Below are 72089 nucleotides of genomic sequence, written 5' to 3'. Positions count from 1 at the left end.
CAGAATAACATTCTAACTGAACACGCTTTCATATGGTTTCACTTTATTTTGGCCATGTTTCTTTGCATTCCTCTACTATTCCAATTCCTGTGAACCAAACACCCAAGTTGACAGAAATCATGTGTTTACAAATGCTCTGCTTACCATGTGCATTCCTATCCTATTTCGGTGGTTTTCCTATCCCTGCGTTTTTAGAATCATGGAAGCCAAATGAGCCCTGACAGAATTACTTCAGTTACAGGTAGGTGTCGAAGGGAACTTTGTGTGGTTTGTCCTGCTCCTGCCGCGACGTCGTTCACCTCACCTGAGTTGCTCCATCGACAGAAGCATCCACCAAACCAGACATCATGACTCATGACCGTCTTTCACCGCCTCAGATCTCCTTCCATGCCGTCGGCACCCACCGCAATGACATCACCATCATCGACTCAGCAGATGAACCTGAGGAGTACATGGGTCCACAAGAGACGTCACACTCTTTTGTTTCTGCTTATGTTATGCATTGCTTAAAATTACCTGCTACTTTATCGTCATGTTCACCTCTTGGACTCCAAGTTAGGTCCAAATTAATGTTCAAACTTGAGTTCTAAATTAGTTGTGGGCACATATCGAGGCAACAATGAATATTATCTCTGTCTAATATCTGGTTCACCTAGGGTATCCCTATGTTGTTCATCTTGGGTGGGAAACAAATAGTAAAGCAATCATAATCTATCTTTTTATTAAATTAAAGCAATCATCAGCCTGCTATCATTATTTTTGGATCCATCCACTGGTTGTTACCATCACTCTAAATTTCTGCATGCTCTCCTTACATAATCTCACCATATTTTTTCGTACGCATGTCAGATATTGTACACAGTCATGCTGAACATCTAGAGAAAAAGAGAAGAGTTTTGCGCGGCAATACAATGTCATGCAGACATTGCTCCATGGTGGGTTCAATGGCAAACCCTCCCCCCTCTCCAGATTGTAATCCAGAGGAAGATATCTGTTCTAAGGCGGATTCAGACGCAACTGACCACTCCTATTTACCCCCCAAGGTGTTTGCTCTACCTTGGCATGATGATGTTAGTCATATCATGTATATGTTTTCTTGCAGTGCCTACTTTTGACATCATATATGTCATCTGCTTAGTTTAGACATGTTTTGTAATGCCACCTATTTAGTTTCTATATCATATATGGGAATTATGTAGTCTCATGTCTTTTAGCCAGCCATAATATATGTGAGATGTGCAATGCCCTCCTGTTTAACCAGGCATCATATATTTGAATGATATCTTTCCCATCCTTTTCTTCATTACATTTCCATTTGTTGACAATGTTTGTACATTAAACTACTCTTCCTGTGAATCAGCCATTTGGGTGGGAGATGGAAAAATCTGGAGTGAAAATAAGGCCTTCAGAGCAGACAGTGCTACCTGTCGAAGCAGATCTCTTGTTGGGTCCCGATAACTCCTCAGAGATGGATTCTGTCAGGACCCCGATCCTAAGTCACATCGATCTAGCATGTAACACATCATATCACTTTGCGGCCTCACACACGGTATTCCCACGGGTGCCACCTTACCTGGCCCGGGACGGTTTGCGCCTTTTGGCTCACGTATATGACAGTGTCGCTAGCATCCATATGACAAAGAACCTAGGCCAACATGACTAGTCGTAAACCCAATGTGGCACTAACTTACAGGGACATGCATACATGACCCAGCAACGAACGTGTCGGTCATCAGCGAGTGAATCCGGGCTGTAGCAGCTGGGCTAACAGGACTCCGGAGAATCCAGGCTGTAGCAGGCTAACGGGACTCCAGAAGACATCGCGTGACATTTCCCCGAAGGGACAGACACAGGAACGAAGAAGGACACATGCCGGCCAACCTAAGTGTTCCGGAGCGGTAGCAAGCTACCATGGCTTAGTGGAAGCACTAGGAGATATTTCCTGGTAAGAGAGGCTACCAAGGATAAAACTATGTTGTCGCATCCCACACATAACAAGGATTTCAATAATCATACACACAATATGCTCGATATGTGCAAATATAACATGGCATCACAACATGACTCTACAACTCAAGTATTTATTCAATAGGCTCCGAGGAGCGAGATATTACAAACATGGGTATCATGACCCAACATTCAGAGCATACAAGTCAAAGCACATGCGGAAGCTTAACATGTCTGAGTACATACATCTGCAAATGAAAAAGGCCGAGAAGCCTGACTATCTACCAGATCCTGCAGAGGGCACAAGATCGTAGCTGAGGTAACAAGATAAACGTCGAACTCCACGCGGAACTACTAACGAGACTAGGTCTCTCTGCAAAAAAATAAATTAAGGAAACGTGAGTACAAATGTACCCAGCAAGACTTACCTCAGAACTAACTACATATGGATCATTATCAACAAAGGGGATGGTGGGGTTTAACTGCAGCAAGCCAGCTTTGACTCTGTGGCTATCCTGAACTACGACTGCAAGTAACTCTTGAGGTGGCGCACACGAGTCCACATATTCACCAACCAATACACCACTATGGATCTGCTCTCATCTCCCTACGAGAACGCCATCCATAGCACTCATGCTTAATTATCTTGCGCATTTTAGAGTATCCACTTTCACTTGTCTGTGAACTGTATAGGCAACCCAGAGGTCCTTTATCGCGGACGTGGTTATTCGAATAGATCATTTATAAACCTGCAGGGGTGTACTTCTTCACACATGTTTCCACCACTTAGTGTCTACACACGACATGTGCTCGGCAGACTTCAAGCGAAAGCCGACGTGGGTGTAGACCATGACCTACCTAAACACTCAAGTCTCTAGTCCAGGTTTATTGCCTATTCAGGTTCCATCCGCAGGGAGTCCGGCCGAGGTTTCCACATACGGCCACGAACGATGTGTACAAGGTTCCGCGACACCAAACGGGCGCCCAACATACCCGGCCACGTGCCTACCGCATCACAGCCCACCCCTCGGGTCAGCACTGCGCATGGCCTCCAGCATACTACAAACACCGGAAAGTACTTGCAACTCCTAGACAGAGGAGAAGGGTGGTTAAGAAGTCGAGCAGGGTCATATTTTAGGGCCCAACGTGTGGTAGTAGCTATTCATGGATCATAAACAAAGAAATCAGTTCCTGAGGACGGCTTCAATGAGACAACCCACCATGTACTCCTACATGGCCTCTCACTTCTACCTTTACCAAATCGTGTTCACACACTTAGCTCACACACAGTAGGACATGTTCTCCACTTTCCAATTCATTCCCAATCAATCAGACCTGACACAACTCTAAGCAGTAGCAGGCATGACAAACAAGCATGAATGAGTAGGCACAACAGGGCCCAAACAACTCCTACTCATGCTAGTGGGTTTCATCTATTTACTATGGCAATGACAGGTCATGCACAGGAAAAGGGGTTCAACTACCGCAGCAAGTAACAGATGAATCGTTGTTGTCCTAATGCAGTAAAAGAGAGCATGAGCGAGAGAGTGGGATTGTATCGGAATGAACAAGGGGGATTTGCTTGCCCGGCACTTCTGAAGATGATATAAGTCTTCATCGGTGTCATCGAACTCATCGTCGAAACCACGTCTACTGAAAGGGGAAAAATACTGGCAAACAAGGAAGAACACAATCAATGCAATGCAACAATATGATGCATGATCATGACATGTAAATATGCTGTGTTTTGAGCTAATGCAACTAGCAACAGGTTAAATGGAGTTGGTTTGAACCCAAGATTCAAATTCAAACTCCACATGTGGTTATTTAAATGCCATTCATTTCATTTTTCCTAAACAGTAGTCATAAGTTGTTCTAACATGCATGATAATGGTAGAGATTGATAGATTGGATTTTCTGATCATTTTTCATATATAACTTATTTCATTTGGAGTCATAGATTATTTTCTATGAATTTTAGAAGTTTTAGCTATTTTCTGGAATTTCCTGAATTAATAAAAATGCCAGAAAGGCTTTATCGCGTCAACATGACAGCATCATGATGTCAGCAGGTCAACCGGGGCTGTTCCAAGTCAAACCTGACGTGTGGGGTCCACATGTTAGTGACACGGGGGCTAAACCTGGTCAAAACCAATGCTGACTGGGTTTGACCCTACAGTAGGGCCCGCTGTCAGTGGCTGTTAGGGTGATTAGTTGGCTGGGTTAGCGCCTCATGACGTCCACATCATTAGTCGCCGGAGTTTCACCGACGACGACCATTTCGCGCGGCGGAGATCGTCGGGGTTTTGCTACAGCCGATGGTTTGAGGCGGGGTTTCCTCCTATGTGTTCCTGGGAGCGAGTTGCATCGACCTGTGGTGGTGGCCAGAGCTGCGATGGCTAGGATCAACGGCGGTGACCAGAACGACGGCGGACGGAGTTCGGACAGGTTCGGTTTGGCGCTAGGGGGCACAACAGGTCGAACGGGTGGACGCGCCCAGCTCCTGGGAGCGTGCTGAGCACGGGGCGATGCTCAGGCGCAAGCTTCAGTGGCAGTGGCGACATGGCCTGTGGTGAGCAAGCTTTCAGGCAAGGTGGCGCTAGAGCTAGGGGACGAGCGGGGCGACAGGGCTTGGGGCGAAACGACGAGGATCTCACCTCGAGTGGAAGGGGATGCTCAGAGGGCTCGAGGACGGGCGGGATCGGACGAATCGGGCGACGGCATCCCGAGGCCGTGGACGGGGAAGAAACGTCGCGGCGTCGTATTGGGGGCATCCGTGCTTCAGTAGGTCGGCGTGGAGGGGCTTGGGGTCCAGGCGGAGCTTGGGGTCACGGCCACTGTGCAAGGGAAGGGCGGTGGGCGCAGCGGCGGCGACGGTGTGCTTGGGCAGAGAGGGAGAGAGCAGAGGAGGGGGAGGAGCGAGGGAGAGTGAGAGAGCCTGGGGTGCGTGGCGTCTCTAGGGGGGTCGAGGCGCAGGCAGGCAGCCTGGAGGTGTCCAACATGTGGCCACGCGCGGCGGCACACGCACTCGCCACCGAGCTGCATCAGGGCGAGGGGGAGGAAGACGACAGGGAGGAGGAGGTGGGCTGGGCCGGCCACTTGGGCCGCCAGGTGGGCTGCACAGCTAAGTTAGGTAGGTTTCCTTCCTTTTCTATTTTTCTTCTGTTTTCTATTTTGCTGTCACTTTAGGGCTTGAACTAAAATTCTTAAATAGATCCAAAAATCATGAAACTGCTCAATGCCACTGTTTGGAATATAACCAATAGCAAACATTTTAGTTTGTCATTATTTGAGCATTTAAAATATTTTATAGCATTTAAATGCCCAATTGCAAATAGAATATGATCTAAATCAGTGATCCTCTGTTGTCCTAGAAAAGTGTGCACCATTTTTGTCAGAGGTTCTAGACCAGGGCAAAGATGATGAACATTTTAGAAGGGCATTTCAGGTTCATTGAAAAATTATTTTAGTAACCCTAGTTGAGTTGGGTGGTGCTGGGAGTTTCTGTCATCCCCATTTCAAGTTTCTGAGAAATTTAAACATGATGCAACACCAGAAGCTGGCACTATGCATTACCAAAACTAGGGATGTGACAACTCACCCCCACTAAACAAGAATCTCGTCCCGAGATACAAGATGAGGCAAGATGAAGGGGGAACGCAAACTAACATAATCTTCACGATCCAGGTTTCAGCTTGTTCGGCTGCTTGCGGGGCCCATCCTGGCCAGGCCTAGTGCCTTTCTGAAGTGCTCTTAGTTTTGTATATTCTTTTGTCGGTGCATTTATATGCACTGGTGGTGACCTTTGATGCCCAGTGTATGTAATCCGCGGTCACGTTGTGCTTTATTATCACCGATAGCGAACTTTGATTCCCAGTGGATGTAATATGCATAATTTCTTTATTGTATAGTCTAGTTTATTCTTTGGTCGGTATGTTGTAATTTAGGCCGGAAGGTTCAGTGGATCTCAGTGTTGTCGGTCTTCAGGCCGGCTGTTTACTCATATGAGCCAAAACGTGGTCCTATAATCATCTTGGGCCATTAGCAAGTCTAATCCTATAGTAGTTTACCGCCTTTAACCGGCCGAGTAAAGTTATAGCCAGCTGGGCCAGAGAATACCATGGGCTTTTAACAGGCTAAAACCTAGATTGCGCCAGTGTTGGGCCGATAAATTCATGGGCCAATACAGGCCAAAATTGCCTAAGACCCATTGTCGGGGGTTGGGTGCGACATACGCCAAAGGATGGCTTATCAAGGTGGGGGCGAGTAGAACGTCGCCGGTGCCTGGAAACGGGATAAGGCGAAGGCATGCACACCGGCGAATCTTACCCAGCTTCGGAGCTCTCCATGGAGATAACACCCCTACTGCTGCTCTGCGGGGTCTCCGCATGATCACTATGGCAAAAGTGTGTACACAGATGCTCCTTGAGCTGTTTCCTGGAGGTAGGAGAAGGCTAGGCTAGCTCTCTCCTTCCTCTATGATTTGGTCTAGTGCTAATGGATTCCAACCCTTTGCATGGGTGCCCTGGGGGGTTTATATAGGCCTACCCCCCAGGGGTACAATGTTAATCTAGCTGGACGCGGGCCCAACCGTCAGTCTCTCTGGCCGCCGTCTTATCCACCGACTCCTGTGGCCCGCCGACTGGCTTGGTACGGAGCCAACAGGCCGCGTCCGCCGCGGGCGGGTCTTGCCGGCGACGGATTACTATGGCCGTGCTTCTAATGATGCGAGCTCGGTCCTGGGGCCGTGGCAATAGCTCCGACGTCTGGCGGGCGATCACTGTTGCCACTCCCTGTCGTGTCTGGTTACTGGCGCGTGGGGCCCATGGGAGGGGCCGGCTGACTCCTGGGGGTCGACTCCCAACTGGGCCGACTGGTGGCGCTCTCGCCGTCTTTCGTGCGCCCGTCGACTGGTGGGACCCGTTGTCCCTGGGCCGTACCGGCAGGCCGTCGTGGGCATAGGACTCCGCCCATGGGGGCTGACGTCAGGGCCGGCATGGCAACAGTGTTGCGCCGGGCGGAGATCTCCGCGGGTACGGCGTACTGTGGCCACGCCTGCCCTTGGAAAAGGGTGGGAGTGGACCTTGCTGTGGCCACTCCCCGTCCCGTCCCTCTTCATGAGGGCATGGGGGTTGTTGGCATCGCGGGCCGACTCCCCATGGCCGGCTTCTCTGGAAGTCGCCAGTCAGGAGTCGGCTCATCCTGAAGTCGTCCCCGGGACTCAACCGCGAGTGGGCAGTCGGCCGCCTCGCCGCCGACTCTCAGAAGGCGGCTCTTTGTCCTGGGGTCTCGAGCGGCGCAGCCTACCCCGATGTCTTGAAAGGTTCTGGGCCTGGGTTAGCCTACCCATGGCCCATTACTCCGACAGTAGTCCCCGAAGCAGGTGAGGCACCGAGGGTGATATGTCGAGGAGCCTCAACAGTTTCTTATTTTCGGCGGTTGGATCTGGACCTCGCTAGCCGTCTTCTGTCAAGCCGACTAGTTGGAGCCGGACCTGCTTAAGGCCGACTTGCCCCTGAAAAAGTTTGAACGTCGCGGCGGAGTCCAGGCGGCGTGCCTGATAAGCCTCCAGGTTGCCGCCCGTTGTGGACCCGTTGCGAGGCGCCACGTGGCTGAGCCAGTCTGCCCACCCACGCGCGCGACAGGACAGGCCTATAGGTGGGGCCCGCCACTACCGTGCCTCGGCGTGTGAATGGATCCGTTGTGGCCGTGCGGACGGTTGGGGTTCCCGCGCAGTTACTGCATGCAGTAACTTCGCGTGGTAAATCGTGGGGGTCGTGTGTTCCTGGGCACAGTTAATCCCACGACTGCCCCATCGGCTTCTCAGCCCACGAGCCTATAAGTAGCCGGGGGGTGGGGGGCGGCGAAGCACGCGCGCCCATCTTCCCTACTCCCTTTCGCTCCTTCTTGCTTCTTCATCCTCTCGCCGCTGCTGCTCCGAACCACGCCGCGCCCGCAGCGATGAGCTTTTCCTCCGCCACCACGCCTCCTGTTGTGCGCTCCGGAGTGTGGGACGGCTCCGAGGTCGACGACGACGTCGAGATCCTCCGCAAGACACGGCGGCTGCCCGGCAGGGGCTTAGTGCGGGTCCGCCTCGCGCCGGAGGGGGAAATATCGCCGGCGCCGGAGGAGGGCGAGCGGGTCATATTCTGCTTGCACCTTATGCGCGGCCTGGGGCTGCCGGCGAGCGGCTTCTTCCGCTCCTTCTTGGAGTTCCACGGGCTCCAGCCGCACCACCTTACTCCGAACACGGTGGTGCTGCTGGCTGCCTCCGCCACCTTGTGTGAAGGTTTGCTCGGCGTTCTCCCCACCATCGAGCTCTGGGGTGAGTTCTTCTAGTCCAAGCTCGGCACACACGTCGCCGGCGTGCCGGCCCAGTGCGGTGCATTTATCGCGATGCGGAGATCAGTGGCCGACAATCCTTTCCCACCATCGCACTGATTAAGTCGGTGAAGATGTCGCAGCGGTCCTATTTTTATGTGAAGAACGTCGCCCCAGAAGGTGACTGGGTCAACCTGCCGGCATACGAAGCCGGCGCGCCGGCTGGAAGGCTCCCCAGCTAGTCACACTGAGCCAGGACGTTGTCTCCTGCTGGTGCCGCCGCCGTCGCGTGACTCCGAGTGCTGATGCAGTCGGAGGGCTTTACCGGGGCCGACTTGCTGGCCGCCTTCGTGGCGCGCCGAGTCGTCCCACTCCAAGGCCGACCTCACCTGATCTGCCAGATGAGCGGTCATCGGGACCCAAGTCGGATGTGCTCCAAGGACATGCCTCACGCGGAGGTGGCAGACACGGTGAACTACATCGCGAACTGCAGTCTCTCGGTGGATTGGCGGTTCGGCAAGGAGCCGTACTCACGCGCCAACCCCCCCCCCCCCCCCCCCCCCGCCTATCGTAAGTCCTCTTCCTTCTTCTTCTGTTTCTTTTGTTGCCGAGTCCGACTTGTCCAGTCTGACCATTTTTGTTTTTGAATCAGAACCCTCTCGTCCATCCTTCGGCCGGCACCACGGGGCCGGCTCGTCAGTTTGTCCCCGATCGGGCGGAGAGCGACGTCGACGATCCTGACTTGGGGGCGGAGGCCATGAAGGCCGACGCCGAGGGAGGAGGAGGAGAAGCAGGCGGCTTCAGGCCTACGGCCACTTTCGCCGACTGGCCTGATGACGATGCCGAGGGAGAAGTCGCCCCGCGTCACCAGCCAAAGGTTGGCCAGCCAAGCGCGAGTTCCTCCGCCGCCTTGGACGCTCAAGGTGGCGGGAAGAAGTGTCGGGCCGGGCCAAGTACACTTGGTGGCCGGTCGAAGAGATTTAAGGGAGTGGCCACCGCGACCAAGCGGGAAGAGGCGGCCGCGAAGGCCAACCGCTTCCGCAAGGAAGTGAAGAAGTCGCCGCTGGTCTCTGCGTAAGCGCCTCCGTCCCTCATCTTTATTTTTCTCTTTGTTGATCTTGTCTGAGTCTTTCATATGCTTCCCTCACTTCAGGGCTCCCCTCACTCTTGAGAGGGTAGCCGCCGCCTCCGTTATGGAGTCGACGGGGACTTCTGCCACCACTCGGCGGATTGACCCCGCCGCCGACCTCCGGGAGGCGACGGAGCAGAACGCGCAGGAGAAGCGCGAGGAGGAAGAGGCCGCCCGCCTGAAGAAAGCGGAGGCCGATAAGGCGGAGGCCTCCGCCCTGAAAAAGTTGGAGGAGGCCGAGGCCGCCGTCGCGGCAAGGCGGCAGGCTAAGGAGGTCGTGCACCGGCGATCGGCGGTGTTCGTCACCCCTCTAAACTCTGTGCCGCCGCCCCCGGAGTTCACGGGGCAGTCAGGGGAAGCCGGCGGCGAATTTCCGATCATGGAGAGGGGCGGCGGCGACGCCTCCATGCCGGACGTGGTCGTGCCGCCACCACCGCCCCCGCCGCTGTCTAGGAGCGCGCAAGGCAAGCAGCCAGCGGACCCGCCCTTGCCGCCGACTGAAGACAAGGACATGGAGAAGCTACTCCTTCAAGTCGGCTCGCCAATGCGCCGCCGTCTTGAGAAGGCGACTTCGGTGCCACGCCCCTTGGAGACCGGCACCGCCAGCTCGACGATCCCAGACGCCGAAGCGATGAGCGCCGCGCCCATTGGGTGGGTGTGAGGAGGCGGCACGGGCCCGCTGAACTAGGCGCTTCTGGATGTCCAGACAAAGCTGCAAGCTGAGGGCGACGCTATCCAAAACTGCACCAAGGCGTACCTGGCGTCGCGGGCAGCCATCCGGGTATGCTTTCTCCTTTGTCTTTGTTTTCTTGTTCCTCTCTGTGGGGGCGCGCCAGTGCACCCACTGGGTGTAGTCCCCGAGTTTCGGGCCGGCTGCTGAGCAGGCGGCCCGGAACTCCAATTGGCGAGTTCCAGGTACTGACTTTTGTCTGAAATACTTGTCACAGGACTATCACAACCTCCGTGTCACCGCCTTCAACCGCAACGTTGAAGAGCTGGGCAAGTGGACCGCCGACTTGTTGGAGATCCGGAGTGAGTCCTTTTTCTTCTTTGCGGGGGCGCGCTGGCGCACCCGCGGGCTGTAGTCCCCAAGATTCGGGCCGACTGCTGAGCAGTCGGGCCGGATCTCCCTGGTGACCTTCTTTCTTGATGACTTAACACCTTCCTTCTTCTTTCTCTTCAGAGGCCAACGCCACTCTTCAACAGCAGCTGAGCGAAGCCAACACCGCATTGCGCGCCAAGGGGGAGGAGTGCAGCAAGCTCGCCGCAAAGCACGATCTGCTGGCCGCACAATTGGCAGAGCAGAAGGAGCTGCTTAAGAAGACGCAGAAGGAGGCGGAAGAGGAGGAGGCCGCCATCCTGGCCGAGTTCGCGAGCGAGCGCTCCTCCTGGACTGACAAGGAGGCAATGCTGGCTTCTGGCTTCCATGAGATCGAGGACCTCGTCGACGGTGAGCTTTTTTGCTTTTCTTCTTCGAGCCGCCGACTATAGGTCGAGCCGACTCCTGGTTTTTTGACTTGTTCTTCATTCTTTTCGTCTTGGCAGACTTCTTCCTCGGCCACTCGCAGGCCGCCATTCAAGCTATCGAGGCTGACCGCGAGGAGCGGAGGGCAGATGGTGCGGAGATTACCACCGACGCCCCCGGACCCTTGACGAGCATATTCTGAGCATTGGGGCTCGTCTGCGGCCGGCCCACCGGATGCTGCGCCGGCTTCAACGTGTCGGCGCCCAAGCGATCGCCGCCCTGTGGCCAGACGTGCAGGCTCTGCGCACCCCCAGTCGGACTGCCGACTGGCTGGAGGTCGCGGCTGGCCGTCTTGAGGCCTGGAAGGGTTCCTCGGCCCGGGCTGGAGCGCGCCGAGCCTTGGAATTTGTCAAGGCGTGGTATCCGGGGCTGGACCTACACCGGCTGGCCACACTCCGGTCAAAGGCCCAGCCGGAGCTGGCAGCCGTGGAAGACACCCTTGTCAAGCGCGCGGCAGTGATTGTCGAGTACACCAATACCAGCATCTTTGTCCCCGAGCGGGCTGAAGACGGCGGGGAGGTACTGCCGGAGTGGTTTGGGATGAACCCAGACTACGGCAAGGACTCGGCGGAGGTGAACGGCTCCAGCGTCGAGGAGGAAGACGAGGCAGAGGATGGAAGCGAGATGGAGGCACCGGAAGACAGAGCGGACGGCCAGCCTCAGCTCGACCGCGCCTCCAGCAACGAGTCGTGCCCGCCCGAGCCGACTGCCGCCGGAGGTGATCAAGCTGAGACCGCCCAGCCGGCCGCCCTAACATCCGACACCGCCGTCACCTCCGATCCTCCAAACCCGTCTGCCGCCTCCTAGGCTGCAACCTTATCTTTGTTTTATCTGCTTTAATAGTCTTTGAAGAACTCGTTAATTCACACAATTCCACCCGCGGGGTGTATTTTGAAATTCTGCTCGAAGATTCGGCCAAGGGCCTTTGTTATGTAAATATTCATCCGACTTCTATCTTTTATTGCTCATTGCTTCTTTGGCTTTTTCCTTTGCCGCCTTCCCTCAGTTGCGGTCTTTGTCAGTCGGACAGCCGCTCTGCGGACTGCTGCTGGATCAAATTCTTGGTCACTTCGGGAAGACAAGTACTTAGACGTTTTTAGAGTTGTTTAGCAAGTCAGATAGAAGGCGGCAAGCCGACTGCTCAAGAGTCGGTTTGTGAAAAAAGGCTGGAAGCCGGCTTTAAGCTATGTTTATGCTTTGAGTCCTCAGCCATTTTTCATGTGGACGCCCATTCTTCCTTACTCCTGCCCACCAGACAGTCGCTCTACGAGCTGCGGCTTCTGACAGGAGACGGCTTAGGCGCCACACACTACTTGTCCGGCTGCAGGAAGGATTTCATAGCGCAAGGCGGCAAGTCCCCGGGCCGGCTAGTCGAACCCAGTGCCAAGCGGCATAATTAAAAGTAACATACTCGTAGGCATAATTCTTATCATATAGATAAAAGAGGGTAGTCCCCGAGCTCTTCTTGAGGGGGCCCGAAGTCTTGGTACTTTTAATACAAAGGGTAGCGTGGTACATACTGCGTTTAACTGTAAAATTTTCGGAGGAGATTTGCATTCCATGGCCGCTCTGTCTCTTTGCTGGAGTCATCCCTCTTGCGTGCTCATGGCTTCTGAGCATCGATCAGGTAGTAGGAGTCGTTGCCCAGTACTTTGCTGATGATGAAGGGGCCTTCCCAAGGCGCCGACAGCTTGTGCTGGCCGGCTGTTCGCTGGATCAGTCGGAGCACAAGGTCGCCCTCTTGGAAAGATCTCGGCCTGACCTTCCTGTTGTAGTATCTGCGCAGGCTCTGCTGGTAGATGCTGGACCGGCTGAGTGCCAACAGCCGGCCCTCTTCCAGTAGATCGACGCCGTCTTGACGTGCTTCTTCTGCTTCTTCCTCGGTGTACATGGTGACTCGCGGGGAGTCGAACTCTATGTCCGTTGGGATGACGGCTTCAGCACCGTAGACGAGGAAGAAAGGCGTGAAGCCAGTTGACTTGTTTGGAGTCGTGCGCAGACTCTAGAGGACGGCTGGCAACTCATCGAGCCAGCAGCCAGCCGAGCGCTCCAGAGGCTCGACCAGTCGGGGCTTGATGCCGGACAGGATGAGGCCGTTTGCTCGCTCCACCTGGCCGTTTGACTATGGATGGGCGACGGACGCTAGGTCCGGTCGGATGCCCTGTGTCACGCAGAAATGGGCCAAGGCGCCTTTGGCAAAATTCGTGTCGTTGTTGGTGATGATGCTGTGTGGTATGCCATACCGAATTGTGATGTCGGAGATGAAAGTCACGGCAGTCGGACCATTCAGCTTCTTGATTGGCTTCGCTTCTATCCACTTGGTGAACTTGTCCACCGCGACAAGTAAGTGAGTTAGGCCACCTCATGCCGTCTTGAATGGTCCCACCATGTCTAGGCCCCAAACTGCGAAGGGCCAGGCAATGGGGATGGTCTTGAGTGCAGAAGCCGGCTGATGCGGCTTGGAGCGGAACTTCTGGCACCCTTTGCATTTTTGGACCAATTCCTTGGCCACTTGTAAGGCCGTTAGCCGGAAGAAACCGTGTCGGAAGGCTTTGGCGACGAGTGCTCTTGAAGCCGCATGGTGGCCGCACTCGCCTTGATGGATGTCATAGAGAATTGCCTGGCCTTGCTCTGGCTCTACGCAGCGCTGGTAGACACCAGTGATGCTGCGCCTGACCAGCTCTCTGTTGACTATGGTGTAGGCTGCCGCTCGACGTTGTACTTGCCGAGCTAAGGTCTCAACAATCGGCAGCTCTTTGCTCACCAGGAATTTGAGGATGGGATGGGCCCATGAGGGTGCTGCTATTTCTTCGACTGCCAGAACTGCGACTTGGACGAGGCCGGCTGGGCTGGGAGGCGGCGGGCTGGAGTCAGCAACCGCTTGCTGGATTAATGAAGTCCCTGGGCCGACTGGTGCAGCCCTCGGGCCGAGTTCTGGAGTCTTCGGGCTGGCCGCCGCAGTCCCCGGGCCGGGTTCTGCAGTCCCTGGGCCGGCTTCGATTGTGGCGTCTTTGGAGCCATCTGCCAAAATCCTCGTACCGTCTGTCGGAGCTCTGGAGTCGGATCCGACTTCTTCGGGAGGAGCCAGCACAAAGATGGAGTTTGATTCTGGTGAAGGCTTGACAGACGGCTTGAGGAGGCACTGAAGGGCGACGCCGGATGGTATTGCTTGGCGGGTGGAGCCGATTCGTGCCAGGGTGTCTGCTTGGTCGTTGTCGTTTCTTGGCACATGGAGGAACTCACACCCCTTGAAATATCCACTGAGTTGCTGCATGAGGAAACGGTAACTCGCCATGTTTGCATCTTTGGCGTCCCAGTCGCCAGACGACTGCTGGACCAATAAGTCGGAGTCGCCATAACACAGGATCCGGCGAATGCCAAGTTCTTTGGCAAGCCAGAGCCCGTGAATGAGCGCCTCGTATTCAGCGACGTTGTTGGAGGCGGCAAAGTGGATTTGCAGTGCGTATCTGAGCTTGTCGCCCTTAGGAGAAGTGAGGACAATGCCGGCTCCCAAGCCGGTGCGCATCTTGGAGCCGTCGAAATGCATCCGCCAATGGGTGGAGTCGGGCGCTGGTGGTAGGTACTGGGTCTCGGCCCAGTCGGCGAGGAAGTCGGCCAGTGGTTGTGACTTGATGGCGGTGTGGGGCTGGTAGTAGATGGTGTAGGGAGCCAACTCTATGGCCCATTTGGCCACTCGGCCAGAAGCATCTCGGCTTCCAATGATCTCGGCAAGTGGGGCCGTGCAGACCACAGTGATTGGATGCTCTTGAAAGTAAGGCTTCAATTTCTTGGCGGCAAAGTGCACACCATAGCACATCTTTTGGTAGTGGGGGTAGTTCTGCTTGGAGGTCGACAGCACTTCGCTCAGGTAATATACCGGTCTCTGGACAGGTAGTGCCTTGCCTTCCTCCTTGCGTTCCACTACAATGACTATGCTGACTACCCGGCTGGTGGCGGCGATGTATAGGAGCATTGGCTCCTTAGGAGTCGGAGCCGCCAGAACGGGTGGAGTAGTCAACATCTTGTTCAACTGGAGAAAAGCTTCATCCGCCTTGTGGTTCCACTCGAAAAAAGTGGTCTTCTTCATGAGCTGGTATAAGGGGAGAGCTTTCTCGCCCAGCCGACTGATGAATCGGCTGATGGACGCCAAGCAGCCAGTGAATTTTTGCACGTCCAGCAGTCGGCTGGGTACCTCCATCCTCTCAATGGCCTTGATCTTTACAGGGTTGCACTCTATGCCGCGTTCAGAGACCAGGAAGCCAAGGAGTTGGCCGGCTGGTACTCTGAAGACGAACTTCTCAGGGTTGAGCTTGATCTGGAATCAGAGCAGGTTCTCAAAGGTCTCCTTGAGGTGTTCCAGCAGTGTTCCATGATTCTCCGTCTTCACCACCACATCGTCCACGTAAACGTGGGCGTTTCTGTCGAGTTGCTTGAGGAGGCATTTCTGCATGCAACGCTGAAAGGTGGCGCCGACATTCCTCAAGCCAAACGTCATGGTCAGGTAGCAGAAGGCTCCAAACGGTGTGATGAAGGCGGTCTTCAGTCTGTCAGCCGGGTTCAGCTTGAGCTAGTGATATCCTGAATATGCATCTAAGAAGCTCAACAGCTCGCATCCGGCTGTGGAGTCTAGCACCTGATCAATTCTCGGCAAGGCAAACGGGTCCTTGGGGCAAGCCTTGTGGAGGCTTGTGTAGTCAATACACATTCACCACTGCTTGTTCTTCTTCAGTACCAGGATCGGGTTGGCTAGCCACTCTGGAAAGAATACTTCCATAATGAAGCCGGCGACTAGGAGTCAGGCTATCTCTTCTTCGACAACTCTTCTCTTTTCTTCTGATAGGCGGCGCAAGGGCTGCCTGACTGGCTTTGCATCAGATCGGACATGTAACTTGTGCTCGGCGAATTCCGTCGGTACACCTGGCATGTCTTTGGGGGACCATGCGAAGATGTCCCGATTGTCACGGAGGAAATCGACGAGCTCGCCATCCTATTTGCTGTCGAGGTTTGCACCTATGACAGCGTACCTCTCCGGGTGCTCCGGGTCCAAGGGTATCTTCTTCGTCTCTTTGGCCGGCTTGAACGAACCCTCAGCCTCCGACTCCTTGGGGTTAGGCGACATCTATGGCCGCTTGCCGGCCATCGCCACAACTCGGTCAAGGAGCCGCTTCTCGGCCGCGATCACCAGGGACTCGGCCAACCGACTACTTTCAGCCGCACAAGCAGACGACTTTCGGTAGTCGTCGGCTATGGTCAGAATCCCCTTGGAACTAGGCATTTTCATCTTGAGGTAGGCGTAGTGGGGGACCGCCATGAACTTGGCCAGGGCGGGTCGGCCAAGTAATGCATGGTATGGGCTCTCGAGATCCACCACCTCAAACCAAACTGACTCTCGGTGGAAGTGATCTTTGTCTCCAAAGAGGACATCAATCAGGATCTTGCCGATTGGTGAGCACGAAAGGCCAGGAACAATGCCGTGGAATACAGTCCGGCTGTTCTGAAGCTATCTTTGCTTGATTCCCAACTTCTCCATGGTGTCCTTGTACAGGATGTTGATGCTGCTGCCCCTGTCTATCAGAACTCGCGAGAAACGAGCAGCTCATCTATCCGTGGCAAAGGTGGCATCCAAGACCAAGGCATAAGAGCCCGGACTCGGCATCACCTCTGGGTGATCAGCTCTGCTCCAGCTGATAGGCTTCTCGGACCATTGCATGAATTCTGGTGTCTCGGATGCTACTGCGTTCACCTCTTGCTGCTGCTGCCGCCTGCTGCGTCGATCATCAGCCATGCTGGTAAATACCATGTAGGCTCCATGCTCTTCGGGGTACTCTTCTTGTACTGCACCGACTGGCCTGACAGCCGGCTGCTGGGGTGGAGGCGGAGGCGGCTGCCCAGCAGGCGGGGGAGGCAGGAGGCCATCTCCTTTGGCGATCCTGGTGAGCAAGTGGCACTTCCGGGTGGTGTGATTCGACGGCTTTGCGCCGCTGTGGAACTTGCAAGGACCATCTAGAGTCTGCTCGTATGAGAAAGCCGACAACCAGTTGGGCTTGCCGCCTTTCTGTCGCTTGAGTGGAGGCTGCCCATCCGGCTGCTGGTCTTCGACTATCGCCACCTGCCAGCTGCTGGAAGCCGGCTGTGGGGCCTTGCGCTTGTGGTCGCTTGGCTGTTGTCGCCAACTGGCATCTCCGGCCGGAGTTCTAGGAGCCTGAGGGGCCACTTTGTCAGTCGCACTAACTTGAATCTCCGCCTTCATGGAGGAGTCGGCCGTGGCATACTTGTCTACTATGATCAGAAGCTCGTCGAGGGTTTCTGGCTCGTCGTAGAGGAGCTTGTGCTTGAGGAGGGTGCCTTCTCTGCACCCGGCGGTGAAGTACTCGATAGCCTGCACCTCATGCACGCCCTCGCAGGAGTTCCGAAGCTCGGCCCAACGCATGAGGTAGTCGCGAGTCGACTCGTTGGGGCCTTGCACGCACAAGGAAAGCTGGCAAGGTTTGGGAGGACGCTTGTACGTGCTTGTGAAGTTGCGGACGAATGCATCGGTGAAGTCAACCCAGCTGTTGATGCTGCGGGGGTTCAGGCTGTTCAGCCATGTCCGGGCCGTGCCCTGGAGCATGAGCGGAACGTATTTTATGGCAACACGCTTGTTGTTGTTCGCTATGTTGACGACCGTGGAGTAGTCAACCAGCCAGTCCTCCGGCTTCACGGAGCCGGTGTACTTGGTCGTGTCTCTTGGGAGCGTGAACCCTTTCGGAAAGGGCTCGTCTCGAATGCGGGGCCCGAAACAAGGCAGACCCAACTCATCTTCTTCTTCTAGCGCCAGGGATCGGTGAAGTCGGTCGATCCGGTGGCGGGCGTCGGTTTCTCCGACTCCCTCTCGGCGGCCAAGGCGGTCGCCGAGAGTCGGATGGTCAACAGGCGGCGGGGAGACTCGCCTTTCCTTGCGAGGAGGAGGAGGCGGACAGTCGTCCCGTCGTTCCACTGCTCTTGGGCGGCCGTCTTGGTCGCGCTCTATGGTAATGCGAGTCCGACTGCGGCTGATAGCCGGATCCTTGTCTTTCCTTCCGCGGGCGCCGCCAGTCGGTGTTCGAGACGTCGTGCCTTGGTCTCGGCGTGGAGGCGGGTCATCATTTTGTCGCTGCGGCACCTCTGTGCGGCAGCCGGCCTTGTTCTGCGTGGCAACCGCGTCGAGGAGCCGCTGGACTCGCTCCGTCATCAGGCGGCGCTCTTCGCCCTCAAAGTTGTCCAGCTCGTCCGCCGCCGCCTGGGCGGCTCGAATGTTCTCCGCAGGCGTGGCATATACAGGAAGATTTTCCCCGAATAGGTTGGCGATGGCCACGCCGTGCTGCTGGACCGTGCCTAGGCGGCTGGGCTGAGCTGGGGCTGGTGAGCCACCCACAGCGCGATCCATCTCACGCTGGTAGGCTTCTGACAAGCGTCTCATGCTAGCCAGCTTCTTCGCGCCTTCGACGAGCTGGAGGCAGCGCGCCTCCAGCGTCTCTGCGTCAGCGTCTTCCGGAACGGGCGTGGTCAGGTCTTGCAATGTCGCGCCAAGTGGGTCATGCGCTCCTCCGTCGGGATGCTCGTCATGATCGATGACGAGCACCTCTGTGACGATGCTTCCGTCGCTCTCCACGCGAGGGATCGGCTCATCATAGACCACCACGTTGGTGGGGAACGCGTCGAGCGACGCGGTGCCGGAGTCGACCAGCATCGGGTCGGTGGAGCCTACAGACTCCAAGTCCACGGCAGGCTCGCCGGCGACGTGGAGTTGGTCAAGGAGGCCCGCGAGGAGGCTCTCGGGGCCGCCCGTGCCTACGTCGGATGCAGGCTCATCGGAGAGGTGAACCTCATCGACAAGATCGGTGAGGCAGCTAGCTGCGCAGGCGATCTCAGCGTCGTGCAGCGCGTCGGCGCAAACTCCGTCTGGCGTGCCGGGCTGGCTGCGCTCGCCAGGGAGGAAAAGGGTTCTCGTCCAGAGCAGGTCTCCAGATGACGGTGCACCAGGCCCCATGGTGGGCGCCAAATGTCGGGGGTTGGGTGCGACATACGCCAAAGGATGGCTTATCATGGTGGGGGCGAGTAGAACGTCGCCAGTTCCTGGAAACGGAATGCGAAGGCATGCACGCTGGGGAATCTTACCCAGCTTCGGAGCTCTCCGTGGAGATAACACCCCTATTGCTGCTCTGCGGGGTCCCCGCATGATCACTATGGCAAAAGTGTGTACACAGATGCTCCTTGAGCTGTTTCCTGGAGGTAGGAGAAGGCTAGGCCAGCTCTCTCCTTCCTCTATGATTTGGTCTAGTGCTAATGGATTCCAACCCTTTGCATGGGTGCCCTGGGGGTTTATATAGGCCTACCCCCCAGGGGTACAATGGTAATCCGGCTGGACGCGGGCCCAGCCGTCAGTCTCTCTGGCGGCCGTCTTATCTGCCGACTCCTGGGGCCCGCCGACTGGCTTGGTACGGAGCCGACAGGCCGCGTCCGCCGCGGGCGGGTCTTACCGGCGACGGATTACTATGGCCGTGCTTCTAATGACGCGAGCTCGGTCATGGGGCCGTGGCAACAGCTCCGACGTCTGGCGGGCGATCACTGTTGCCACTGCCTATCGTGTCTGGTTAATGGCGCGTGGGGCCCGTGGGAGGGGCCGGCCGACTCCTTGGGGTCGACTCCCAACTGGGCCGACTGGTGGCGCTCTCGCCGTCTTCCGTACGCCCGTCGACTGGTGGGACCCGTCGTCCCTGGGCCGTACCGGCAGGCCGTCGTGGGCACAGGACTCCGCCCACAGGGGCTAACGTCAGGGCCGGCATGGCAACAGTGTTGCGCCGGGCGGAGATCTCCGCGGGTACGACGTACTGTGGCCACGCGTGCCCTTGGAAAAGGGTGGGAGTGGACCTTGCTATGGCCACTCCTCGTCCCGTCCCTCTTTATGAGGGCATGGGGGTTGTTGGCGTCGCGGGCCGACTCCCCATGGCCGGCTTCTCTGGAAGTCGCCAGTCAGGAGTCGGCTCATCCTGAAGTCGTCCCCGGGACTCGACCGCGAGTGGGCAGTCGGCCGCCTCGCCGCCGACTCTCAAAAGGCATCTCTTCATCCTGGGGTCTTGAGGGGCGCAGCCTGCCCCGATGTCTTGAAAGGTTCTGGGCCTGGGTTAGCCTACCCGTGGCCCATTACTCCGACACCCATGTTTGGCCCATATAGGACGAGCAGTTAACAAGCCAAAATATATCTCGGGCATGTTCGACCCTATAAAATTATGGGCTTTAAGCAGGCCGGTACCCACGCAGGCCATAGGCCCAAAAGTGTCACAGGCCATTATCAGATGGGCTGTAAGCAGGCCGGATTCAACGCGGGCTTTAATTATGCCCAATTGTTCCACGGGCCATTAACACGTCGATAGGCCTGTTGGGATGAAATTTATCCATGAAGACTACGGGCCGTTAAGAGGCCTAAAGTTACTTCGGACAAGAAATAGCCCAATTTCTGCATGGGCTGTTAACGGGCCTAAAGTTAAACCGGGCCGACAACGTCCCAGATGCACCACGGGCCACTAACAGGCTGAAACTATTATGGAGCCGAACTGGTTAACAGGCATTTAATAGGCTGAAATACACACCTGTCTTAGAATGGGTCCAAAAGAACAGTGGCCTGTTAATGGGTCTAATCCGATATGCATCGTAATTCGGCCCAAAACACGGCAGGCTGTGAACGGGCTTGATCTGCTATGGGCCTCAATTTGGCCCAAAACATGGCAGGCTGTTAATGGGCCAGCCCACTAGTGTCCTGAAAAAACATGGTGTGCCTTTAGCTGGGCCGTCCTTTTCACCGGAATGGGCCTCTGTTTGGCCGTGCCACGTGTCGACCTATCATAGGCGCCTCTTGTCCAATGAGTGGATGATATCTGTCCCAACGGTGAGCAAACACGTGTTTCCTCCGGTCAATGAGAATTTTAAACATGGAAAATCCCCATTGGTCGGGCTGTTAACGGGTTATCGGATCCAGAACCGAACCCGATAGCTTAACGGCGACCCGTTACGGTCGATGCCACGTGTCGGTCACCCTTGACGAAAATACTTCTATGACGCGCGATTTATCGTCATGAAAGTGGACACTTCCGTGATGATAATTTTGGTAATGTCATGGAACACTTCTACCATAACACAAGTATGACTATCTTGATTCTGTCATAAAATCGTCATGGATGTACATGCATGACAGAAAACGTGACCTACTGTGACAAACACGTATCATCACGGAAGTGTATTTTTTTGTAGTGATGCATCCATCATATTCCGCCAATCCCTCTCTCTCCCTTCTAACATGGTATCAGCCTAACCGATCCAAACCCTAGCTGTCGCCCACAACTTTCGCCCTGCCGCCGCCCCTAGGGCGGTCGGACTCCATGACCGCCGCCGAGGGCCACGCTGCCCGTACCTAGGGTTCGTCTGCCGGTCGTGTTGATCGGCTGCCCTAGAGAGTCTTTTTCCTGATCTCTTGATTCAGATTTTTTTCTCTCCCGCCGGCCACCTTGATCAACGTTTTTTTTATTTTATGATCTAAACTTGATCTGTTTGCATTGCCCGCCGTCGCCGTCGACTCCAACGTGCCTCTACTCCGACCCTGGTGTGATCGACCGGCCGCTCCTTTGACCCGGAGGCCACACGTGCCGAGGCGGCCCGTCAGGGCCAGCCACCGTCCGTGCATTGGCCCGCCCGTCGCCCTACGCCAGCCGTTGCCGCCCTGCTCCGACAGGACTCCTACATCGCCCCAACCCGGCGGCCTCGCGCGATGCGGCGGCCCATCACAGCCGCCGTTCACGCACCGGCCCTCCCGTCGATCCATGCCGTCCACCGCCACCCGCCTCCATCGCGTTTGCACGTCGGCCTTACGGTGAGTCGCCGGCCTTGTCCCCGACTGCGTCAGGCTCGCCAACTGCCTCGAGCTCAGGCATTGTTGGTTCGTTGGTCGCTCGGGCCTCGTTGCCCGGGAGCCGGCACTGCTTTGGCAGGCCGGGTGCTGGTGCTGACGTGCTCGTCGGCACGAGTCCGTCTTCATCAGCCTCTTCTTGGACTCTGCCGCCACCCTGCCTCCATCGAGCGGCGTCCCTAACCTCGCGCGCGATCGGCTTGATCACCCGCTCGTTGCTAGAATCCGCCTCATCTACGCCACACGACTGACCTGGCCCGTTGGTTGCGCGCGCCTCTGCGGGTCCCGTGAAGATCGTCCCTGAGTTCAGCACGCCCCTCCACCGATCGAGCAATGGGCTGCCACTGCGTCGCCCCGTCGGGCCATAGCACCGCCGCCCCGTGGTTGTCCTCGCGGCTGCATCGACTCGCGCATCACCGCTGCATCGTTCCTTCGGGTCGTAGTGCCGCGATACGTGGTCCCCGCCGCCACCCCGAGGACGTCCTCGCGGTTGCACCGACCAGCGCTCCGCCACTGCACCGCCCCTTCAGGCTGTAGCGCCACGGCCCGCGGTCCCCACTGCCGCCCCGAGGTCTTCCCGCTGTCACCCCATCCCGCCTGCTGCCGCTGCTGCGTTGCCCCTTCGGGTCGTAGCGCCGTGACCCGTGGTCGACCGCCGTTCCAACGCGTCGACCTCTCGTGGTATGCACCGCGATGGCTCCCTTGGTGCTGGAAGGCCATTGTCCGTGCCTGTCTTTGTTACATTGTCGGGTTCCTTGCCTACTTCGAGCACCGCCGCCGCATTACTAACCTAGCCGTTGTTGCCGTCGTTAGGCCGCCGCCACCGCTCTTCTTCGGCCACTGCCGCCGCTACTTCTGTAGCCGCCGCCGCTTGTCCACCCCCTTCGTCTTCGTCCAAGCACCAGCCTGTCGCCAGCGTCACCGTCATCTACCCCGACCACTTCATCTACTCCGACCACCGTTGGTGACATCGGCCCCGTGCCGATGGAACGCCGCAATCGTCCTCGAGTTCTTCTCTACTGGCCCCTCCGACATGGCATACAGCTCATGCAGGTCCCTCATCTACGCATGCCCGGTGCGTGCCTTCGTCCACGACGTGTCCCCAGGCTTGGCAAGCATGGAGCGGTGCTTCGTCAACTTCGTCTTTGTCCGTCTGCACATGCCCGGTGCTGGCAACACCGATGCGTGCCTTTGTCCACGACATGTCCCCGGGCTTGGCAAACCTGGCGCGACGCTTCGTCCACACCGTCTACCTCCATACTTCGACATCACTGCGCCCATGCTAACTCGGCACCTCCTTGCGCCTGCAGCTCCACGGCGTTTCCCTTGACACCGGCTAGCCCGACTCGACATCGACCACGGCATTCTTCACACAGCTACCTCGACCACGGCTACACCACCCTACGCTCTCGGCTACCTCAACATCGGCACAAAGGGCTATCATCTACTTGAGAAACTCGTCAGCTTCCTCTACAGTCAACGCTTCCCCGACGCGACACCGTCCACGACATTCCCACTACAACTGCGGGGGGATGTCAGCCTGTCGGCTGCTATTCTCTCCAGTCTGACCATCCGCGATGCTCTTGTTATCTGCGACACTACTGCCAGGATTGTGGGGGGGATGTTAGAGATATATTTGGGTTACTTGCATTTGGTAGTCTAGGATTTGTAATCCGTCTCCTATCTTATCTACAAGAGAGGCTTCTTGCCCTCCAAGTCTTGTACACAATATATACTCGCCCTCGAGGCTCAATAATGCATCCATCATATTCGACCAATCCCTTTCTCTACCTCCCCCCGGGCGCCCTGGGCCAGCTACTGCTACTACTGACGGTGGCCACCGCCGCCCTGACGGTTGCGCCGGCCCCCGCCACCTTGCGGCTGCTGAGGGGGCGCAGGGGGTGGCAACAGGTAGTACCCGGCGGGCGCAAGCGGCACGGGTGGGCGGGGCGCGGACGGTAGAGCTGGCCCGCTGCGGGTGGTGCCGGCGGCAAGGGCGGTGTGCTGGGCCCAATGCTTCACCTTCATCATCCGACGCTCCTCAATTTTGAGGTACACAATGACGCGCTGGAAGGTGGGCTGCGGCAGCAAGGTCGGGTTGGACGCCACGTTGCCGAAATCCTCGTTGAGGCTAGCGGTGAGGGTGTTCTGCATGAGGTCGTCGGAGACCTTGGCGCCGATGTTGCGAAGCTCATCCTCGAGCATCTCAAGCCTCATGCAGTACTCATCGATGGTGGAGTTGTCCTGGTGACAACCGAAGAACTCCCGCTGCAAGAAAACAAGGCGCTGAAGTTTGTTGTCGGTGAAGAGCGTGTTGATCTTCGTCCACACGGTGCAAGCGTCGTCATCCTTGGCGACAACAGTGTGGAAGATGTCCTTCGAGACGGTTTGATAAAACCATCGGATGAGCGTGGCCTCAATGGCGGACCACTCCGGATCTCCCTTCATGTAGTCGCCGTCCACGGAACCATCGGTGTGCTCGATGAGATAGTACTCGCGAAAGACAATCTTGAAGTAGGTCTTCCATGCATAGTACGAGGAGCTGGAGCTGTCGAGGCGGATGGGGCCCTGGCCTCGATGTTGAGGTCGCGGATGGCGGCGGCGGAGGGCTCGGGGCCGGCGAAGGGGTTCGACTGGGTGGTGGCGGAGGAGCCCGGGGAGTCTATGGCGAGACACGGCTAGGGTTAGGGTTTTTATTGGGAGGGGGAGGGGAAGGCGATAGCGGCGAAAGGGCGGCTGCTGTGGGGGCGCGACTGTGGTGGGAGAGCGGCGGCAAGTGGGAGGCGGCGGCGCGGCAAGAGAGCGGCGGCGCGCGAAAGGGAGGAGGCGCGGCACGGCGGGAGGGCGGGAGGGTGACGGCATGCGGCAGGGGGCGGAAGCAGGCGGCACGGGGCGGCGGCACGGGAGGGGGAGAGCTCGGCGGCGGCGTGGTGCGGCCGAGGTGGGGAGCACAGAGGCGCATGGGAGGAGCGCAGCGGCGGTGGCTTCAACCTATGTCAGGACCTTCAGAGATGATACCATGTAGACGAATAGTTTTGCAATACAATAATAATTGTATTGATAGGATGCCGGTGCACGTATATATAAGTACAGGCAGCGCCTCAACCTCAACTATACATAATTAGGAGGTAGGCCACAATATACAAAATACATGCAACAAAATATACTCAACAAACCCGCCTCAAATGCCCGGACAGGCTGACTGGTACTGGTAAAAAAAAGATCCAGTCGGGCGCCTCAAACGGGTCTTAAATGCCCGGGCTGATCGGCACCCCTCATATCCAGCCTAAATATTGGGTGGATATGGGGGCGTCTGGGGTGCTTCCGTCATGTAGGACTAACGATGGGTTCCCACGCGATATCGCCCGAAAACCCGGCGGTCCGACGGACGCCTCCTCTATTGCCGCGTGGCGCCGCTCCTGCTCGCCGCCTGAGACCAAATCCGGCTATTTAAGCCGGCTGACGTCCCCCAACCCTAGCACATCCGCCTCCCTCGGTCTCCCCTGCTCTTCGGCATCGCCATGGTCCGGCAGAAGATCACCACGTACGCTATGCTCATGCTAGAGTGCCGGAGGCAGATTGCGGAGGAGATCCAGGCGAGGCACGCCGCCTGCATTGTTGCGGGGCTGCCTCTGGACTCGCTAGAGCTGGAGGAGGAGAAGTGGCGGATCCGGAGGAGGTTGAGGCAGAGCAATCTGCTCTGGGGTTCAACATGGAGGAGGCGGAGGCAAAGTTCTCCCTCGCCCAAGCCACGGAGATGGTGGAGTATCATGCCATCCTAGAGTCCATCCAGGATGAGGCCTATGTAGATGCCAATCGAGAGTTCCTCCGGCAGGAGCCGGTGGCGACCGACGCGCTCTTCGCCGAGCTCGATGCGGAGATAGAGGAGGAGGCCAGAGCGGAGCAGCCAAAGCTGCAACTACTGTCCATATATCCGGAGCCGGGCACGGAGATAATCGACATGCCCGACAAGGATTAGTTAGGTGATTTAAGTAGTACGTAGGTTTTTTTCGTTTGCATGCTTTTGTATGAATTTAAGAATCTAATATGAAATGTCTCGATATAGTTGTGGTAATTTGAGGAGTGCCCGATCATTACCGCGGACGCGTCCCGGTAATTTGCGTGCCTTTGAGGGGTCATATTTCTCATATGCAGTTGTAGATGCTCTTATATTACTTTTACAGAGGGAGTACAAGTTACCCACTCTTTACGCAGTCAAGAAATAATATCCCACACGAAACCACTGGCGTACATCCCTATCCACGTACATACCATAGGTAATCAGATAGCTGCCCCCCCTAAGCACCATTAAGAAAATACTAACGCTTAGTTTAATCATCACCATTTCTTTTCTCCTGAACATCTGTCCACCTGCCATAGTCATGCCTTTGTCATTCCCCCTCTTCTAAATTTGACTCCTTATGTGCGCAACATCCTCGTCATGCCGCGCCATCCTTGATACTAAAAGTATCATTTGTAGTATTATGTAAATTTGCGACAAAATCTCTAGTTGAAAGGCACCTCTTTTAAACTTTATTTTGGACGGGACCTCTTTTAAAGGTTACTTCTATACTCCTCCGGTGTCGACAAGATGCGCCACTTGAGTTTTGATGTATTTTTCTCCTGGGGATCAAAGCGGATGGGAGGACTAGTATGTGATTTTTTTAGATTCAATCTTTTTAAATGAATATCTCTTAAACCGAGCATCCATATTACAAACTATTTCACCATTGTACTCCTCACATCGAGATTTTCATAATTAGATCTCATATTGATAGGAGAAGCTATGCCATGGCCCTTGCCTTTTGAACGTCATCAGTCTGGTAGTAAAAAAACGACAGTAGTCTCTCCATGAGATGAATACTATTGGCCTTATTTATCTTTGACTATGCCATTTGTCAAAAACAGCCATGAGGACTTACGACAAGGTTGTACTCGTTTTTTTTGTTAGACTGAAGGCAAGTGCTCGCGCCATGTAGTTTGGCCTCGTCAACGGGATGGAGGAGGTCGAAACGGCAGTCTCGAGTTTGCTGGTTGGATGCTGGGGCAGCGGCCCCTAGCTATGGTTTGGTGATTGCCCTATGTGGTGGGGTTGTGGCTTTGCTCCGCGTTGGTGGCATTCCGGCGCTTCGAGGGTGGCGAGGTCTATCATGGTTATGGGTTTTACATGATTGTCCCTTTATCAATCATGTGGTTGGAGTTTTTGCACAGTTGTCCTTTTATCAATCGTGTGATCGGGTTTTTTTACATGGTTATCCCTTATCAATCATGTGCTAGATATGTATGTGTGTGTGTTTGTTTATCGAGTTTTTGCAATTAACAGGGTAATTCTTTTCTTCTTAATGAAATGCAGGAAATGCCTCTCTTGAGGTGTCCTATAAAAAGATGGATTAGAGATGCCTTAGGCCTTGTTCGCTTACACCCCTTCTCAAAGGGATTAGAGAGATCGAGAGAATTTTGACTTGTAAGAGCATCTACAGTCGGACTTCTCAAACCCGTCTCATATGTCTAGGCGGGCCGCTCGGTCACTGTCCGGTCATGACTTTTTGACCCAAACGGGCCTCTCAAACGGCCCTCAAACACCCGGTCTGACCGGCACCCTCCATATCCAGCTCAAATATGGGGCGGATATGTGGCGCCTGGACATGCTCGCCACGTCAGACCCGACAGTCCGACCCCATCCCAAATTACACCAAATCCACCCCGAAGACCAGCCGAATCCATTTGTTATCTCCTATATTCTTCCTCCTCCGTGTCGTCCGTCTCGCGCTCCGCCGCCGCGCCCGCTCCTCAGCCGTTCCTAAGCTCTCCGCCGCCAGCTCCGGAAGAGCCACCCCGTCCTCGCCGCGGGGACGTCGTCGCTGGCCCGGAAGCCACCGTGGTACGTCCGGCAACTCTCCGGCTCCGCCTTGCGCTTGATGTGTTCGACACATTGTCCAACCGTATTTTTTGTAACTTTGTTAGGTAAAACGATGGATTCCGATACTTCGTAGGATGAGGAGTATGGACCGATGGAGCTTGCCCAAATGATTCAAGATGAGTTCTTCGATTCGTCGGATTCGGACGAAGAAGTGGACATGATTATGCTCATGAGCATGCAAGAGGAAATGGACCGGAAAATGGAGCATATTCTCAATTCAAGGGCTCAATCAAAGGGAGAAGAATGATCAACCGGGACAGGGTGTCCGGAGCAAAGCTACTGCACAAGGACTACTTTGCTCCCAAACCTACTTTACCGGATGATCCATGGTTTCGTCGCCATTTTCGTATGTGAAAACCATTGTTTTTGCGCATTGTGGAGGGAGTGGAGGCACACGACGACTACTTCAAGCTCACGAGGGGTTGCTGCAGCCAACTCTCTTTCTCGACCAAGCAGAAGTGCACGACTGCTCCGAGGATGCTTGCACTTGGTACTGCTGCAGATGCCGTTGGTGAGATGGTCAGGATGGGGGAGAGCACATTCCTGAAGACTACTGTCAAGTTTGCCCGCGCCGTGGTGGAGGTGTTTGGACCTGGGTATCTCAGAGAACCAAATGCGCAGGACACCGAGAAGTTGTTGGCTATTGGCAAGGGGGCTTCCAGGAATGTTCGGATCAATTGATTGCATGCATTGGCGATGGAAGAACTTCCCTAAAGGTATGCGAGGAATGTATCAAGGTCGCACCAAAGAGGCCGCCATCATACTAGAAGCGGTGCCATCACATGACTTATGGATTTGGCATGCTTTCTTTGAAATGTCGGGTTCTCACAATGACATCAACGTGCTTCAACGATCTCCGGTGTTTAGGAGGCTTTGCAATGGGAAATCACCGCCATGCAACTACACCGTCAACACCCGAGACTACAACATGGGGTACTATCTTGCCGATGGTATCTATCCGCAGTGGGCGACGTTTGTGAAGACCATATCCGAGCCGCATGGCAATAAACAGAGCCACTTTGCAACAATGCAGGAAGCGGCTAGTAAGGATGTGGAGAGGGCATTTGGTGTGCTTCAGGCTCGTTGTGGAATTGTGTGGGGCGCTGCAATAATATGGGAATCAGAAACTTTGTGGCAGCTGATGACATGTTATATTATTCTGCACAATATGATTGTCGATGGTGTAGCCCAAACCCATGATTTCAAAGCACTTGGAGAACAAGTTGAAATTCTGGAAGATCAAGATATGGCTCAGTTGATGAAATTTCTGTAGATGCATCAGAATCTTCGAGAACAACAGGCGCGCACGTAACTTCAATGATCTTGTGGAGCACATGTGGACCTACAGTGACAACCAAGAAGACAATGCTTGAGTTTTGCATTTAAAATAAATTTTATGTAAACGCTATCTATGCTTGGTACCAACAATTACTATTTACGTGTGACATTGTGTTGCATGATCAACGTGTATGTGTTTGCATGAATTTAAGAGTCCAGATTTAAGATATATGAATGCCCGAAAGAAAATATAAGAGCCTATCTAGATGCACCTGCGAGCGTGTCCGGTCGCGTCCACGGGTGTTTGAGGGACTGGATTTGTGAAATCCGACTATAAACATTCTAAGGGATTTAATTCTCCTCGTCGCTGCCAATCCCCCTAAATTCCTTGTGAACCGAGGCCAGGCCTTATGAGTGTTTGGTTCCTTGGGTACGTATACAAGAGCCTACCAACAACCCTATTTCCTCTTGTTAAAAAAGCACCTATTTCCATGTTTGATCGAATGGAGAACACTTCACTGCCGACAAAATAACAAAGGCACGGGTGCACTAAAATACCAGGATTGATGCAGGTACCTATGGATCCCTCAAGATATAAACCAAGGTGACCGAGTTAAATAAAGTTGCAGAGCCGCAGTGATATCATCCAAATTCTGGATGCCGACAAGGGTCCTTTCCTTGTAATATACTCTCTTCGTAAGAGCAACTTCAATAGAGTGATCCATTTCGTTCGCCTGTATCCGTTTGGATCACCACGGGCAGAAGTAGTGGCCCAACGCGTCGATCCAAATTCAAATCTCATCCGCTTCGCGTCCGCGCGACGCATTTGCGGCCCAAATTTGCGTCCTAAATGCGTTGGCGCGGACGCGGAACGTATGCCACGCGCTCCTTCTCGGTGTCTGTCGTGGCCCCACCTGACGGTCGTCCAACCGCCTGCGGCCACCGGTTTGGATGAAGGCGATGCCGGCCCAGGAGGCGGCGTACCTCGAGATGTGGCGCCAGCGACGGCTGGCCGAGGAGCGTCGTCGCGGTGAGTACGAGGAGATGCTCGAGCGCGACCTCGAGGAGGAGCAACGCGAGGCTGAGGAGGAGGCGCGTCAGGCCGCACAGCCCCCCGCACCGGCACAGCTACCCGTGGCCTACATCGTCGTCGCCTGGAACACGGCGTTCCCTTGTGCCAGCCCTGCACCGAGGCTGAGGATGAGGAGTATGGACCGATGGAGCTTGCCCAAATGATTCAAGATGAGTTCTTCGATTCGTCGGATTCGGATGAAGAAGTGGACATGATTATGCTCATGAGCATGCGAGAGGAAATGGACCGGCAAATGGAGCATATTCTCAATTCAAGGGCTCAATCAAAGGGAGAAGAATGATCAACCGGGACAGGGTGTCCGGAGCAAAGCTACTGCACAAGGACTACTTTGCTCCCAAACCTACTTTCCCGGATGATCCATGGTTTCGTCGCCATTTTCGTATGTGAAAACCATTGTTTTTGCGCATTGTGGAGGGAGTGGAGGCACACGACGACTACTTCAAGCTCACAAGGGGTTGCTGCAGCCAACTCTCTTTCTCGACCAAGCAGAAGTGCACGACTGCTCCGAGGATGCTTGCACTTGGTACTGCTGCAGATGCCGTTGGTGAGATGGTCAGGATGGGGGAGAGCACATGCCTGAAGACTACTGTCAAGTTTGCCCGCGCCGTGGTGGAGGTGTTTGGACCTGGGTATCTCAGAGAACCAAATGTGCAGGACACCGAGAAGTTGTTGGCTATTGGCAAGGGGGCTTCCAGGAATGTTCGGATCAATTGATTGCATGCATTGGCAATGGAAGAAGTTCCCTAAAGGTATGCGAGGAATGTATCAACGTCGCACCAGAGAGGCCACCATCATACTAGAAGCGGTGACATCACATGACTTATGGATTCGGCATGCTTTCTTTGAAATGTCGGGTTCTCACAACGACATCAACGTGCTTCAACGATCTCCGGTGTTCAGGAGGCTTTGCAATGGGAAATCACCGCCATGCAACTACACCGTCAACACCCGAGACTACAACATGGGGTACTATCTTGCCGATGGTATCTATCCTCAGTGGGCGACGTTTGTGAAGACCATATCCGAGCCGCATGGCAATAAACAGAGCCACTTTGCAACAATGCAGGAAGCGGCTAGTAAGGATGTGGAAAGGGCATTTGGTGTGCTTCAGGCTCGTTGTGGAATTGTGCGGGGCGCTGCAATAATGTGGGAATCAGAAACTTTGTGGCAGCTGATGACATGTTATATTATTCTGCACAATATGATTGTCTATGGTGTAGCCCAAACCCATGATTTCAAAGCTCTTGGAGAACAAGTTGAAATTCTGGAAGATCAAGATATGGCCTAGTTGATGAAATTTCTGCAGATGCATCAGAATCTTCGAGAACAGCAGGCGCACATGTAACTATTCAATGATCTTGTGGAGCATATGTGGACCTACAGTGGCAACCAAGAAGACAATGCTTGAGTTTTGCACTTAAAATAAATTTTATGTAAACGCTATCTATGCTTGGTACCAACAATTACTATTTACGTGTGACATTGTGTTGCATGATCAACGTGTATGTATTTGCATGAATTTTAGAGTCCAAATTTAAGATATATGAATGCCCGAAAGAAAATATAAGAGCATGTCTAGATGCACCCCCGAGCGTGTCCGGTCGCGTCCACGAGTGTTTGAGGGACTGGATTTGTCAAATCCGACTATAAATATTCTAAGGGATTTTATTCTCCTCGTCGCTGCCAATCCCCCTAAATTCCTTGTGAACCGAGGCCAGGCCTTATGAGTGTTTGGTTCCTTGGATACGTATACAAGAGCCTACCAACAACCCTATTTCCTCTTGTTAAAAAAAAGCACCTATTGCCATGTTTGATCAAATGGAGAACACTTCACTGCCGACAAAATAACAAAGGCACGGGTGCACTAAAATACCAGGATTGATGCAGGTACCTATGGATCCCTCAAGATATAAACCAAGGCGACCGAGTTAAATAAAGTTGCAGAGCCGTAGTGATATCATCCAAATTCTGGATGCCGACATTGGTCCTTTCCTTGTAATATACTCTCTTCGTAAGAGCAACTTCAATGAAGCAATCCATTTTATCCACCTGTATTTGTTTGGATCAGCACGGGCAAAAGTAGTGGCCCAACGCGTCGATCCAAATTCAAATCTCATCCGTTTCGCGTCCGCGCCGACGCATTTATATCTCAAATTTGCGTCCTAAATGTGTTGGCGCGAACGCGGAACGGACGCCACGCGCTCCTTCTTGGTGTCTGTCGTGGCCCCACCTGACGGTCGTCCAACCGCGTGCGGCCACCGGTTTGGATGAAAGCGATGCCGGCTCAGGAGGCGGCGTACCTCGAGATGTGGCGCCAGCGACGGCTGGCCGAAGAGCGCTGCCGCGGCGAGTACGTGGCCTACATCATCGTCGCCTGGAACACGGCGTTCCCCTGGGCCAGCCCTGCGCCGACGCTTACCGACCTCACCGACCTCACCGGCTTTAATGTTTAATTAAGTTGTTTTATTTTAAATATGCATGTATTGTTTTTTTTCATGACACCGTCAAAGTGGGTCGGGTAAGCGTTAGGCGCATACACCAACCCAAACCTAAAAGCAAATCGTCCGTGTCCGTCTGGCCAACCCAAACGGACAAAAGACAGAGACAAAATGGCTGTCTAATTGGGTCGGCCCGTTGAAGTTAAAGAAATATAAGAGTGTTTAGACCATTGTTTTAGTGATGTAAACACTCTCATATTTGTTTACAGAGGGAGTAATTGAGCTTATTTCTCTAGGGAGGGCTCGACGGTAATTTGGGTGGGATGGAGTGGTTAGATAGATTGGTTCACGGAGCTAGGGATGGCACCATTCATGCCCCTCGACCAGCTTATAACAAGTGACCCCAATCATCACTTTCCCCCACACACAAAGGCACAGTAGAGAAGCTCCAGATTCAGGTTCAGCTTCTCCATAGCAATGGCTGGCACCGGCAGCACCTGGCTCCTGGTGTGTTTCCTCGCCTCTCCAACTCAATTTCCTTGTTTCCTACTCCATCTTCGTTTTCCTCTCCCCTCTTTGGACATGTTTTGCTTCTTCACTTGCTGTATCGATGCGATCTATGCAATTCATATTAGAAGAAATTGGTTTGGGTGATTGGTATTTGGTTGTTCTGAAATCCTTGAGGTGATCTCTTTCTTTGACAAGATTTTCTTGCTTAATTGATCACACAGCTGGAGCAGAAGGGAGCTGGGCCGGGAGCAAGGAGCTCCCACGCGATCACGCTCGTCGGCGGCACGGCCTACTCCTTCGGCGGCGAGTTCACGCCGCGCCTGCCCGTGGACAACACCATGTACGCCTTCGACCTCAAGGCCCAGTCCTGGTCCGCCCTCGACGCGGCCGGCGAGGTGCCCCCGCCGCGCGTCGGCGTCACCATGGCCTCCGTCGGCGCCACGGTGTTCGTCTTCGGCGGCCGCGACAAGGACCACACGGAGCTCAACGAGCTCTACTCCTTCGACACGGCCACCAGCACCTGGACCCTGCTCTCCTCCGGCGACCACGGCCCGCCGCACCGGAGCTACCACTCCATGGTGGCCGACGGCGAGGGGAGCCGCGTGTACGTCTTCGGCGGCTGCGGCAACGCCGGCAGGCTGAACGACCTGTGGGCCTACGACGTCGCCGCCGGGCGCTGGGAGGAGCTGCCTTCGCCGGGGACGGCCTGCCCTCCCCGCGGCGGGCCCGGGCTGGCGTTCGCCGGCGGGAAGGTGTGGGTGGTGTACGGGTTCTCCGGGGACGCGGAGCTCGACGACGTGCACTCCTACGACCCGGCCACCGGCGAGTGGGCCGTGGTCGACACCACCGGCGACAAGCCCACCCCGCGGAGCGTGCTCTGCGCCGCCGGGGTCGGGAAGCACGTGGTGGTGTTCGGCGGCGAGGTGGACCCCAGCGATCTCGGCCACCTCGGCGCCGGCAAATTCTCCGCCGAGGCCTTCGTGCTAAACACCGACACCGGCGCGTGGACCAGGCTGGATGACGCCGGGTCTGGCCACCACCCCGGTCCTCGGGGTTGGTGCGCGTTCTCGGCGGGGGCGCTTGACGGCCGGCGAGGCATGCTTGTCTACGGCGGCAACTCGCCGACGAACGACCGGCTTGGCGACATGTTCCTCTTCACTCCGCTTCTAGCTTGAGCCAGCAGGCCAGCTAGGCGGTGCCCGCAGCTCTGTGTGCAATTGGAATTGTCTGTGACGAACTTGCTGCTGTGTGTCATAGTAGATGATTTGCATCTTGTGTTTACGTTGTGTATGTAATAAATGAAGAATAATATGGAGTACTACTCGTAGTAGTAATGATGAATTGGGTGTTTTACACTGCTCTGCGAACTAAGATCTCATAGCTAATTCTAAATCCAAATGCTAATCTCTACTCTAATGGACGAGTTAATGAATAGTCTCCGCGGTTTAGTTTTTTTCGTCTCTCCTCTCACCACCTCCTCCCACCCTGGGTGGTCCATCGGTTTATTTTTCTCTTCACTCTTTATTACAATCAGAACTTTCCTAACGTATAACAAATCACGGATCTAACTTTCTTAAATTATGCAAATCAATCGATTTTTTTATTGGTTCAATTTGTCTTAGGAAACAAATAACAGATTTTCAGAGAACAAATAATACATTTTAATCTAACTTTCCTAACTTATCTAAATCAATCGATTTCTTTTATCTCTAATCCTAATGAACGAGTTGGTGAATAGTCTCCGCAGTTTATTTTCACTGGGTTTTTTTTTCGTCTCTCCTCCCACCACCCCCTCCCACTCTGGTCCATCGGTTTATTTTTCTCTCCACTCTTTATTACCACCAGAACTTTCCTAACGTATAACAAATCACGGATCTAACTTCCTTAAATTATGCAAATCAATCGATTCCTTTTATTGGTTCAATTTGTCTTAGAAAACAAATAACAGATTTTCAGGAAACAAATAATACATTTTAATCTAACTTTCCTAACTTATCTAAACCAATCAATTTCTCTTATTAGTGAAATTTGTTTTAGGAAACAAATAACAGACACGTCACAACTTTCCTCCCAATAAATAGTTTCTTAACATTTGCAAACTTTCCTAATCAGACACATCACAAACAGGCAGGTACTGAGATCACATTACCAAACAATAAAACCCAATTTGCATAGAAATCAGTCCAAAAACCCTAACTTTCCTAAATTTTTACCTTTCCTTGATAACAACCAATATTTCCTATGTTTTCCACCTATTGAAGGAAATCACCCCTCCATCGATATTAGCATTTTTTGGAATGAGATCTTCGGGTTATGATTTTTTTTGCGATTCTTTCCAATTGTGACCTCTCCTTCCACTCCGTCTCCTTCTCGCATAAACACCTCCACCACAGCCAGGTGACACCACCCCAGACCTCTTGCCTCTCCACACCTTCTCTGCCACCTCCTTCTCGCACTCCATTAACAATCCCTCCACCACATTTGTCCACGGCGGTGTCGAGGGCATGGCGCAGCAGCGTACCCGCGGTAGAGCATCGCATAGCAGCAGGAAGCAGGCGAGGCGAGCGGACCACAATGGAGGGCAGAGATGCGGCCGGCGTGGCTGAGGGGGCGGCCGACAGAAGATGGCCACGATTGGAGGCGGTGCGAGGCAGGGGCGCGACAGCGGGGCGAGCGAAGGGATAGGCGGCAGCAGACGGGGCAAGCGCAGCCAGCGAGAGTGTGGCGCGCGGCCAGGGTGTGTGTCGCGCGGGGCACAGTGGTGTGGTGGCTGCGGCGAGCGCGACGGCAGCGGCGGACGCGACCGACGCGGTGTAGCATGGGCATGGGCATGGAGAGGGAGTGGCCCCGCGGGCGCGGAAGAAGAGCGACATGCTCGGGCATGGGCGTGCATAGGAGCGGGCATGTGCCACGGGGTCAATCCGAGGAGCTCGGTGGCTACCCCTGCAATGGCCATGGCGGACGGCGGTTCTCGGCCACGGCGAAATACCTAACGAGAGCAGACGAGAGGGGAAACAGGGGAAAGGCAAGAAGAGATCATGCCGGTGTCAATGGCGCCCTAGGGGAAGACATGGGAGCTCGGGGCGGCGTGGATCGAACGGCAATGTCGCGGTGGCCCAAGCTTGAGGAAGACGGCATCGATGTCGATGCGGTGGTGCTGGACTTGATCTAAATATATCGACTAAATAGGCTATGCTGATTGGCAGTAAAGTTGAGCTAGCACCGCTTGATTATGTTACATATAATCGCCAAGATCTCGTCAGGGGCGTCATCTCTTTCATGTGCTTTACTGCATCACATATGTCGTGTCTTGACAGCAAAATTGTAGGAGTAACCGGTCCTGGTTGCACAACCTTTTGAATAAGAATAGGGCCAGGCAGATTAAGGAGTTCGCTGCCGTGAAGAGTTGGATTGCGTGATACCACCAATCAATGGCGGCATTCTTTTGTTTTTTAGGAGGAAACGACAGGAGAGGCTTCTACTGCATTTAATTAACAAAAGATATTAATGTTACATATTTACAAGAGCGGTGCCACTTGTTTGTTGTTTTGCCTCATTTGCTCTCAACGCGTTCCTACCTTCTGTCATGCGATGCCAAAGGCGTTCCAGGAGGCGTTGCGCATGATGGAACGTTGGTGAGTCACATGTGCACCAGGTCATCATGGCCTCCAATAGTACCACATGGTACGTTGAGGTTCACGCATCATTAACAGGTTGAAGATGAAGTTATGTGAGTCATAAATTGGAGTGGCTCGTGATTTTGTATGTTAGCCCTTCCTTGTAGGTGCTTCTCAAGCTGGAGGACAACATATTAGTCAAGACATTAGGGATCCTCATTGATGTTTTATCTCTCGTCTGCACTTATTTTGTTTGCTCCAATTCTATATATTCTCACGAGTAGATGAGGTGTAAGCATGTGCAATGTAGTTCCTTTTTCTACATATGGTGATTGATTTCTTCTTTGCTAACCCAACTAACGAATGGTAATCAATCATCAAATACCAAAACCAAACGTACAAGGCAACAATCAATTCACGTATCACAATCAGATTCTTCTTTAGTACCCAGCTTAACTCATGGATGGTAATCAATCTCCAAACAAAGGAAACAATCACCGTCGTTTACCTCTCGCCAATGTTACGTAGAAATAACGTTGAGAATTTAGATGTATTGTTTGTCATGGAGCTGTGGCTGGCCGATTACATGAAATTAATTTCCTCAGTTGTGGTGGCAAATATAATACACATAATCCATATTGTTATGCACTAGCGCTTGTGCATGTGAAATAGATGGATTATGGTCCCGTACCCAATAAGATGGATATGTGTGTGTTAGAAGAGAGAGAGAGAGAGAGAGAGGGGAGAGGGAGAGACAGTGAGGAAGATGGAAGGAGAGGGTGTGTGTGAGAGTTTGATGGTAAAAAAGATCGTCAATGTCACTTAATATGTATGAGAATATTAAATGTAATATTAACATAATTGATATTGAACTCTTAAAGTTAATGTGCCCCGTTGCAACGCACGGGCGTTCTTCTAGTGTACTTAGAGGCAGAGGACAGAAAGAAATTAAGGTGAGGCGAAGACTTAAGCAAATATTTTTCTTTTATACAAATCGAAAGAGTCGATACACACTACGAACGAATAACCAAATACAGTGAAAATGTAGACATGTTTTAATCGGTTTTGCTATATCTCATGTGCCTGAAGTTTTGCTGAGTTTGACTGGTTGAGGAAAATTTTATTCGCGTCAGTCGCTTTTTCTAGTTCATCCGAGCTTGCCGGAGAAGGGGCATCCCCAATATCTACCTTAGAGCAACGCCATTGCCCAACTATCTATCTTAGGAGCAAGCTATTGCCCCATTATCTATCTTTAGGTGTGGTGGGGTGCAAGGGAATACACCAGAGTTCTTCATTGGTGTGGCATGACTTAGAGGGATGGCTGAGGCGGTGGCCAGCAACAACGGTGGGAGGAGGTTGAGGGGAGGGCACGGGGGGCGAGGGTACGCAGTAGTGCCCGCCGGCCGTGGGTGGTGGAGGTCGGCGGTTAGGGGGGGGCAGGCTGGGGGAGTCGTGAGGAGGAACAAGAAAGGGGGGAAGAAAATGAACAGTGCATGATCTATTTTGGACGGTTTGATGAAGATATGATGGTCCATATAAAAAGTGATGCAATCTTTCTTCAGGTAGTTGACAAATAGAAGCTACCTATTTCAATTGGAAAACAACCTAAAACATATCGGTAAATACAACGAAGCTTTCAATGGCCAGCCGCCGCCAACGCGCTGCAGCTTAGGGTCTGTTTTATGCCTGGAGTGGTCGTGTGCGGTGTTCGTGTGTGTCTCTTCTTCGTGCCTAGGTGCTCGATCGAACCTGGCCACTCGGCGTCTCGACTTTGGACTGGTTCCTGGCCCAACACAGCCGACCCATCAGACCAGCGGCCAACCTCTTTCTGTTTGTAGCATTTTCTGCGAGCAGTACGAATTAGAGATAGCTGAGCTAATCGATGCATAGGTATAGATTTTTTTTGCTCAAAATTAAGGTATCGCAGCCGCCATACCCTGCCCACTAGAGTCCTCCGCCACTGAATGTACTAACGTCAACTCTAGACATTTTGCACCTCTGTCTGCATCGACCGTTCGTGATTGGCATGCACGAATCTCAACGTGGGGCAGTGATATGTCTCCAACGTATCTATAATTTTTGATTGTTCCATGCTATTATATTATCTGTTTGTTTGTTTTATATGCATTAATATGCTATTTTATGTTATTTTGGGGACTAACCTATTAACCTAGAGCCCAGTGCTAGTTTCTGTTTTTTCCTTGTTTTAGAGTTTCGCAGAAAATGAATACCAAGCGGAGTCCAAACGGAATAAAACTTTCGCGATGATTTGTCTTGGACCAGAAGACATCCATAGGACTTGGAGTGCAAGTCAGAGAAGCCAGGAGGCGGCCACAAGGACGGAGGGCGTGCCCAGGGGGGTAGGGCGCGCCCCCCACCCTTGTAGGCCCCTCGTGACTCCACCGACCTATTTCTTCCGCCTATATATTCTCATATATCCCAAAACCAACAGAGAGAGCCACGAAAACACTTTTCCACCGCCGCAACCTTCTGTACCCGTGAGATCCCATCTAGGGGCCTTTTTCGGCGTCCTGTCGGAGGGGGATTCGATCAGGGAGGGCTTCTTCATCAACACCATTGTCCTTCCGATGAAGTGTGAGTAGTTTACCTCAGACCTACGGGTCCATAGCTAGTAGCTAGATGACTTCTTCTCTCTCTCTCTCTCTCTTTGATTCTCAATACCATGTTCTCCTCAACGTTTTTGGAAATCTATTTGATGTAATACTTTTTTGCAGTGTGTTTGCCGAGATCCGATGAATTGTGGATTTATGATCAGCTTATCTATGAATATTATTTTGAATCTCCTCTGAATTCTTATATGCATGATTTGATATCTTTGCAAGTCTCTTTGAACTATCAATTTGGTTTGGCCAACTAGATTGGTTTTTCTTGCAACGGGAGAAGTGCTTAGCTTTGGGTTCAATCTTGCGGTGTCCTTTCCCAGTGACAGCAGGGGCAGCAAGGCACGTATTGTATTGTTGCCATCGAGGATAAAAAGATGGGGTTTTCATCATATTTCTTGAGTTAATTCCTCTACATCATGTCATCTTGCCTAATGTGTTACTCCATTCTTTATGAACTTAATACTCTAGATGCATGCTGGATAGCGGTCGATGTGTGGAGTAATAGTAGTAGATGCATAATCGTTTCTGTCTACTTGACACGGACGTGATGCCTATATTCATGATCATTGCCTTAGATATCGTCATAACTTTGCTCTTTTCTATCAATTGCTCGGCAGTAATTTGTTCACCCAGCGTAATATTTTCTATCTTTAGAGAAGCCTCTAGTGAAACCTATGGCCCCCGGGTCTATTTTCAATCATATAAGTTTCCGATCTACAATTTTAGTTTCTGATTTACTTCCTTTGTGATCTTTTACTTTCCGATCTATAAAGCAAAAATACCAAAAATATTTACTTTACCGTTTATCTATCTCTATTAGATCTCACTTTTGTGAGTAACCGTGAAGGGATTGACAAGCCCTTTCTCGCGTTGGGTGCAAGTTGTTTGATTGTTTGTGCAGGTATTCGGTGACTTGTTTGTTGTCTCCTACTGGATTGATACCTTGGTTCTCAAACTGAGGGAAATACTTACTCTACTTTGCTGCATCACCCTTTCCTCTTCAAGGCAAAAACCAAAGCAATCTCAAGAAGTAGCAGGAAGAATTTCTGGAGCCGTTGTTGGGGAGATTGCTACCTCTTGAGCACTTCGTTGGATTTCCTTGAAGAGGAAAGGATGATGCAGCAAAGTAGCGTAAGTATTTCCCTCAGTTTTTAGAACCAAGATATCAATCCAATAGGAGGCTACACGCGAGTCCCTCGTACCTGCAAAAAACAAATAACTCCTCGCAACCAACGCGATAACGGGTTGTCAATCCCTTCACGGTCACTTATGAGAGTGAGATCTGATAGATATGATAGAATGATATTTTTGGTATTTTTGTGATAAAGATGCAAAGTAAAATAAAAGCAAAGGAAATAACTAAGTATTGGAAGATTAATATGATGAAGATAGACCCGGGGGCCATAGGTTTGACTAGTGGCTTCTCTCAAGAGCACAAGTATTTTACGGTGGGTGAATGAATTATTGTTGAGCAATTGACAGAATTGAGCATAGTTATGAGAATATCTAGGTATGATCATGTATATAGGCATCACATCCGAGACAAGTAGACCGACTCCTGCGTGCATCCACTACTATTACTCCACTCATCGACCGCTATCCAGCATGCATCTAGAGTATTAAGTTCATGAAAACAGAGTAACGCCTTAAGCAAGATGACATGATGTAGAGGGATAAATTCATGCAATATGATAAAACCCCATCTTGTTATCCTCGATGGCAACAATACAATACATGCCTTGCTGCCCCTACTGTCACTGGGAAAGGACACCGCAAGATCGAACCCAAAGCTAAGCACTTCTCCCATTGCAAGAAAGATCAATCTAGTAGGCCAAACCAAACTGATAATTCGAAGAGACTTGCAAAGATAACTAATCATACATAAAAGAATTCAGAGAAGATTCAAATATTGTTCATAGATAATCTTGATCATAAACCCACAATTCATCGGTCTCAATAAACACACCGCAAAAAGAAGATTACATCGAATAGATCTCCACAAGAGAGGGGGAGAACATTGCATTGAGATCCAAAAAGAGAGAAGAAGCCATCTAGCTAATAACTATGGACCCGAAGGTCTGAGGTAAACTACTCACACTTCATCGGAGAGGCTATGGTGTTAATGTAGAAGCCCTCTGTGATGGATGCCCCCTCCGGCGGAGCTCCGGAACAGGCCCCAAGATGGGATCTCGTGGATACAGAAAGTTACGACGGTGGAATTAGGGTTTTGGCTCCATATCTGATCGTTTGGGGGTACGTAGATATATATAGGAGGAAGGAGTACGTCGGTGGAGCAACAGGGGACCCACGAGGGTGGAGGGCGCGCCTGTGGGGTGGTATGCGCGCCCCCTACCTCGTGGCCTCCTCCTTTATTTTTTGACATAGGGTCCAAGTCTCTTGGATCATGTTCATTCCGAAAATCACATTGCCGAAGGTTTCATTCCGTTTGGACTCCATTTGATATTCCTTTTCTTTGAAACCCTAAAATAGGCAAAAAAAACAACAATTCTGCGATGGGCCTCCGGTTAATAGGTTAGTCCCAAAAATAATATAAAAGTGGATAATAAAGCCCAATAATGTCCAAAACAGTAGATAATATAGCATGGAGTAATAAAAAATTATAGATATGTTGGAGACGTATCAAGCATCCCCAAGCTTAATTCCTGCTCGTCCTCGAGTAGGTAAATGATAAAAAAGATAATTTTTGATGTGGAGTGCTACTTGGCATAATTTCAATGTAATTCTTCTTAATTGTGGTATGAATATTCAGATTCGAAAGATTCAAGATAAAAGTTCATATTGACTTAAAAATAATAATACTTCAAGCATACTAACTAAGCAATTATGTCTTCTCAAAATAACATGGCCAAAGAAAGTTCATCCCTACAAAATCATATAGTTAGTCATGCTCCATTTTCGTCACACAAGAATGCTCTCATCATGCACAACCCCGATGACAAGCCAAGCAATTGTTTCATACTTTAGTAATCTCAAACCTATAAACATTCACGCAATATATGAGTGCGAGCCATGGATATAGCACTATGGGTGGAATAGAATATGATGATGGGGGTTATGTGGAGAAGACAAAAAAGGAGAAAGTCTCACATCAACGAGGCTAATCAATGGGCTATGGAGATGCCCATCGATTGATGTTAATGCAAGGAGTAGGGATTGCCATGAAACGGATGCACTAGAGCTATAAATGTATGAAAGCTCAACAAAAGAAACTAAGTGGGTGTGCATCCAACTTGCTTGCTCACGAAGACCTAGGGAACTTGAGGAGGCCCATTGTTGGAATATACAAGCCAAGTTCTATAATGAAAAATTCCCACTAGTATATGAAAGTGACAAACAAAAGACTCTCTATCATGAAAATTATGGTGCTACTTTGAAGCACAAGTGTGGCAAAGGATAGTAGCATTGTACCTTCTCTCTCTCTCTCTCTCTTTTGGGCCTTCTCTTTTTTATGGCCATTCTCCTTTTTTTAATTCCTCACTTGGGACAATGCTCTAGAAAATGATGATCATCACACTTCTATTTATTTACAACTCAATGATTACAACTCGATGCTAGAACAAAAGATGACTCTATATGAATGCCTCCGGTGGTGTACCGGGATATGCAATGAACCAAGAGTGACATGTATGAAAGAATTATGAATGGTGGCTTTGCCACAAATACTATGTCAACTACATGATCATGCTAAGCAATATGACAATGATGAATGTGTCATGATGAATGGAATGGTGGAAAGTTGCATGGCAATATATCTCGGAATGGCTATGGAAATGCCATAATAGGTAGGTATGGTGGCTGTTTTGAGGAAGATATAAGGAGGTTTATGTGTGAAAGAGCGTATCATATCACGGGGTTTGGATGCACCAGCGAAGTTTGCACCAACTCTCAATGTCAGAAAGGGCAATGCACGGTACCGAAGAGGCTAGCAATGATGGAAGGGTGAGAGTGCGTATAATCCATGGACTCAACATTAGTCATAAAGAACTCACATACTTATTGCAAAAATCTACAAGTCATCAAAAACCAAGCACTACGCGCATGCTCCTAGGGGGATAGATTGGTAGGAAAAGACCATCGCTCGTCCCCGACCGCCACTCATAAGGAGGACAATCAAAGAACACCTCATGTTTCAAATTTGTTACATAACGTTTACCATACGTGCATGCTACGGGACTTGCAAACTTCAACACAAGCATTTCTCAAATTCACAACTACTCAACTAGCACGACTTTGATATTATTACCTCCATATCTCAAAACAATCATCAAGCATCAAACTTCTCTTAGTATTCAAAACATTCATAAGAAAAAAATTACTAATCTTGAATACCTAGCATATTAGGATTATTTAAGCAAATTACCATGATATTTAAGACTCTCAAAATAATCTAAGTGAAGCATGAGAGATCAATAGTTTCTATAAAACAAATCCACCACCGTGGTCTTAAAAGATATAAGTGAAGTACTAGAGCAAAACTATATAACTCAAAAAGATATAAGTGAAGCACATAGGGTATTCTAACAAATTCCAAATCATGTATGGCTCTCTAAAAAGGTGTGTACAACAAGGATGATTGTGTTAAGCTAAAAAGAAAACCCTCAAATCATACAAGACGCTCCAAGCAAAACACATATCATGTGGTGAATAAAAATATAGCTCCAAGTAAAGTTACCGATAGAAGTAGACGAAAGAGGGGATGCCTTCCGGGGCATCCCCAAGCTTTGGATTTTAGGTGTCCTTAGATTATCTTGGGGTGCCATGGGAATCCCCAATCTTAGGCTCTTTCCACTCCTTGTTCCATAATCCATCATATCTTTACCCAAAACTTGGAAACTTCACAACACAAAACTTAAAGTAGAAAATCTCGTGAGCTCCGTTAGCGAAAGAAAACAAAAGACCATTTCAAGGTACTGTAATGAACTCATTCTTTATTTATATGGGTGTTATACCTACTGTATTCCAACTTCTCTATGGTTTATAAACTATTTTACTAGCCATAGATTCATCAAAATAAGCAAACAACACACGAAAAACAGAATCTGTCAAAAACAGAACAGTCTGTAGTAATCTGTAGCTAGCGCAAGATCTGGAACCACAAAAAATTATAAAATAAATTGCGGGACGTGAGTAATTTATCTATTAATTATCTGCAAAAAGAAATAACTAAATAGCACTTTCCAAATAAAAATGGCAGCATTTCTCGTGAGCGCTAAAGTTTCTGTTTTTTACAGAAAGTTCAACAAGACTTTCCCCAAGTCTTCCCAACGGTTCTACTTGGCACAAACACTAATTAAACACAAAAAACACAACCAAAACAGAGGTTAATAAATTATTTATTACTAAACAGGAGCAAAAATCAAGGAATAAAAATAAAATTGGGTTGCCTCTCAACAAGCGCTATCGTTTAACACCCCTAGCTAAGCATAAAAAGCAAGGATAGATCTAGGTATTGCCTTCGTTGGTAGGCAATCCATAAGCGGCTCTCATAATAGATTCATAAGGTAATTTAATTTTCTTTCTAGGAAAGTGTTCCATGCCTTTCCTTAACGGAAATTGGAATCTAATATTTCCTTCCTTCATATCAATAATTGCACCAATCGTTCTAAGGAAAGGTCTACCAAGAATAATAGGACATGAAGGATTGCAATCTATGTCAAGAACGATAAAATCTACGGGCACATAATTCCTATTTGCAACAATAAGAACAACATTAATTCTTCCCATAGGTTTCTTAATAGTGTAATCCGCAAGGTGCAAGTTTAGAGAGCAATCATCAAAATCATGGAAACCTAACAAATCACACAAAGTCTTTGGAATCGTGGAAACACTAGCACCAAAATCACACAAAGCATAGAATTCATGATCTTTAATCTTAATTTTAATAGTTGGTTCCCACTCATGATAAAGTTTTCTAGGGATAGAAACTTCCAACTCAAGTTTTTCTTCATAAGATTGCATCAAGGCATCAACGATATGTTTACTAAATGCTTTATTTTGACTATAAGCATGAGGAGAATTTAGCATGGATTGCAACAAGTAAATACAATCAATCAAAGAGCAATTTTCATAATTAAATTCCTTGAAATCCAAAATAGTGGGTTTAGCAACATCTAGGGTTTTAATTTCTTCAATCCCACTTTCATCAAATTTAGCATCAAGATCTAAAAACTCTGAATTTTTGGAACGCCTTCTAGGTAAATGTGGATCATATTCGGTCCCATCATTATCAAGATTCATATTGCAAAACAAAGATTTAATAGGGGACACATCAATAACTTTTAGATCTTCATCTTTATTTTCATAGGAACTAGAAGAACACGCTCTTATAAAGGCATCTTTCTTAGCACGCATCCTAGCGGTTCTTTCTTTGCACTCATCAATGGAAATTCTCATGGCTTTGAGAGACTCATTGATATCATGCTTAGGAGGACTAGATCTAAGTTTCAAAGAATCAACATCAAGAGAAATTCTATCAACGTTCCTAGCCAACTCATCAATTTTAAGCAATTTTTCTTCAATCAAAGCATTGAAATTCTTTTGCGAAGTAATAAATTCTTTGATATTAGATTCAAAATCAGAGGGCATCTTACTATAATTTCCACAAGAATTGTTGTAGGAATCACCATAATTATTAGAGGGATTACTAGGATACGGCCTAGGATTAAAATTTCCTCTATACGCGTTCTTACCAAAATTGTTCCTACCAACAAAATTCACATCAACAGATTCATTATTATTCTCAATCAAAGTAGACAAGGGCATATTGTTAGGAGCAAAAGAAACACTCTTACTAGCAAATAATTTCGTAAGTTCATCCATCTTTCCACTCAAAACATTAATTTCTTCTATCGCATGCACCTTTTTATTAGTAGATCTTTCAGTATGCCATTGAGAATAATTAACCATAATATTATCTAGGAGTTTAGTAGCTTCTACTAAAGTTATTTCCATAAAAGTGCCTCCCACGGACGAATCTAAAAGATTTCTAGAAGCAAAATTCAATCCGGCATAAACATTTTGTATAATCATCCACAAATTCAAACCATGAGTAGGGCAATTACGTATCATTAATTTCATCCTCTCCCAAGCTTGTGCAACATGTTCATGATCAAGTTGCTTAAAATTCATAATATCGTTTCTAAGGGAGATGATCTTAGCGGGAGGAAAATACTTAGATATAAAAGCATCTTTGCACTTGTTCCAAGAATCAATACTATTTTTAGGCAAAGACGGAAACCAAGCTTTAGCATGATCTCTAAGCGAAAAAGGAAATAGCTTCAATTTAACAATATCATTATCCACATCTTTCTTCTTTTTCATATCACACAAATCAACAAAGCTATTTAGATGGGTAGCGGCATCTTCACTAGGAAGGCCGGAAAACGGATCTTTCATGACAAGATTCAGTAAAGCGGCATTAATTTCACAAGATTCAGCATCGGTAAGAGGAGCAATCGGAGTGCTAATAAAGTCATTATTGTTGGTATTGGTAAAGTCACACAATTTAGTTTTATCTTGAGCCATCGTGACAAGCAAGCAATCCAACACACAAGCAAACAAAAAGCAAGCGGGCAAAAAGAGGCAAATAGAGAAAGAGAGGGAGGATAGAGAGAGATAGGGTGAATAAAACGGCAAGGGTGAAGTGGGGGGAGAGGAAAACAAGAGGCAAATGGCAAATAATGTAATGCGGGAGATAAGGGTATGTGATGGGTACTTGGTATGTTCACTTTTGCGTAGACTCCCCGGTAATGGCGCCAGAAATTCTTCTTACTACCTCTTGAGCACTACCTTGGATTTCCTTGAAGAGGAAAGGATGATGCAGCAAAGTAGCATAAGTATTTCCCTTAGTTTTGAGAACCAAGGTATCAATCCAGTAGGAGGCTACGCGCGAGTCCCTCGTACCCGCACAAAACAAATAACTCCTCGCAACCAACGCGATAAGGGGTTGTCAATCCCTTCATGGTCACTTACGAGAGTGAGATCTGATAGATATGATAGAATAATATTTTTGGTATTTTTGTGATAAAGATGCAGAGTAAAATAAAAGCAAAGGAAATAACTAAGTATTGGAAGATTAATATGATGAAGATAGACCCGGGGGCCATAGGTTTGACTAGTGGCTTCTCTCAAGAGCACAAGTATTTTACGGTGGGTGAATGAATTATTGTTGAGCAATTGACAGAATTGAGCATAGTTATGAGAATATCTAGGTATGATCATGTATATAGGCATCACGTCCGAGACAAGTAGACCGACCCCTGCCTGCATCTACTATTATTACTCCACTCATCGACCGCTATCCAGCATGCATCTACAGTATTAGGTTCATGAAAACAGTGTAACGTCTTAAGCAAGATGACATGATGTAGAGGGATAAATTCATGCAATATGATAAAAAAAACCATCTTGTTATCCTCGATGGCAACAATACAATACGTGCCTTACTGCCCCTACAGTCATTGGGAAAGGACACCACAAGATCGAACCCAAAGCTAAGCACTTCTCCCATTGCAAGAAAGATCAATCTAGTAGGCCAAACCAAACTGATAATTTGAAGAGACTTGCAAAGATAACCAATCATACATAAAAGAATTCAGAGAAGATTCAAATATTGTTCATAGATAATCTTGATCATAAACCCACAATTCATCGGTCTCAACAAACACACCGCAAAAAGAAGATTACATCGAATAGATCTCCACAAGAGAGGGGGAGAACATTGTATTGAGATCCAAAAAGAGAGAAGCCATCTAGATAATAACTATGGACCCGAAGGTCTGAGTTAAACTACTCACACTTCATCGGAGAGGCTATGGTGTTGATGTAGAAGCCCTCCATGATGGATGCCCCCTCCGGTGGAGCTCCGGAACAGGCCCCAAGATGGGATCTCGTGGATATAGAAATTTACGGCGGTGGAATTAGGGTTTTGGCTCCGTATCTGATCGTTTGGGGGTACGTAGATATATATAGGAGGAAGGAGTACGTCGGTGGAGCAACAGGGGACCCACGAGGGTGGAGGGCGCGCCTGTGGGGTGGTATGCGCGCCCCCTACCTCGTGGCCTCCTCCTTTATTTCTTGACGTAGGGTCCAAGTCTCCTGGATCATGTTCGTTCCGTAAATCACGTTCCCGAAGGTTTCATTCCGTTTGGACTCCGTTTGATATTCCTTTTCTTCGAAACCCTAAAATAGGCAAAAAAAACATCAATTCTGGGCTGGGCCTCCGGTTAATAGGTTAGTTTCAAAAATAATATAGAAGTGGATAATAAAGCCCAATAATGTCCAAAACAGTAGATAATATAGAATGGAGTAATAAAAAATTATAGATACCTTGGAGACGTATCAGAGATCTACGCCAAGTCAAGATGTACCAAGTACCCATCATAAACTCTCATCTCTTGCATTACATTATTCGCCATTCGCCTCTCCCCCACTTCTAAAATGATTTTCAAAAAGATTCGCCTTTTCTTTGCCCCTCTTCCATTCGTCTTCTTCGTTTGCTTTTTGTGTACTCGTGTGTTGGATTGCTTGCTTTGTCATGATGGCTCAAGAGAATACCAAATTGTGTGACTTTTCCAAGACCAATAATAATGATTTTATTAGTACTTCGATTGCTCCCGCTACTAATGCGGAATCTTATGAAATTAATGCCCTTTGCTGAATCTTGTTATGGAAGATCAATTTTCCGGCCTTCCTAGTGAAGATGCTGCATCCCATCTAAACAATTTCGTTGATTTGTGTGATATGCAAAAGAAAAAATATGTGGATAATGATATTGTTAAATTGAAGCTATTTCCGTTCTCCCTTTGAGATCGTGCTAAAACTTGGTTTTCATCTTAGCCTAAAAATAGTATTGATTCATGGAATAAGTGTAATGATGCTTTTATTTCCAAGTATTTTGCTCCCGCTAAGATCATCTCCCTTAGGAACGATATTATGAATTTTAAGCAACTTGGTCATGAACATGTTGCACAATCTTGGGAGAGGATGAAATTGATGATAAGAAATTGCCCTACTCATGGTTTGAATTTGTGGATGATTATACAAAAAAATTTATGCCAGACTGAATTTTGATTCTAGAAATCTTTCAGATTCAGCCGTGGGAGGTAATTTTATGGAAATTATTTTAGGAGAAGCTACAAAACTCCTAGATAATATTATGGTTAATTATTCTCAATGGCATACCGAAAGATCTTCCACTAGTAAAAAAGTGCATGCGATTGAAGGGATTAATGTTTTGAGTGAAAGGATGGACGAGCTTATGAAATTATTTGCTAGCAAGAGTGCTCCTATTGATCCTAATGATATGACTTTGTGTACTCTGATTGAGAATAATAATGAATCTATGGATGTGAATTTTGTTGGTAGGAACAATTTTGGTAATAACGCGTATAGAGGTAATTTCAATCCTAAGCCGTTTCCTAGTAATTCCTATAATAATTATGGTAATTTCTACAACAATTCTTATGGAAATTATAATAAGATGCCTATGATTTTGAGGATAGTGTTAAAGAATTTATGAGTTCGCAAAAGAATTTCAATGCTTTGATTGAAGAAAAATTGCTTAAGATTGATGATTTGGCTAGGACCGTGGATATAATATCTCTTGATGTTGATTCTTTGAAACTTAGATCTATTCCACCCAAGCATGATATCAATGAGTCTCTCAAAGCTATGAGAATTTCCAATGATGAGTACTGTCGGTGTCAAAACCGGCGGATCTCGGGTAGGGGGTCCCGAACTGTGCTTCTAAGGTGGATGGTAACAGGAGGCAAGGGACACGATGTTTACCCAGGTTCGGGCCCTCTTGATGGAGGTAATACCCTACGTCCTGCTTGATTGTTCTTCATGATGTGAGTATTACAAGAGTTGATCTACCACGAGATCGTAGAGGCTAAACCCTAGAAGCTAGCCTATGGTATGATTGTATGTTGTCCTACGGACTAAACCCTCCGGTTTATATAGACACTGGAGGGGGTTAGGCTTACACAAGGTCGGTTACAAGGGAGGAGATATACAAATCCGTATTGCCTAGCTTGCCTTCCATGCCAAGGAGAGTCCCATCCAAACACAGGACGAAGTCTTCAATCTTGTATCTTCATAGTCCAACAGTCCAGCCAAAGTATATAGTCCGGCTGTCCGGAGACCCCCTAATCTAGGACTCCCTCAGTAGCCCCTGAACCAGGCTTCAATGACGACGAGTCCGGCGCGCAGTATTGTCTTCGGCATTGCAAGGCGGGTTCTTCTCCAAATACTTCATGGAAGATTTTTGAACACAAGGATAGTGTCCGGTCCTGCAAAACAAGTTCCACACCCCACCGTAGAGAGAATAATATTTCCACAAATTTAATCTGCTGACACGTTTAGCAATGTCACATCATGGCCTGATTCTTATCTAAACCGTTTTTCTCAACCAGCGATGCACATATTGCGAGGTGGTTTTTCTGCCACGTCTTGTCAAAGCAGAGATCATGTCCCCCTTATTACGGGATTCTCATCAATACGGACGTGGGTACCCCAACCGTGCCCGTTGGTATGACCCCTAGATCTTAGGCAAGCCCAAAACGACTACGAGGAGGACGCTTGATATTCACCCTCTTTATAAAGAGGACGAGGCCTTTTCTTTTTTCCCTCTTGCGCACAATTGAATCCTTCCCCCGCCTCGAGTTCCAACACCCAGAGCTCAGGTCAGGCGCTTCGGACCTTCAACTATGTCTGGATCCAACCTTGAAGGTCGGTGGATGCCCAGAGGAGGACATCAAGAAGCTGAGAGAGGCCAGATATCTGACCGCTGAAATTTCGCATAGGCTGCCTGCCCGAGGGCAGGTCATCCCTACTCCCGAACCCATCGAGAGTGTCGTGTTCATCTCCCACTTCCTCCGAGGACTAGGCCTCACTCTGGATCCCTTTGTTAGGGGTCTTATGTTTTATTATGGGCTGGATTTCCATGATCTGGCCTCGGATTCCCTTCTACACATCTCGTCATTTATTGTCGTATGTGAGGCCTTCCTCCGCATTACCCCTCACTTCAGCCTGTGGCTCAAGACCTTCGATGTAAAGTCGAAGATGATCGAGGGGTGGCACGCAGAGTGCGGAGGTGCCTTTATAAGAAAAATCGCTGATGCTCCATGGCCAGAGGGTTCTTTCCCAGAGGTGTCCAGATTGTGGCAGCGGGAGTGGTTTTACATCACAGCTCCCCGAAGTGCCAAGTGGGTAGCCGCCCCCACCTTTCGCTCGGGCCCCCCATTGCAACTGATGTCATGGATCAGCAGGGGGCTTGAGCTGGGGTCCAGCAAAGGACGTGCCAATATTGTAGAGCCGTATCCGAGATCTCTTTGAGAGAGATTTCAGTTTGGTTATGGTAATGCAAGTTATGCTATTTCGTCGAGTCCAGCCTTGCAAACGTCGGCCCCTCCGTATGTGGGAATTCAACCCGGAAGGACCGCGAGCTATTCAACACTTTCCCGGCATGACACTCGAAGAGATGTACAAATAGTTCTTCAGACCCCAAATAGAGTGTCCGGACACCTCCGAGGATATGGGTTTGAGCTGCAACCGCCCTGCTACCCAAGTAAGTAATCCAATGGCCGAACCCGCCATCCTTTTATTTATCATGGCGTCATTCTAAAGAATCGCTCTTTGACCAGGACAGGATAACAATGGCGAAGATGATCAGGTGTTCGGCCCCCCTTCCCGAGGGTTTGGACAATCCGGTATTGGACAAGATGCTCGAGCCGGCGCCTTGTCTAACGCCCTCAAAGGAATATGAAGGGGGAATTAAAGAGGGCGAAAGCGGGCCTCACTCGCTACTCATTCCAACCGGGGGAATGAGCGCCTCCGCGAGGGAGGATAACCAGGGGGAAGAATCTGACATTCTCTCTCCCCGGGGAAGGAAGAGGACTACCTCTGAAGATCCGGAAACCAAGGTGTCCAAACGGGAGAAGAAATCTTCGCTAGAGGGTCCTGCCTCGGAGGGTATTCTTGCCGCACAATGTCCGCACGGGGATCAGCCCTCTACCGAGCTGTAAGTAATCAAAAAGTACTTAATAGTGAAAATATCCTACCTTACTTCCGAAGACAATAACCGATGCTTATAAATTGTAGTCCGGACCGTAGCCCTTCTCGGCAGAGTTCATCTTCAGGGGATCTTCTTCCAGAGATGATGGAGAGCGAAACACCTCACCCTGACACCCCGCCTCATGAGGCGGGCGACCCTGAAGTGTCATCGCGGAGGGTATCTCTGGATCCGCCAAGACCAGAGGATAACCCTTTGGCTACCCGAAATCTCCAGTATCCGGCTCCTAAGGAGAGCGACAGTGTGCGGTCGGACGCACTAAGGGGTCTTCTGGGGCAAGCGGCCATCTCGGAAGCGCATCGTACGCTGATGGGTACGGTAATTGAAAGGATTTCATCCGCTGAAAGCGGATTGCACGAACCCTTTATGAGTCTGCTGAAAGGCTTCGAGGTACATGAAGTAGTGTATGTTTTTGATAGTGCCGCACATGTTAGGTGTGCCCTATGCAGATAGGAGCCCCTGAGACTCTGGTTGTCATCGCGAACGGCGGCAACCCAGGGATCATATTCCCAGGTAACAACCCGACTGCCTTTATGTGCAGGTGGCTGAGGCTCCGGTGGCTAGCTGAACTGATGGGTTTACCGATCTAAAGCGGCAACTTGATGCGGCCAATGCCGATATCATGCTTATCAACCAGCGGCTTGACGAGGCACAGGGTAAGTGATTTCTCTAGTGATCGTCACATAATAAGAGGAGCATGATGCCAGTATCTTTAATATGTTGTGACTGCAGATGGATCTGCCACCATGGAGACCCTTCGGGCGGAGCTTGCCCGAGGCAAGGAACAAGCAAGGAGTAGCAATGCGGCCACTCTAAAGGCGGCCGAAGAGTTGAGGGCTGAACAGGCCGCGCATTGCGAGAGCAAAGAAAGAATGGCCAAAATGGTTGTAGAGTTAAAAGATGTCGCTGATCATTACCAACTTCTTGAAGAAGAAAGTTGAGCGAGGGAGACGGACCTGGAGAAGGCCCTGGTAGCTGCCAAGGAGGCTCGCTCCAAAATTAGAGCGGCGAAGGAGGAGCTGCATCAAGCTGCAGATATTGTGTCTGCGAAGCCCTTCTTGTTGCGGACTAAATTTGGAGATCCGAAGTATGCTCTGCTTGACCGACTGTGGAGTTCTTCGGACGCCTACGTGGATTTGGCTGCAAGTGCTGCAGATGCGGCTGAGTTCTTCAAGGATCAGAAAGATCACGAAGTGGAAAAGCTGTTCTGGTCATAGTTTCATGCTCCAGTCCGTCCGCTGCTATTGAATGAGCGAATGGCCAAGTGGGCCGAGCTCCATAGGTTGTCCGGACTTGCCATGAGGTCCGTTGTGGATCATATGTGGCCGGGAGGGCCAAGGCCGAATGGCTGCCGAGCACTACTTTGAAGAAGTTCTTGAAGGCGCTCATTTGATAGAGGCTCAGTGCTCAAAGAATATTATGTTTTAGTGACATATACTTCCATTGTAAAAACAATGTTTTATTGAGTTATCAAGGTTGTATTTATACTTTTGCCCGAAAGTACTACGACGCCTCCTGTGCGGCCGTTTATGTATATATGTATATAACCTGAAAGTTTGCAGTCGTCGGCTTCCGCCCCCACGCATATAATGCGGGGGTGTTCGTAGAAAACATGTATCCACACTTGATCCAACGTCTTGGTCCATTAAGGAGGTGGTAGCGCAGCGAACGAGGCGATCAAACTATATTGCTTTAACACTTTCACTTAGCCATAGGAGTTTGACGGTGGGGCTACTATATAGCCCTGGTACTTCTGCGCTCGTCCGAATACGGGGCGCGTACGTGACCGGGAAATGACCCTTCGTTAATGCAGAGGAATCCCGAAGATTCCGCTAAGTCATCAAGTGGTTGACCAGTCTCTCGCTATATCATGACAGTTGGTTTTCGGCTTTCTCTACTGAGGTGCTCATCCGGATGAACCAGGGCACAATCGCAGTAGTTCTCCCAGTTCTACCTTAGCCGATATAACAGAACGTAAGGTACCAAAACGTGGGAGCCGGGCAAACCCAACATTTGACCAAAGACATGATTCGGAGCTGATGCATATAGGGACAAACTCGCGACGCCGAACACTCCCTAAGGTGTTTGGTCTTTATAACATATACCGGGCCAAACAATGCCCTTAATAATAAACCCCATGTGTCCAGGTACGTTCAATATCCTGACGTGGCCACATGCCAATAACGTCGGCATCCTTCTCGGTTATGTGGAGTATCCGGAGGATGTGAGCAACAAGAGGCAGTAAAAAAGGTTTACGCAGGGTCTTAATCTAAAAAGAAACCTTTGGGCGGGTCCCTGCTGCACGTCTGCGCCTATGTCTCTGTTGTGCCGTGTCCTGGACGGGTGCAGCCCGATTGTCATCTGTAAAAGGAAAGGACTTAGGTGAAAGTTGCCATGCCGAAAAAAAGAATTGATTATTACCAATGAACTATCAAAATTCAAGAGAAGTCAAGTTGAGCCGGCTGGCCCTGATTACGCGCGGGAAGCCCCTCGTATCGTTTATGGGGGTTTGATCATCAAACCGATCTCATGTATATGTGGTGGAGCGCCGGACTCGTCTAACCGTGTCCGTGGTCTTGACGACCTGTCATTTTTTCCTGGTTGGTGAGGCCGGCTAGTTCGCGGCTGTTAAAGCCACCGTATCCTCTTCCGCGCGTAAAAAACGTTCGGTGTTTTGCGCTAACTGTGATGATGCCATGTGGACCGGGCATCTTAAGCTTGAGAAAAGCATAATGCGGTATTGCATTAAAACGAGCGAAAGCCGTTCTTCCGAGTAGTGCTTGATAACCACTTCGGAATGGAGTGATGTGGAAAGTTATCCTTTCACTTTAGAAGTTATCGGGAGAACCGAATACAACCTCTAGCAGTAGAGAGCCCATACAACGGGCCTCTTGGCCTGGTATTACTCCCTTGAAGGTAGTATTACCGTGGCTTATTTGTGTCGGGTCTATCCCCATTTTGCGGACTGTGTCCTGATATATCAGATTTGGATCACTGCCGCCATCCATGAGGACTTGTGTGAAATGGTACCCATTTATTATTTGGTCTAAAACCAAGGCTGCCAGTCCTTCGTGACGAATACTTGTCGCGTGATCCCTACGATCAAAAGTGATCGGGCAGGCCAACCAGGGGTTGAACCTGGGGATGACGGGCTCTGTGGCACGTGTGTCTCAGAGTGCATGCTTGCTTCTCCTCTTCGTCACATGGATCACATTTACTGTTTTAACCTCTAGTGCGAACTTTTTCTGTCCTCCGGTGCTTTGCTGGTGAGGTTCATCCTTGTCTTCGCTTGGTGTCTCTTCCCCTTTGTGTTCGTCGTTTAGCTTACCGGCCTGCTTGAAGACCCAACATTCTCTGTGGGTGTGATTTGCAGGTTTGTCAGGGGTGCCGTGAATCTGACAGAGCTTGTCAAGAATCTTGTTTAGGCCAGATGTTCCTTCTCTGCTGCCTTTGAAGGGCTTTTTTCGGCTGACCTGGTCAAGAGCCCCTGAATCCGGCGTTTAGCGCCGTATTATCTGGGCTGCCTTCTTTATTTCGATGCTTGTTTTTGTTGCGTCATGGTTTTCCATTGCCATCCCTGACTTCGGATGTGCTAAAGTCGCTGGTGCTGCTACGGGCCAACTAGCTGTCTTCGCCCGCGCAAAAGCGGGTCATGAGGCTTGTTAGGGCTGCCATTGTTCTCGGTTTTTCTTGGCCGAGGTGTCTAGCGAGCTATTCGTCTCAGATACTGTGTTTAAAAGCTGCTAAGGCTTCGGCGTCCGGACAATCAACGATTTGGTTCTTCTTGGCGAGGAACCTGTTCTAAAGCTTTCAGGCGGACTCTCCGGACTGTTGGATTATATGGCTTAAATCGTCTGCATCCGGAGGTCGGACATAAGTCCCTTGAAAATTAGCCCGAAAAGCGTCCTCGAGCTCCTCCCAACTTCCAATTGAGTTTTCTGGGAGGCTTTTCAACTAGTGCCGAGCTGGCCCTTTAAGCTTTAGGGGAAAATATTTAATGGCATGGAGATCGTCTCCACGAGCCATATGAATATGGAGGATAAAGTCCTCAATCCAGACTCCAGGGTCTGTGGTCCCGTCGTACGCCTCTATGTTCACTGGTTTGAATCCTTCTGGGAATTCATGATTCAGCACCTTATCGGTGAAACACAGGGGGTGTGCGGCACCCCTGTATTGGGATATGCGTGGTGTTCGAACGGTTGTAGTATTCGGTTTTGATTTTGTGCCGGAGCACGCTTCCTAGATCCATAGATGGATCTGGTCACGCCGGATGTTTGGCGCAAGTTCTCACAAAGATCGTGTGTTGACTTATGTGCGACTTTGTTAGCCGCTCTATCGCGGTCACAAGGTGGTGGACCCGGCCGGTTGGCCGTATCATTTTTCGGCTGTGTCGGCTCTAAGGCCTCATCGTCGAATTCAGGTAGTAGCTTGCGCTTTGGATAGCTATTTGTGTGGTAACTTCTGCCATACTTTGTTTCGTTGTCGAGCACTTTGTTCCACCTGCTGTTGAGCGTATCTTGTGCGGCCTTAAGCCTTTGCTTCTGCTTCTTCAGGCTCCTCGCTGTGGCAATAAGCCTTCTGCGGAGGTTCTCTTGCTCCAAGTGCGTTTCCGGGATGATGTGTGCATCTTCGTCCGAACAGTTTTCCTCCCCAGACGGGGTTTGATGAGGTTTATCCTTGGCATCGCCGTGTTCGGGCGCCGGATCCGCACTATGTTCGTTGTTTGCATCTTGATCGTGCTCTGCCACCAGGGCGGTGCCGTCGTTGTTTCTCCTAGAGTCGACTGGACTGTTATTTCCTCTTGCGTTGTTGTCGCTGTTTTTGCTGTGGCGGGACGTAGAGCGGCACCGCTGACGTCGGCGCTTGGGTTGTTTGGAGGGGGCATCCTCCGCTGTCTCTTCGCCATTGCCCTCTTTGGGTGTATCCACCATGTATATGTCATGTGATGAAGTGGTTGTCCGGCGCCCTGTGGGCGCTGGTTCCTGTTCGTCTCCTGCATCTTCGTTCATGCCGTCGATGTCTTCGGAGTCGAAGTTAAGCATGTCAGTTAAAGTCGTCGACAGTGGCTACCAAGTGGGTGGTGGGTGGGCAGCGAATTTCTTCGTCGTCCGCGTCCCATTCTAGCCGAACATAGTTCGGCCAAGGTTCTCCTGATAGGGAGAGAGACCTTAATGAATTTAGCACGTCGCCAAAAGGCAAGTGCTGAAAGATATCCGCGGAGGTAAACTCCATGATTGGCGCCCAGTCGGGTTCGACGGGCACGGATGTAGGTGGCTCGGAGTCCGTGGCCGGAGATGAATCCAGTGGTTCGGCGACACGACTCTCGTAAGGGGTAAAGTTGGCATCCGGCTCTATCACCGCTGAGAGCGCGGCCTCCGTGGCGGGGTCTATCCCTTCGCTCTCGGATGGCGGGATTTTCCTCCAGATTGATGGCCGGAGTAGTTGCAGATGCGATCTCCCGAACATTGTCCGACGGTAGAGTTACGTCATGCTCGTCGCAACTGTGCGGCACACCTGACATGGGCTCGATTCCGTAGAAGATCAAGTCTCCGCGGATGTCGGCCGTGTAGTTCAAGTTTCCGAATCTGACCTAATGGCCAGGGGCGTAGCTCTTGATCTGCTCCAAATGGCCAAGCGAATTGGCCCGCAGTGCGAAGCCGCCGAATGCAAATATCTGCCCGGGGAGGAAGACCTCAACCTGGACCGCATCGCTATTGATGATTGAAGGAGCCATCAAGCCTTACGGTAATGACAAAGTGGAAATCTCAATGAAAGCACCAACGTCGGTGTCAAAACCGTCGGATCTCGGGTAGTGCTACCTCTTCAGCACTGCGTTGGATTTCCCCGAAGAGGAGAGGATGATGCAGCAAAGTAGCATAAGTATTTCCCTCAGTTTTTGAGAATCAAGGTATCAATCCAGTAGGAGGCTACGCACGAGTCCCTCGTACCTACACAAAAACAATAGCTCAACGCAACCAACGCGCTTAGGGGTTGTCAATCCCTTCACGGTCACTTCCGAAAGTGAGATCTGATGGAGATGATAAATAATATTTTTGGTATTTTTTGGTATAGAGATGCAAAGTAAAAAGTAAAAGGCAAAATAAAAGCAAAGCAATAATAAAGTGATGGATATTAATATGATGAGAAAGAGACCCGGGGGCCATAGGTTTCACTAGTGGCTTCTCTCAAGAGCATAAGTATTCTACGGTGGGTGAACAAATTACCGTTGAGCAATTGACAGAATTGAGCATAGTTATGAGAATATCTAGGTATGATCATGTATATAGGCATCACGTCCGAGACAAGTAGACCGACTCCTGCCTGCATCTACTACTATTACTCCACTCATCGACCGCTATCCAGCATGCATCTAGAGTATTAAGTTAAAAACAGAGTAATGCCTTAAGCAAGATGACATGATGTAGAGGGATAGTTTCATGCAATATGATAAAAAACCCATCTTGTTATCCTCGATGGCAACAATACAATACGTGCCTTGCTGCCCCTTCTGTCACTGGGAAAGGATACCTCAAGATCGAACCCAAAGCTAAGCACTTCTCCCATGGCAAGAACAACCAATCTAGTAGGCCAAACCAAACTGATAATTCGAAGAGACTTGCAAAGATAACCAATCATTCATAAAAGAATTCAGAGAAGATTCAAATATTATTCATAGATAGACTTCATCATAAACCCACAATTCATCGGTCTCAACAAACACACCGCAAAAAGATTACATTGAATAGATCTCCATGAGAGAGGGGGAGAACATTGTATTGAGATCCAAAAAGAGAGAAGAAGCCATCTAGCTACTAACTATGGACCCGTAGGTCTGAAGTAAACTACTCACACTTCATCGGAGAGGCTTGGATGATGATGTAGAAGCCCCCCGTGATCGATGCCCCCTCCGGCGAAGCTCCGGAACAGGCCCCAAGATGGGATCTCGTGGATACAGAAAGTTGCGGCGGTGGAACTAGGTTTTTGGCTACGTGCATATATATAGGAGGAAGAAGTACGTCGGTGGAGCAACAGGGGGCCCATGAGGGTGGGGCGCGCCTGGGGGGTAGGGTGCGCCCCCTACCTCATGGCCTCCTGTTACGTGCCTTGATGTAGGGTCCAAGTCTCCCGAGTTGTATTCGGTGAGAAAATCACATTCCCGAAGGTTTCATCCCGTTTGGAGTCCGTTTGATATTCCTTTTCTTCGAAACCCTAAAACAGGCAAAAAACAACAATTCTAGGCTGGGCCTCCGTTTAATAGGTTAATCCCAAAAATAATATAAAAGTGGATAATAAAGCCCAATAATGTCCAAAACAGTAGATAATATAGCATGGAGCAATCAAAAATTATAGATACGTTGGAGACGTATCAAGCATCCCCAAGCTTAATTCCTGCTCATCCACGAGTAGGTAAATGATAAAAACAGAATTTTTGATGCGGAGTGCTACTTGGCATAATTTCAATGTAAATCTTCTTAATTGTGGTACGAATATTCAGATTCAAAAGATTGAAGACAAAAGTTCATGTTGACATAAAAATAATAATACTTCAAGCATACTAACAAAGCAATTATGTCTTCTCAAAATAACATGGCCAAAGAAAGCTATCCCTACAAAATCATATAGTCTGGCTATGCTCTATCTTCACCATACAAAGTATTTAAATCATGCACAACCCCGATGACAAGCCAAGCAATTATTTCATACTGTTGACATTTTCAAAACTTTTTTGATCTTCACGCAATACATGAGCGTGAGCCATGGATATAGCACTATATATGGAATAGAATGGTGGTTGTGGAGAAAACAAAAAGAGGGGAAGATAGTCTCACATCAACTAGGCGTATCAACAAGCTATGGAGATGCCCATCAATAGATATCAATGTGAGTGAGTAGGGATTGTCATGCAACGGATGCACTAGAGCTATAAGTATATGAAAGCTCAACAAAAGAAACTAAGTGGGTGTGCATCCAACTCGCTTGCTCACGAAGACCTAGGGCATTTTTAGGAAGCCCAACATTGGAATATACAAGACAAGTTCTATAATGAAAAATTCCCACTAGTATATGAAAGTGACAGAATGAGAGACTCTCTACAATGAAGATCATGGTGCTACTTTGAAGCACAAGTGTGGTAAAAGGATAGTAACATTGTCCCTTCTCTCTTTTTCTCTCATTTTTTTGTTTGGTCCTTCTCTTTTTATGGCCTCCTTTTTTTTATTTTTTGTCCGGAGTCTCATCCCGACTTGTGGGGGAATCATAGTCTCCATCATCCTTTCCTCACTTGGGACAATGCTCTAAAAAATGATGATCATCACACTTCTTTTTTTCTTACAACTCAACAATTACAACTCAATACTTAGAACAAAATATGACTCTATATGAATGCCTCCGGCGATGTACCGGGATATGAAATGAATCAAGAGTGACATGTATGAATGAATTATGAACGGTGGCTTTGCCGCAAATACGATGTCAACTACATGATCATGCTAGCAATATGACAATGATGGAGTGTGTCATAATGAACAGAACGGTGGAAAGTTGCATGGCAATATATCTCGGAATGGCTATGTTAATGCCATGATAGGTAGGTATGGTGGCTGTTTTGAGGAAGGTATTTGGTGGGTGTATGATACCGGCGAAAAGTGCGCGGTATTAGAGAGGCTAGCAATTGTGGAAGTAAGGAAAGTGCGTATAATCCATGGACTCAACATTAGTCATGAAGAACTCATATACTTATTGCAGAAATCTAGAAGTTATCAAAGCAAAGTATTACGTGCATGCTCCTAGGGGGATAGATTGGTAGGAAAATACCATCACTCGTCCCTGGCCGCCACTCATAAGGAAGACAATCAATAAATAAATCATGCTCTGACTTCATCACATAACGGTTCACCATACGTGCATGCTACGGGAATCACAAACTTTAACACAAGCATTTCTCAAATTCACAAGTACTCAACTAGCATGACTCTAATTTCACCATCCTCATATCTCAAAACAATTATCAAGCATCAATTTTTTTCTTAGTATTCAACGCACTCAAAAGAAAGTTTTACAAATCTTGAATACCAAGCATATTATTATTAAGAAAATTACCATGCTATTAAGACTCTCAAAATAATCTAAGTGAAGCATGAGAGATCAATAGTTTCTATAAAAAAAATCCACCACCATGCTCTAAAAGATATAAGTGAAGCACTAGAGCAAAATTATATAACTTAGAAGATATAAGTGAAGCACATAGAGTAAAACTATAGAGCTCAAAAGATATAAGTGAAGCACATAGAGTATTCTATTAAATTCCAAATTATGTATGGCTCTCTCAAAAGGTGTGTACATCAAGGATGATTTGGTAGAATAACAAGAAAAGACTCAAATTATAAAAGACTCTCCAAGCAAAACACATATCATGTGGTGAATAAAAATATAGCTCCAAGTAAAGTTACCGATAGAAGTAGACGAAAAAGGGGATGCCTTCCGGGGCATCCCCAAGCTTTGGATTTTAGGTGTCCTTAGATTATATTGGGGGTGCCATGGGCATCCCCAATCTTAGTCTATTGCCACTCGTTGTTCCATAATCCATCAAATCTTTACCCAAAACTTGAAAACTTCACAACACAAAACTTAAAGTAGAAAACTCGTGAGCTCCGTTAGCGAAAGAAAACAAAAGACCACTTCAAGGTACTATAATAAACTCATTTTTTGTTTATATGGGTGTTATACCTACATTATTAAAACTTCTTTATGGATTATAAACTAATTTACTAGCCATAGATTCATCAAAATTAGCAAACAACACACGAAAAACAGAATCTGTCAAAAACAGAACAGTCTATAGTAATCTGTTGCTAGCGCAAGATCTGGAACCCCAAAAATTATATAATAAATTGCTGGAAGTGAGGAATATATCTATTAATTATCTGAAAAAATAATTAACTAAATATCACTCTCCAAATAAAAATGACATCAGTTCTCGTGAGCCCTAAAGTTTCTGTTTTTTACAGCAAGTTCAACAAGACTTTCCCCAAGTCTTCCCAACGGTTCTACTTGGCACAAACACTAATTAAACAAAAAAACACAACCAAAACAGAGTCTAAATAATTTATTACTAAACAGGAGCAAAAATCAAGGAATAAAAATAAAATTGGGTTGCCTCCCAACAAGCGCTATCGTTTAACGCCCCTAGCTAGGCATAACAAGCAAGAATAGACCTAGGTATTGCCATCTTTGGTAGGCAATCCACAAGTGGCTCTCATGATAGATTCATAAGGTAATTTTATTTTCTTTCTAGGGAAGTGTTCCATGCCATTTTTAATGGAAATTGAAATCTAATATTCCCTTCCTTCATATCAATAATTGCACCAACCTTTCTAAGGAAAGGTCTACCGAGAATAATAGGGCAAGAAGGATTGCAATCTATATCAAGAACGATAAAATCTACGGGCACATAATTCCTATTTGCAACAATAAGAACATCATTAATTATTCCCATAGGTTTCTTAATAGTGGAATCCGCAAGATGCAAGTTTAGAGAGCAATCATCAAAATTATGGAAACCTAGCAAATCACACAAAGTTTTTTGAATAGTAGAGACACTAGCACCCAAATCACACAAAGCATAAAACTCATAATATTTAATTTTAATTTTAATAGTTGGTTCCCACTCATCATAAAGTTTTCTATGGATAGAAACTTCCAATTCAAGTTTTTCTTCATAGGATTGCATCAAGGCATCAACGATATGTTTAGTAAACGCTTTATTTTGACTATAAGCGTGAGGAGATTTTAGCACCGATTGCAACAAGGAAATACAATCAATCAAAGAGAAAATTTCATAGTTAAATTCCTTGAAATCCATAATAGTGGGTTTAGCAACATCTAGGGTTTTAATTTCTTCAATCCCACTTTTATCAAATTTAGCATCAAGATCAAAAGACTCAGAATTATTGGAACGCCTTCTAGGTAAAGGTGGATCATATTCAGTCCCATCATTATCAAGATTCATATTGCAAAACAAAGATTTAATAGGGGACACATCAATAACTTTTAGATCTTCATCATTATTTTCATAGGAACTAGAAGAACACACTTCTATAAAGGCGTCTTTCTTAGCACGCATCCTAGCGGTTCTTTCTTTGCACTCGTCAATGGAAATTCTCATGGCTTTGAGAGACTCATTGATATAATGCTTAGGTGGGATAGATCTAAGTTTCAAAGAATCAACATCAAGAGCAATTCTATCAACGTTCTTAACCAAATCATCAATCTTAAGCAATTTTTCTTCAATCATAGCATTAAATTTTTTTTGTGAAGTAATAAATTCTTTAATATTTGATTCAAAATAAGAGGGCATCTTATTATAATTTCCATAAGAATTGTTGTAGGAATTACCATAATTATTAGAGGGATTACTAGGATAAGGCCTAGGATTGAAATTTCCTCTATACACGTTGTTACCAAAATTGTTCCTACCAACAAAATTCACATCCATAGATTCATTATTATTCTCAATCAAAGTAGACAAGGGCACATCATTAGGATCAGAAGAAACACTCTTATTAGCAAATAATTTCATAAGTTCATCCATCTTTCCACTCAAAACATTAATTTCTTCTATCGCATGCACCTTTTTAGTAGATCTTTTAGTATGCCATTGAGAATAATTAACCATAATATTATCTAGGAGTTTAGTAGCTTCTCCTAAGGTGATTTCCATAAAAGTGCCTCCCGCGGCCGAATCTAAAAGATTTCTAGAAGCAAAATTCAATCCAACATAAAAATTCTGAACAATCATCCACAAATTTAAACCATGAGTAGGGCAATTACGTATCATTAGTTTCATTCTCTCCCAAGCTTGTGCAACATGTTCATGATCAAGTTGCTTAAAATTCATAATATCGTCTCTAAGAGAGATGATCTTAGCGGGAGGAAAATACTTAGAGATAAAAGCATCTTTGCACCTGTTCCATGAATCAATACTATTTTTAGGCAAAGATGAAAACCAAGCTTTAGCACGATCTCTAAGCGAAAAAGGAAATAGCTTCAATTTAACAATATCATTATCGGCATCTTTCTTATTTTGCATGTCACACAAATCAACGAAGCTATTAAGATGGGTAGCGGCATCTTCACTAGGAAGGCCGGAGAACGGATCTTTCATGACAAGATTCAGCAAAGCAGTATTAATTTCATAAGATTCAGCATCGGTAAGAGGAGCAATCGGAGTGCTAAGGAAATCATTATTATTGGTATTGTTGAAGTCACACAATTTAGTATTATCTTGAGCCATCGCGACAAACAAGCAAACTAACACACAAGCAAACAAAAAGCAAACGGGAAAAAGAGGCAAATAGAGAAAGAGGGCGAATAAAACGGCAAGGGTGAATTGGGGGGGGGGGAGGAAAACGAGAGGAAAATGGCAAATAATGTAATGCCGGAGATAGGAATTGTGATGGGTACTTGGTATGTTGACTTTTGCGCAGACTCCCCGGCAACGGCGCCAGAAATTCTTCTTGCTACCTCTTGAGCACTGCGTTGGATTTCCCCGAAGAGGAGAGGATGATGCAGCAAAGTAGCGTAAGTATTTCCCTCAGTTTTTGAGAACCAAGGTATCAATCCAGTAGGAGGCTACGCACGAGTCCCTCGTACCTACACAAAAACAATAGCTCAACGCAACCAACGCGCTTAGGGGTTGTCAATCCCTTCATGGTCACTTACGAAAGTGAGATCTGATAGAGATGATAAATAATATTTTTGGTATTTTTTGGTATAGAGATGCAAAGTAAAAGGCAAAGTAAAAGCAAAGCAATAATAAAGTGATGGAGATTAATATGATGAGAAAGAGACCCGGGGCCATAGGTTTCACTAGTGGCTTCTCTCAAGAGCATAAGTATTCTACGGTGGGTGAACAAATTACTGTTGAGCAATTGACAGAATTGAGCATAGTTATGAGAATATCTAGGTGTGATCTTGTTTATAGGCATCACGTCCGAGACAAGTAGACCGACTCCTACCTGCATCTACTACTATTACTCCACTCATCGACTGCTATCCAGCATGCATATTGAGTATTATGTTAAAAACAGAGTAACGCCTTAAGCAAGATGACATGATATAGAGGGATAGTTTCATGCAATATGACAAAAAAAACCATCTTGGTATCCTCAATGGCAACGATACAATACGTGCCTTGCTACCCCTTCTGTCACTGGGAAAGGACACCGCAAGATCGAACCCAAAGCTAAGCACTTATCCCATGGCAAGAACAACCAATCTAGTAGGCCAAACCAAACTGATAATTTGAAGAGACTTGCAAAGATAACCAGTCATACATAAAAGAATTTAGAGAAGATTCAAATATTATTCATAGATAGACTTGATCATAAACCCACAATTCATCAGTCTCAACAAACACACCGCAAAAAGAAGATTACATCGAATAGATCTCCACGAGAGAGGGGGAGAACATTGTATTGAGATCCAAAAAGAGAGAAGAAGCCATCTAGCTACTAACTATGGACCCGTAGGTCTGAAGTAAACTACTCACACTTCATCAGAGAGGCTTGGATGATGATGTAGAAGCCCTCCGTGATCGATGCCCCCTCCGGCGGAGCTCCGGAACAGGCCCCAAGATGGGATCTCGTGGATACAGAAAGTTGTGGTGGTGGAATTAGGTTTTTGGCTCCGTATTTGATTGTTTGGGGGTACATGGATATATATAGGAGGAAGAAGTACGTCGGTGGAGCAACAAGGGGCCCACGAGGGTGGGGGGAGTGCCTGGGGGGAGGGCGTGCCCCCTACCTCGTGGCCTCCTGTTACGTGCCTTGACGTAGGGTCCAAGCCTCTTGGGTTGTATTCGGTGAGAAAATCGCGTTCCCGAAGGTTTCATTCTGTTTGGACTCCGTTCGATATTCCTTTTCTTCAAAACCCTAAAACAGGCAAAAAACAACAATTCTGGGCTGGGCCTCTGGTTAATAGGTTAGTCCCAAAAATAATATAAAGTGGATAATAAAGCCCAATAATGTCCAAAACAGTAGATAATATAACATGGAGCAATCAAAAATTATAGATACATTGGAGACGTATCAGGTAGGGGGTCCCGAACTGTCCGTCTAAGGCGGATGGTAACAGGAGGCAGGGGACACGATGTTTACCCAGGTTCGGGCCCTCTTGATGGAGGTAATACCCTACGTCCTGCTTGATTGTTCTTGATGATGTGAGTATTACAAGAGTTGAACTACCACGAGATCGTAGAGGCTAAACCCTAGAAGCTAGCCTATGGTATGATTGTATGTTGTCCTACAGACTAAACCCTCCGGTTTATATAGACACCAGAGGGGGCTAGGGTTACACAAGGTCGGTTACAAGGGAGGAGATATACAAATCAGTATTGCCTAGCTTGCCTTCCACGCCAAGGAGAGTCCCATCCGGACACGAGACGAAGTCTTCAATCTTGTATCTTCATAGTCCAACAGTCCAGCCAAAGGATATAGTCCAGCTGTCTGGAGACCCCCTAATCCAGGACTCCCTCAAGTACAAAGAAAGAACTGCTAAGATGCATGCTAAAAAGGATTGGTTTGTAAAAACATGTTCTTCTAGTTTCCATGAAAATAAAGATGAAGATCTTAAAGTGATTGATGTGACTCCTATTGAATATTTGTTTTCCAATATAAATCTTGATAAAGATGGGACTGGAGATGATTCAACTTTAGTTAAAAGGTGTCCCAATGATTCAGAGTTTTTAGATCTTGATGCAAAAATTGATAAAAGTGGGATTGGAGAGGTCAAAACTTTAAGTAGCAATGAACCCACTCTTTTGAATTTCAAGGAATTTAATTATGATAATTGTTCTTGAATAGATTGTATTTCCTTGTTGCAATCCATGTTGAATTCTCCTCATGCTTATAATCAAAACAAAGCTTTTAATAAGCATATAATGATGCTATGATGCAATCTTTTGAAGAAAAGCTTGAATTGGAAGTTTCTATCCCTATAAAACTTTATGATGAGTGGGAACCTACTATTAAGATTAAAATTAAAGATTATGAGTGCCATGCTTTGTGTGATTTGGGTGCTAGTCTTTCCACAATTCCAAAAACTTTATGTGATGTGTTAGGTTTTCATGAATTTGATGATTGTTCTTTAAATTTGCATCTTGCGGATTCCACTATTAAGAAACCTATGGGAAGGATTAATGACGTTCTTATTGTTGCAAATAGGAATTATGTGCCCGTAGATTTCTTTGTTCTTGATATAGATTGCAATCCTACATGTCCTATTATTCTTGGTAGACCTTTCCTTAGAACGATTGCATCAATTATTGATACGAAAGAAGGAAACATTAGATTTCAATTTCCGTTAAGGAAGGGCATGGAGCACTTTCCAAGAAAGAAAATTAAATTGCCTTATGAATCTATTATGAGAGCCACTTATGGATTGCATGCCAAAGATGGTAACACCTAGATCTATTCATGTTTTATGCCTAGCTAAGGGCGTTAAATAGTAGCGCTTGTTGGGAGGCAACCCAATTTTATTTTTGTTTTTTGCTTTTTAGGTTCTGTTTTGCAATAAATAATTCATCTAGCCTCTGGTTATATGTGGTTTTATGTTTTAATTAGTGTTTGTTCCAAGTAAGACCTTTGGGATAGCTTACTGTGATAGATGATTTGATCTTGCTGAAAAACAGAAACTTTTGCGCTCAGGAAAACAAGTTTCGTTTTTAGGAGAAGTGCGATAAAATACTGATTATTTTTTAAGAAGATTAATAAACAAATTACATAGGTTGTCCTAATTTTCCAGAATTTTTGCAGTTATATAAGTATTCAAGAGTTACATATTACTACAAACTATTCTGTTTTTGATAGATTATGTTTTCTATCTGTTGTTTGCTTATTTTGATGATTCTATGGGTAGTATCGGGGGGTATGAACCATGGAGAAGTTGGAATGCAGTAGATATTACACCAATATAAATAAAGAATGAGTTCAAAATAGTACCAAAAGTGGTGATTTATTTTCTTATACTAACGAAGCTTATGAGATTTTCTATTGAGTTTTGTGTTGTGAAGTTTCCAAGTTTTGGGTAAGGATTTGATGGACTATGGAATAAGGAGTGGCAAGAGCCTAAGCCTTGGGATGCCCAAGGCACCCCAAGGTAATATTCAAGGACAACCAAGAGCCTAAGCTTGGGGATGCCTAATACGTCCATTTTGCATCATGCTTTTATATCGATATTTATTGCATTATGGGCTGTTATTACACATTATGTCACAATACTTATGCCCATTCTCTGTTATTTTACAAGGTTTACATGAAGAGGGAGAATGCCGGCAGCTGGAATTCTGGGCTGCAAAAGGAGCAAATATTAGAGACCTATTCTGCACATCTTCAAAAGTCCTAAAACTCCACGGGAATTATTTTCAGAATATATAAAAAATATTGGGCGAAGAAAGTACCAGAGGGGGCACCCATCATCCACGAGGGTGGGGGGCGCGCCCCCTGCCTCGTAGGCCCACTGGCAGCCCTCTGATGCCCATCTTTGGCTATATGGAGTCTTTCATGGAGAATAAAAAATCATAAGCAAGCTTTCGGGAAGAAACTCCGCCGCCACGAGGCGGAACCTTGGCGGAACCAATCTAGGGCTCCGGCGGAGCTGTTCTGCCGAGAAAACCTCCCCGGGGAGGGGGAAATCATCACCATCGTCATCACCAACGATCCTCTCATCGGGAGGGGGTCAATCTCCATCAACATCTTCACCAGCACCATCTCATCTCAAACCCTAGTTCATCTCTTGTATCCAATCTTTGTCTCAAAACCTCAGATTGGTACCTGTGGGTTGCTAGTAGTGTTGATTACTCCTTGTAGTTGATGCTAGTTGGTTTACTTGGTGGAAGATCATATGTTCAGATCCATTATGCATATTAATAGCCCTCTGATTATGAACATGAATATGATTTCTAAGTAGTTGCATTTGTTCTTGAGGACATGGGAGAAGTCTTGCTATAAGTAATCATATGGTTCATTAAGGACATAAAAAATTTCTTGGACTCTGACTAATCTCTTACAAAAAGATGATCCTTTTGTTTTTGATGATGATTGTGTAGAAGCATTTGAAATACTTAAGAAAGCTTTGATTTCTGCACCTATTATTCAGCCTCCTGTTTGGAATTTACTATTTGAAATCATGTGCGATGCTAGTAATTATGTTGTAGGGGCTGTTCTAGGACAAAGAGTTGATAAGTAATTAAATGTTATTCAATATGCTAGTAAAACTCTAGACAATGCTCAAAGAAATTATGCTACTACTGAAAACGAATTTTTAGCAGTAGTGTTTGCTTGTGATAAGTTCAGACCTTATATTGTTGATTCTAAAGTAACTATTCACACTGATCATGCTGCTATTAAATATCTTATGGAAAAGAAAGATGCTAAACCTAGACTTATTAGATGGGTTCTCTTGCTACAAGAATTTGATTTGCATATTATTGATAGAAAGGGAGCTGAGAACCCCGTTGTAGACAACTTATCTAGGTTAGAGAATGTTCTTGATGACCCACTACCTATTGATGATAGCTTTCTTGATGAACAATTAGCTGTGATAAATGCTTCTCGTACTGCTCCATGGTATGCTGATTATGCTAATTATATTGTTGCTAAGTTTATACCACCTAGTTTCACATACCAGCAAAATAAAAGGTTCTTCTATGATTTAAGGCCTTACTTTTGGGATGACCCACACCTTTATAAAGAAGGAGTAGATGGTGTTATTAGACATTGTGTACCTGAGAATGAACAGGAACAGATCCTACACAAGTGTCACTCCGAGGCTTATGGAGGACACCATGCTAGAGACAGAACTGCACATAAGGTATTGCAATTCGGTTTTTATTGGCCTACTCTCTGCAAGGATGCCCGTAAGTTTGTCTTGTCCTGTGATGAATGTCAAAGAATTGGTAATATTAGTAGACGTCAATAAATGCCTATGAATTATTCACTTGTTATTGAACCATTCGATGTCTAGGGCTTTGATTATATGGGACCGGTTCCCTCCTCTAATGGGTATACACATATTTTAGTTGTTGTTGATTACGTTACTAAGTGGGTAGAAGCTATTCCAACTAGTAGTGCTGATCATAACACCTCTATTAAGATGCTTAAAGAAGTTATTTTTCCGAGGTTTGGAGTCCCTAGATACTTAATGACTGATGGTGGTTCACATTTTATTCATGGTGCTTTCCGTAAAATGCTTTCTAAGTATGATGTTAATCATAGAATTGCATCTTCATATCATCCACAGTCTAGTGGTCAAGTAGAATTGAGTAATAGAGAGCTTAAATTAATTTTGCAAAATACTGTTAATAGATCTAGAAAGAATTGGTCTAAGAAACTTGATGATGCATTATGGGCATATAGAACTGCATACAAAAATCCTATGGGTATGTCTCCGTATAAAATGGTTTATGGAAATGCATGTCACTTACCTCTTGAACTAGAACATAAGGCATATTTGTCCATTAAAGAGCTCAATTATGATTTCAAACTTGCCGGTGAGAAGAGGCTTTTTGACATTAGCTCGCTTGATGAATGGAGAACCCAGGCCTATGAGAATGCCAAACTATTTAAAGAAGAAGTTAAAAGATGACATGATAAAAGGATACAAAAACGTGAGTTTAATGTAGGTGATTATGTATTGTTATACAACCCTCGTTTAAGATTTTTTGCAGGCAAAATACTCTCTAAATGGGAAGGTCCTTACATTATCAAGGAGGTCTATCGTTCTGGTGCCATAAATATCAACAACTTTGAAGGCACAAATCCGAGGGTGGTGAGCTATCAAAGAATCAAACATTATATCTCAGGTAATCCTATAAATGTTGAAACTAATGTTATTGAAACAGTAACTCCGGAGGAATACATAAGGGACACTTTCCAGAACGTTGTAGACTCCAAAAAGGAATAGGTATGAGGTACGGAAGTAAACCGACTCCAAAACAGTTCTAATGGCAATTTTTCTCAGTTTTGGAATATTTAAGAAAATAGGAAAATAAGAAGCAGTCCGGGAAGGACATGAGGCATCCACGAGGGTGGAGGGCGCGCCCTACCCTCGTGGGCGCGCCCCCTGCCTCATGGGCACCTCGTGTGCCCTCCGGACTCTGTTTTCTTGCACGATACTTCTTTTGGTCAGTAAAAATTCACTATATAATCTCCCGAAGGTTTTGACCACCGTATCACGCAAATATCCTCCGTCTTTGTTTCGAGTTGTTTTTGCTGTAGATTAGAGCAATATGTCATCCCAAGATTCGGAGGGAGAAAGCTATGTGGCTGATTACCTTGCAGATCATAAGGTCTACGGGGACTTGGAGCATTGTGGTTGGACCACGGAGGAAGAAGAAGACTATGAGCCTAGGTGAAAGGAGGAGACGAGCTCAGATGAAGATGAAGTCCCATTACCTCAACTTGGGGACATGCATGTGGAGTTCAAAAAGTCAAGCCTCCCCAATGAGCAAAGAAACCTAAGATCGAGTTTATCCCTTTTCGTCTCTTGCAGGAGAACAAACAAGAACTACGCAAAAAGATATTAAGCCTTGAGCGGGAGATCGAGGACCTAAGGGAGCAAAATTATATCCTCAAGCGCAAATTAAGGAAGAAGCACACGCCATCAACAACTCCATCATC

At 48.3% G+C, this 72089-nt stretch overlaps 1 protein-coding gene across 1 annotated transcript; it reads left to right on the top strand.

Moving 5' to 3' along the window:
• The first annotated feature begins 32926 nt into the window (after positions 1 to 32926).
• LOC125508899 (nitrile-specifier protein 5) lies at positions 32927 to 34434 on the top strand. The gene is made up of 2 exons (XM_048673696.1): positions 32927 to 33076; positions 33301 to 34434. Exons 1-2 carry the CDS (start codon positions 33047 to 33049, stop codon positions 34252 to 34254), a joined length of 984 nt encoding a protein of 327 aa, XP_048529653.1. The 5' UTR covers positions 32927 to 33046; the 3' UTR covers positions 34255 to 34434.
• Positions 34435 to 72089: the final 37655 nt, after the last annotated feature.

Source organism: Triticum urartu, chromosome 5 (genome assembly GCF_003073215.2).
Source record: "Triticum urartu cultivar G1812 chromosome 5, Tu2.1, whole genome shotgun sequence".
Lineage (NCBI taxonomy): Eukaryota > Viridiplantae > Streptophyta > Magnoliopsida > Poales > Poaceae > Triticum > Triticum urartu.
The sequence above is the reverse complement of the archived record's forward strand: the minus strand, read 5'-3'. Positions and strand labels throughout refer to the sequence as shown.

Excerpts from the sequence above, each read along its gene's own strand:
- LOC125508899 (XM_048673696.1), top strand. The coding sequence starts at position 33,047 with ATGGCTGGCACCGGCAGCACCTGGCTCCTG. Across the intron at positions 33,077-33,300 it reads CCGGCAGCACCTGGCTCCTG|CTGGAGCAGAAGGGAGCTGG; the intron begins GTGTGTTTCCTC and ends TTGATCACACAG.